The sequence below is a fragment of the Pinus tabuliformis genome, chromosome X, assembly GCF_031772625.1.
Source record: "Pinus tabuliformis cultivar Carrire ecotype Pingquan chromosome X, CPIR1, whole genome shotgun sequence".
NCBI lineage: Eukaryota > Viridiplantae > Streptophyta > Pinopsida > Pinales > Pinaceae > Pinus > Pinus tabuliformis.
In genome coordinates, this window is record NC_142308.1 from 1,696,641,300 (window position 1) to 1,696,713,388 (window position 72,089).

General features: G+C 38.1%; 3 non-coding genes across 3 annotated transcripts; all 3 read right to left on the minus strand.

The window, feature by feature from the left end:
• Positions 1 to 2,754: 2,754 nt before the first annotated feature.
• Positions 2,755 to 2,826, minus strand: TRNAP-AGG (transfer RNA proline (anticodon AGG)). The gene has a single exon. It is a non-coding gene; the product is annotated as a tRNA-Pro (tRNA).
• Positions 2,827 to 25,640: 22,814 nt separating this feature from the next.
• TRNAP-AGG (transfer RNA proline (anticodon AGG)) lies at positions 25,641 to 25,712 on the minus strand. Its single transcript has one exon. It is a non-coding gene; the product is annotated as a tRNA-Pro (tRNA).
• Positions 25,713 to 26,193: 481 nt separating this feature from the next.
• On the minus strand, positions 26,194 to 26,277 carry TRNAL-CAA (transfer RNA leucine (anticodon CAA)). Its single transcript has one exon. It is a non-coding gene; the product is annotated as a tRNA-Leu (tRNA).
• Positions 26,278 to 72,089: the final 45,812 nt, after the last annotated feature.

Sequence of the window (72,089 nt, forward strand, 5' to 3'; positions counted from 1 at the left end):
CCCCACTATCCACCATAGTGAGTACATCAGCACCTCCAAACTTCATCTGAACATACTCCAATCTGTTCCTGTCAGGATCTCTCCTAGAGACCACCTCCGTAGTAGCAGAAGCACCAAGTATCTGCATCATCCCTACAGAAGCACCTTCATTCTTTCCATCGGATTCAACCTCTTTCTTCAAGGCCTTGAGATGCCTTACTTCAAGAGCTAGGCAATCCCACTTTTTCTGATTCAATTCATGTCTTATCTCTAGCTCCTTGAATTCTGCTTCAAGTAAGACCACCTCCTTTGCAAGTTGAGAGGCTTCTTCCTCACTCTGGTTAGAAACCCCTTCTTTAGCCAAGGCACGAAGAGCAATCCTTGTTTCAAACAATCTTTTGCTACAATCTGCAAATCCTTGTTTTACTTCCCTTGACTCTTCAAGTAGACTCCCTTCGAGTTCTTCAAAGGTAGCATAACCCAATTTCTGCAAGATAGACATTTTCACCAAGTCACCTGCAATTAGAACCAACCCTTGTTCCACTTCGTGTGAAACGGTTTCCCTCACCTGCAGTACCTTGTCAAATTTCCAAGTGTACCCACACTTGCTTCACCAGCTTCAAACCGAGCTTCTTCAACCCTGAATCGAGCTCTGATACCACCTGTCACGCCCCCAAGCCTACGGTAGTCTTTCAACCGTGCCGGCGAGGTGCGGCACCACCGAACACTTTCTTTTTAACAATACTCGTGCACATGGACTACGCCTAATTCACTTGTCCTTACTTAGTTTGTGTTTCGCAACCAAGTAAAATGCATTTATCCTTTATACTTAATGAAGCCCATACTCATTCATTATCCAAATGCAATTAACCAAGAACATCAACAATTGCACACAAGTATAAAGGGAGGGGCAACTCCCGAACAGTCTGCCCAACAATAATATATTATAACAGTTCTTCAATAATACATCATCAAGTATACTTGGCAAAACTCCAAGTCTATACTTAGAATAATTTACAACCAAGGCATAGACAGCCTTTACAATACATGTGCCAACCTCATACGGTAGGAGGGTGCTCACCCGAGACACCAAGAACTCCTCCTTTAAGTTCTGCACACAATCACCTCAAAACCGCACTCTGTCAACCTACGACCAGCTCCCGGTAAATCTGCGCACTTCCTTCTTGAGCGAATGAGTTATGCGCACTTAATTGCGCCCTTTTACCCCTGCTCCAAGCGTAGAAGAGATATGCGAAGTGCTTGAGCGATGATGCTCCAAATGAGCTTTAGGCTCACTTACTTATACACATTCTGCGTGAGTTTTGGGAGGGGTGTCCAGCCTTAAGGCCGACCCCATAAACCTTCGCTCAACGCCCATATGTGTGCCCTTCACAAGTCGGCCCAACTCCATAAGGCATCGCATATAAAAGAGAGTCGAACACTTAGTTTATTTTAAGTGTCACTTGCTATCGTCGCATTTTATCGTCGCACAAGTTCGGAGGTTCGTCGCACTTCGTCGCCCAAGGAGCGCCCGCCCGTCGCACGTCCGCCCGCTCGTCGCACCCGTGTGCGCCCGCCGTGCCGCGCGCCCGCCGCTCGCCTGCCCGAGTTGCGAAGGCCTTACAGAGTTGGTCTCAGAGGGAAAAGCCTTACGCTGTAATTATATTGTTTCGCTTACGACGTAATTATACTTGCTATAAATTGATGTCTATGGTCTCAGAGGGAAACACCTTACGGCGTAATTATACTTGCTATAAATTGATGTCTAGCATTTATCTATATAGTTACAATAATTAATACTATATATCCAAAAAATAAATTACATTTCATTTTATATTCCCTATAACATTTGTTTATATAACAATTCTAACAATTCTTTTAGTTAATAAAGATATATAACAACCAATCTCAACCCTCAATTTAGGATTATCACTATAAAAATATTCAATCGCATTCCTACTCCACACATGTCGATCCTTGAAAATTGGAGAACTAGATCCACGACATTGTTGAGTTTGCTTCCGCATCTGTTATAGATTTCTTCAAATAGAAATACTCTAAAAAATGTCACTGACAAAATCCGGAAATTCCTTTGAAGCAAGGGGATGTTAATATCGTGTACTCGTATCTGTGCTGAGATGGATAATGGTATTATTTTACAATGTTATGGGCAAAGTTTACCGCAATTACTGGACCATGAACAACAACAATTTAAGTCTGATCCTTGTCCAACATTGGGACATTTTGATAGGACTATGAACAACAACATTTTAAGTGTAATATGTGTCACAGATGAGGGCATTTTGCCAAGCATTGGCAGCTTCACACACCTCATCCTGGGTCAAATCACCCTCAGCTTGCCAGTACAATGTCTAAGGGAAACCTAGAACAATGCAATGAGGAATGTTATCAATAAAGGCCAGTGATGAATTAAATAAATGACACAGTTTCACAGTGAAAAAATAAAAAAGGACCCCAGATTTAAGCCCGGTCGATTTCAAACCCTACCAGTCTCCCCCAGTCCACCAATGCAACAATCCCTAAAGCAGTGACAGACAACAGAGGAAGAATGTCATATGTCGTTGTTGGACGCCGGATATAAAGATGTTCAAACCATCGGAGTCGAACAGAATGTAAACAATCGATCATTCATGTCGAGCCAAAGACATTCACAGAAGAGAACGAAGAATTAAAGGGTTAGTCTTCAAAGCTAGAGTCCAAAAAAAATAAAAAAATATCGCCACAGAACAAATGCTATAACAAAGAGCGCAGAAGGGGGCATTCCGAGAATTAAACTCGGGACCTCTCGCACCCTAAGCGAGAATCATACCACTAGACCAAATGCCCTGAGATACATACTGACCTTCTGGTAACCCTCCACTGCAAGTGGAATATAGAACATGAAATTCCTTTTCGGGGATTCCTTTTCAAAACGTGACTTTCAGTGTTATAAATTGAATTGAACCCACGCCCTCTTTCTGTGAAAGGTTCTTGGAACTTTTCAAATGTTCGAGTCAGAAGTCCTCTTCTGTGAGGATTCTTGGAACTTCTAAAAATATTACATATCACTGTCAGAAGTGGGATTTAAACTCACGCTCAAAACTTTCAGTGTGAGAAACCGGATTGAAGCCCACACCATCTATCTGTGAAAGGTTCTCGGAACTCTTCAAGATGTTAAAATATTCAAAAGTGGGAATTGAACTCGCAACCGGGAATTGAACTCGCAACCTCTGGCACACACCGTTAGTGAGAATGGGAATTGAACACACAACCTCTGTCACGCCGTTAATGAAAATCATGACGGTTAATAAAAATCATACCATTAAACAAAATTCTGTGTCTAAATTCTTTTGGAATGTTAAAATATTCACCATCAGAAATGGGAATTGAACTCGGGACCTCTTGCACCACCGTAAGTGAGAATCATGCCACTAGACAAGATGCCCTACGTTGGAGACTGGAGTTCTGGTAACCCTCCACTGGAAGCGGACTTTAAAACGGGAATTTCCTTTTCAAAACGTGACTTTCGGTGTCATAAGTTGAATTTGAAGCCACACCCTCTTTCTGGAAGGTTCTTGGAGCTTTTCAAATGTTAAAGGCAAACGTCCTCTCCTGTGAGGGTTCTTGGAACTTATAAAAACGTTATAAACATTCACTTTCAAAAGTGGGATTTAAACCCACGCTCAAAACTTTCAGTCTGAGAAGTCGGATTGAAGCCTACATCATCTATCTGTAAAAGGTTTGGAACTTCTCAAAAGGGATTTAAACTCACGCACTCCATCGAGGATAAGAATTTGAGCCTGACGCCTTAGACCACACGACCATCCTAACAGATGCACAATTAGAAATGCCGCCTGAGACCACTCGGCCATCCTGACATCTGGCGCCTTAGAGTTTAATTACTTATATTTAATTACCTATCTGAAAGGTTTTAATATTTTTAATTTTTATTTTGTAATTGTTTTGTATGCGTTATAGTTACTTGAATTTTGAATATACAAGAAATGCATGCTAATTATTACACAGGGCTAAGTTGCTTTATAACCTATATTTTTTTTTATTTGTGTTGATTTTTTTATTGTTTATAATTTATGATATTTGTAAAAGTGTAGTGTAATTTATAAATGAAATAGGTTTTGTTTTTTTGTTTTTGTTTTTTTGTTTTTTTAATGATGGGAGTAGTTTTCTATCTAAGAATTACTTTACCATATTTCGAATTAAGTGCTTCTAAGGTCGTTCTTACAAGGGTTTTTTTTGGCGTGGTTTTGGAAGTATCATTAATGGCCTGCGTAGCCATAGAATTGTATTGGTTGAGATCTATTAACTTTGTTATTATATGGTAAACATACTATGATATTGGGATCACCTAATAATGGAAACTACAACCTTAGTCACCATCTCTATATCTTGTTTACTTGTAAGCTTTATTGGTTATGCTTTAATTAAAATCTGGCAAAGATTTATAACCAGTATAGATCCATCTTAAATATGGATCTAACATGAACTTAGAGAGATCAAACATAGTTTTTTTTTATGATATTTGTTTGGTTAATTTTAATTAAAATTTGGCAAAGATTTATAACTAGCATAGATCCATCTTAAGTATCGATCTAACATGAGCCTAAAGAGATCAAATTTCTTCATGTGCAAATTTTTTTAGAGTGCAAAATATAATGTGTTATTTTTCATTGTGTAAATTGTATTTTTGAATGCTAAATAGAGTATATGTAGAACCAAATAAAAATTTTAACAATAAAAACTTAATTCTTTTTTTCTATATATAGATATATATGAAGTTGATATCAACATAAATTAGTTAACATAGATCTTCAAATAGTTTATTTAAATCTCTTGTTGAAATATTTTTGAAAAATATAAGATTTAAACATCTGATTCACACATTTTTTTTACTTCTAATTACTTTAGAGCATATTCATTTTTTTTAATTATAGCCTGTATTATTTTTCTATTTAGAACATAATTTTTAATTTTATTTTAAAGGAGCACGGACTGATGGACAAACTTACACATCCCCTCATACTCGGTTGTAGAATGAGTCTCTCGGCTCAAAAACTTCGTGTCATCTACCTCAAATTTCAAGATGCCTTAGGGTGACGAACAAGCAAAGGACCAAGCCTCAACCTAGGGTTTTTGGGTTTTCAGTACAAGTTTTGTAATGAGCTATCCATGTTGCATAATGGTGTTAATGGCTCTAAAGATTTGATATCAATTATTGCTTGCAAAATAAATTAGGGTGGTAGTATCAAAATTCTAGTCATTTTTAGTAGTTTATCATCACTACTCCTTCAATCCATAGAGACAATGGAGGGGAATTTCAAGCACCCAAAGCAAGGAATTGGAGGCACTGTTGTTGTCCTAGGCTGCTTTATGTAATACAATACACTCCCTTAAAAGAATAGTAGTTAGGTTGGTTGTTCATCTCTTTCTTTTGTGTGAGTGGAGAGGCAATGGCCAAATACTTCACTATGTGTGGCATCAGGAACTCTAGTGTTGATAGAAATGAAACAAGAGCCATGATTGCCATCTTCAGTAGGAGTTATTGCTTAAGCAAGCCATGACGAAGATTACCTAAACAAGCATACCTCTAAAAGATACATGATTGCCATCTTCAGTAGGAGTTATTGTTTAAGCAAGCCATGACGAAGATTACCTGAATATGCATGCCTCTAAAAGATACATGATTGTCATCTTCAGTAGGAGTTATTGCTTAAGAAAGCCATGATGAAGATTCATTCAAGGATTGAATTCAGTTATGATTGGGTCATTTTAAGATATTTTTCTTAATAATGCAACATGAATGATCATGAAAATAATGAAAAGAAAGGGGGAGCCAAAAAATGTAAATGTACATGGTGAAAATTTTAGGGGTTGTTGTAGGAGCTATAATAAGACCCACTTGCACACACTGTCTATTATTTTTCCTACATATATGTTATCAACATAACACCCATCACACACTCCATACCATACTTCTCCTATCACTACCAAACTCCCTAACACTCCATACCATACTTCTCCTATCACTACCAAACTCCCTGAGGCAATTTTTTTTGCGCTCACCCCTCATCATTTTTTCAATAACCCTTATTCGCCTATTATCCTACTTTCAAACTTTACTAGACACCTGTCTCAACATCTTCCACTCCTATTTACCTTATCATTCCTACTATCCACTTTCACTTCACATATTATCTTAACATGACTACATCAACCATTTGAAAATTGGTCAAAGTTAGTAGCTATATTATCTTAACATGACTACATCAACCATTTGAAAATTGGTCAAATTTAGTAGCTCAACTAGTACATTTAGCATCCAAACAACATGTAGAGAAATGAGAAATCAGCCAACATTGGTTTTCGATGGTAGCAACGGTGATATATTCATGTGATATATTCTATTTTCATTACCTCTAGTTACAAATGTGATGAAAATAAAATCAATATCAGCCAAGGAAATTTCAAAATGTCACCTCATTATTGGAGAATGACACCTCTGGTTGGGGGAGAGAGGTTCTTATGATTCACGCATTGTCATATTTGGTAAGATTTTGCCAAATCTAGCAAAAGCATCCTCTAGATACATAGTGTCAACCAATTCTTTTGAACTAGAAATCTATTATATTTAATTAATCAATTTAAGTTTGTAAACTTGTAAATTATAATGCAGAATATATGCAAGACTTAGTTTCTAGTTTGTTTATTGAAAATTACTTTGTAAACTGACTATGGTTGGAAACAAAAATCTAACTATGAAAAATAACTTACACTAGAAAAAATCAACATATTCCTGATTCTAAACAGGTTAGGATATTCCGACACATAGGAAATAGTTAAGTATAACTTGGTCTAGTATAGAGTTAGGTAAAGTGTGTTTCTTTACTATGTAAATTTTGTAACTTACAATCCGACGGTCACGATATGTAGTGATCCAACGGTTCATTCTCTCCTCGGTATTATCGACACTTGATCCGTGGCTTAACACCCGATTGGTCCATTATCTCTATCTAAAGAGCATGGAGGGTCATTTGTAGGTTAACCGTTCATGAGAGAAGCTTATGTAAATTTTCATTATTTTATTAATAAATTGCCTGAAGTGGCCGCGTTGGCTCAGGCCGTGGACTGTTTCCCTCTTTGAGGGTTTTAACCACGTCAAAAGTACTGGTGTATTGATGTGCGATCTGTTTGTGAGCGGTGTCCTTTGGTGTTTTGTCTGAGGAACTTACCCTATAAATTCCTACATGGTATCAGAGTTATTTGAGGGCCGCGTCCGTTGGTGATCCAAATCTGAAGCCCGTAGAACTGCATCCAACTATCGTTTCCTAGATCTACTGTTTCTGACTGCTTTCGGGCCGAGAGGACTGCTTTGTTGTGTTGGGAGCATCTGTTCCAGTGAGGAACCCCTTTCGTTTCACGCGAAAAGGTTTCTGGTAGCCCTAGCTGCGTCATTTTTAAGATTTGGAGGTATACAGTGTTTATTTGCAATTTACAGTTATTTTCTCTCTGTTTATTTCGGTTTCGGTTTATTTAGCCTTTTTTATTACTAGATCTATACCTTTCATTTCTGCTTATGCTCTTTGCCCCACGACTCTATTCGATCTAGGCAAATCAAAAACAAAAAGGAAGGATTTTTCTCATGTGTATGCTCTTTTCCGCTGCGCCTTAGTGTGATCTCGGAAAATCAGAAACATTGAGGAAAATATTTAGTTTCCGGCTAAAGCTAAGTTCGAGCTATAAGGTTCGTTTTTTTTGTATGTCCGTGTTGGGTTTTGTGTTTTTTTGTTTTGTAGGGAAAAAGAGATTTCTCAAAGCAAGCACGCAACCCAAAGCTTCAACCTCTCTCTCTCTCTCTCTCTCAAACTTTTTGTATAGCTCACTTGGTCCAAAGCTAATTTATGAGAGTAGAGGTCTTGAGTTCAAGTCTCATTTTTGTGGAGGCGGATTTTTCATTTCCGCACATTCCCGCACTTCGTCGGCGACTTTATCAAATTTTCTTCAAAAAGCCATAACTTCTTCATCCAGAAGCCGTTTTCAGAACCGTTTTTTTTTAAACAGCCTAATTTTTCGAGATCTTTCCATTGGAACACTTAGTTTCAGCATCTATAGCTTCAGTTTCTGTTAAAATGGAAATTCCATGCCAAGTTATTCTTGACAGCACCAACTATTTCCAATGGTGGTCCTAAATTGTGGATTTACTTAGAAGTAAAGGTCTCTACAGAATAGCCACAGGCCAAGAAACCAAACCAAAAGATGAAGATAAGGCATCTAAATGGGAAAATAGGCAAGATCAAGCACGTGGATTGATAGGGATGTTTATTTCTCTAGATCTTAGATTCCATATTGCAGAACTTGATACTCCTGATGAAGCACTGAAACAGATTACTAAAGTCTTTGGAATTAAAAATGAACTTAAAGCCCATCAACTTGAAAATAAGTTGCTTACATTGGACCCCAATAATTTTTCTTGCATTGAAGATACTTTGTCCAAGTTCAAGACCCTTAGACTTCTCTTGGAAAGTGTTAAGGTTAAGAAAGAAGATGGTAACCTTATCTATTCCATTCTTACTAAGTTGGGACCAGCCTACTCTGTGTTTGTTTCCACCTTCCATTCTACAAGAGAAGCCTTCATTTCTCAAGGACAAGACTACAAGTCCCCTTCCTTTGATTCTTTTTGTGATTCTTTAATAAGAGAACAAGAAAAACTCTTACACCTTGGTCTTCTTAATCTTGGAAACTCTTCTAAGAAAGCGTTAGCCGCCCAGCAGCAACCAAATCCAAAGAATCCTAAGAAGTTGTATCCTAAAAAGAATGGTCCTAAACCAAACAAGGTTCCTAAGCAATTTCAGCCGTAAAATGAAAAATCATTTCAACAAAATGATAAGACAAATAAAAACAAAGGGAAGAAGACTGATAGACATTGCAACTTTTGTAATCGAGATGGCCACTTAGAATCCAAATGCTTTAAGAATATGGAAGCCTTGGAAGCAGCAATGAAGAAGCATAACATCCATTTGGAGCACTCTTCAACTTCAACTTCATCTTCAAGAATGGCACTTTCTACATGTGGTTGTCAAGCATCTCGGTATGGCTATGCACTAAATGTATCTTCTTCTTCTCATTCTCATGAGTGGCTCATTGATTCTGGAGCTTCTTATCACATGGCCAAAAACAAAGCCATGTTTTCTTCTTTAAATGATTGTAACACCAAAAATATATATGTTGGTGATGATAGATCTCTTAGTGTTGTAGGGACTGGAACTGTTCATATAGACAATGGTCAGTTTAATGATGTATTATGTGTTCCACCCTTATCCTGCAACCTTCTATCTCTATATCAGATAACTCATTCAGGTGAAGGTAAAATCGTTGAATTTTCACCTCACGATGTTGTAATTAAGGACCTAAGAGGTCCTAGACAGATTTTAGCTATTGGCATTGCTGATTATTCTACAAGGTTGTATAAGTTTCACAACTTTGGGTCATCAAATCTTCTATTAGTATTTGTTGCTCATAATGATGAAGTGAGCAAACTTTGGCATGAGCGATTTGGTCACTTAAACTATCGCTCTCTTCAGAATCTATGTAAAGAAAATACGGTGACAGGTTTTCCAATGGTATCTTGCGGAGATAGTGTTTGTTCTGGATGTGTACTCGGAAAACATCATTGGGACAGTTTTGAAAAATGTGCCTCTTGGCACGCCTCAACCCCTTTACAGCTTGTGCATAGTGATTTATGTGGTCCACTTCCAGTTGTTTCCTTCTCTGGCTACAAGTATTTCTTAACTTTCATTGATGATTTCTCCATACGCACTTGGGTATACTTCTTAAAACTCAAGAGTGAAGTATTTAACATGTTCTTGGCCTTTAAGGCCTTTGTTGAAAAACAATCTAGACATCAAATTCTTAAGCTAAGATCTGATAATGGCGGAGAATATGTTAAAAACAACTTCATCAACTTTTGCACTAAGCATGGAATTCAAATGCAACATACTATTCCATATACTCCACAACAAAATGGTGTAGCTAAAAGGAAGAATCGCACCTTAAAGGAAATGGTTAATTTATGCTTCAATCTAAAGGACTTAGTCTTAATTATTGGGCGGAAGCAATTAACTGTGCAAATTAATAATAAATCGCACTCCTACTAAGGTTTTAAAGAATATCACTCTAGAAGAAGCATGGAGCTCAATTAAACTAGATGTAAGTCACTTTCGTGTTTTTGGAAGTGAAGCATGGGCCCATATTCCAGATGAGAAACATAAAGCTTTAGAACCTAAGAGTGAAAAATGTATTTTTGTTGGATATTCTGAAGATGTCAAAGGATATAGACTTATTCCACTTAAGTCCAAAAATGTTATCATTAGAAGAGATGTAAAGTTTTCTGAAAATATATCGGCCTACGAGCCTAGTTCGGTGGATGTGCCACCTCTCCCTATCTCTTCTACTTTTGAAAATATTTCTTCTTCAGATGATGAAAGCGAGGATGAAAATCCTCCCCCACCTTCTCAGGATCCTCCTTCAACTCCTCAACTTCCAAAATGGGTCCGTGCTACTCGGGATGCAACAGGTGATCTTGACGGTGATCCTACAGATCAGCGACGTACACGTTCTCAGTTTGATAGAGCCTCTTCTTTACTGGCTCAAGCTTTAGTGAATTATGATCCTGACACATTTGCATAAGCTTCAGGCCATCCAGATTGGGAAGCAACTATGAATGAAGAATATCATTCATTATTGGCAAATGATACATGGGATCTTGTTCCTCTACTAAAGGGACGAAAACTTGTTAGATGCAAATGGGTCTACAGAACCAAGTATGGACCAGATGGGAAAGTTGATAAACATAAAGCTCGTCTTGTTGCTAAGGGTTTTTCACAAGTTGAAGGCATTGACTATACTGAAACCTTCTCCCCTGTTGCCAAAATGAACTCTATCCGCCTTGTTCTTTCCCTTGTTGCCTCTTTCAAATGGGAAGTCCATCAGATGGATGTTAAATCCGCCTTCTTGCATGGGGACTTGCATGAAGAAATCTATATGGAACAACCTATTGGCTTTATACAAACAGACTCCAGCCTTGTATGTCGGCTTAAGAAATCCCTTTATGTTCTCAAGGAAGCTCCTCGAGCTTGGTATGCCAAAATGGATAACTTTCTTTTAGAAAATGGCTTTTCTAGGTGTCATTCTGACAATACTGTCTACACCAAGAAAGTGGGCAAGTCTCTTATCATTCTTGTTCTTTATGTTGATAATCTTATCCTGACTGGTAGTGATCCCAACCTTATAAACCATGTGAAGACTAGCCTTAAAGGGAAGTTTGAAATGACAGACTTAGGACACTTACATTATTTTCTTGGTCTTCAAGTCTTGCAATCCAAGGAAGGTATTTCCCTTTCCCAGTCCAAGTATGCCTGTGATATTCTACGCCATTTTCACATGGAAGACCGTAAGCCAGCCCGTTCTCCCTTTCAGTCTGGAGTCAAACTTTTAGTCACTTGTACTTCTCCTGAAGTTGATGCTACCTTATACTGTCAACTTGTAGGAAAACTTTTGTATCTAACCCATACTCGTCCTGACCTTTCCTTTGTTGTTGGCCTTGTTGCTCGGTTTATGCAAAACCCATGTGAAAGTCATTGGAAAGCAGCTAAAAGAATACTTCGTTATGTTCGAGGTACAGTTCAGTTTGGGATTCATTACAGTGTCGAAGCATCTCCTCTATTGGTTGGTTTCACTGATTGTGATTGGGCTGGTGACCCTGATGATCGGAAGTCTACTGTCGGTTATGTGTTCACTCTTGGTTCAGGACCTATTACATGGGCTTGCAAGAAACAAGGTGCCATTTCTCTTTCTTCAGCAGAGGCAGAGTATCATGGTGCCGTAGAAGCTAGTAAGGAAGCCTTGTGGCTTCGTCAGATCCTGTCAGAGTTTGGCTTTCAGCAGCAGCATCCGACTACACTTTGGTGTGATAATCAAAGTGCCATTCAACTATGCAAAGGTCCAGTCCAACATCAACACAACAAACACATTGAACTGCACATGCACTTCATCGGAAAGCTCATCCACGACCATGTTCTTGAAGTGCAATATTGTTCAACAGATGATCAAGTTGCAGACATCTTTACACAAGCTCTCACAGAGGCGAAGTTCACTAAACTTCGATTTATGGTTGGAGTTCAGGAAGTTGTCACTAAGGGGGGATAGGCTCTAGTGCCTCCTTCCTTCTCCTATTGTGTCATATTTGTAAATCCTTCAATCCTATCCCAAGTTGTTCTTAAGGGGGGATGTTAGGATATTCCGACACATAGGAAATAGTTAAGTATAACTTGGTCTAGTATAGAGTTAGGTAAAGTGTGTTTCTTTACTATGTACATTTTGTAACTTACAATCCGACGGTCACGATATGTAGTGATCTGACGGTTCATTCTCTCCTCGGTATTATCGACACTTGATCCGTGGCTTAACACCCGATTGGTCCATGATCTCTACTTAAAGAGCATGGAGGATCATTTGTAGGTTAACCGTTCATGAGAGAAGCTTATGTAAATTTTCATTCTTTTATTAACAAATTGCCTGAAGTGGCCGCGTTGGCTCAGGCCGTGGACTGTTTCCCTCTTTGAGGGTTTTAACCACGTCAAAAGTACTGGTGTATTGATCTGCGATATGTTTGTGAGCGGTGTCCTTTGGTGTTCTGTCTGAGGAACTTACCCTGTAAATTCATACATGGTATCAGAGTTATTTGAGGGCCGCGTCCGTTGGTGATCCAAATCTGAAGCCGGTAGAACTGCATCCAACTACCGTTTCCTAGATCTACTGTTTCTGACAGCTTTCGGGCCGAGAGGACTACTCTATTGTGTTGGGAGCATCTGTTCCAGTGATGAACCCCTTTCGTTTCACGCGAAAAGGTTTCTGGTAGCCCTAGCTGCGTCATTTTTAAGATCTGGAGGTATACAGTGTTTATTTGCAGTTTACAGTTATTTTCTCTCTGTTTATTTCGGTTTCAGTTTATTTAGCCTTTTTTATTACTAGATATATACCTTTCATTTCTGCGTATGCTCTTTGCCCCGCGACTCTATTCGATCTGGGCAAATCAGAAACAGAAAGGAAGGATTTTTCTCATGTGTATGCTCTTTTCCTCTGCGCCTTAGTATGATCTCGGAAAATCAGAAACATTGAGGAAAATATTTAGTTTCCGGTTAAAGCTAACTTCGAGCCGTAAGGTTCGTTTTTTTTGTATGTCCGTGTTGGGTTTTGTGTTTTTTTGTTTTGTAGGGAAATAGAGCTTTCTCAAAGCAAGCACGCAACCCAAAGCTTCAACCTCTCTCTCTCTCTCTCTCTCTCTCTCTCTCAAAATTTTTGTATATCTCACTTGGTCCAAAGCTAATTTATGAGAGTAGAGGTCTTGAGTTCAAGTCTCCTTTTTGTGGGGGCGGATTTTTCATTTCCGCACATTCCCGCACTTCGTCGGCGACTTCATCAAATTTTCTTCAAAAAGCCATAACTTCTTCATCCGGAAGCCGTTTTCAGAACCGTTTTTTTGAAACAGCCTAATTTTTCAAGATCTTTCCATTGGAACACTTAGTTTCAGCATCTATAGCTTCAGTTTCTGTTAAAATGGAAAGTCCATGCGAGTTATTCTTGACAGCACCAACTACTTCCAATGGTGGTCCTACATTGTGGATTTACTTAGAAGTAAAGGTCTCTACAGAATAGCCACAGGTCAAGAAACCAAACCGAAAGATGAAGATAATGCAGCTAAATGGGAAAATAGGCAAGATCAAGCACGTGGATCGATAGGGATGTCTATTTCTCCAGATCTTAGATTCCATATTACAGAACTTGATACTCTTGATGAAGCAATGAAACAGATTACTAAAGTCTTTGGAATTAAAAATGAACTTAGAGCCCATCAACTTGAAAATGAGTTGCTTACATTGGACCCCAATAATTTTTCTTGCATTGAAGATACTTTTTCCAAGTTCGAGACCCTTAGAATTCTCTCGGAAGGTGTTAAGGTTAAGAAAGAAGATAGTAACCTTATCTATTCCATTCTTACTAAGTTGGGACCAGCCTACTCTGTGTTTGTTTCCACCTTCCATTCTACAAGAGAAGCCTTCATTTCTCAAGGACAAGACTACAAGTCCCCTTCCTTTGATTCTTTTTGTGATTCTTTAATAAGAGAACAAGAAAAACTCTTACACCTTGGTCTTCTTAATCTTGGAAACTCTTCTAAGAAAGCGTTAGCCGCCTAGCAGCAACCAAATCCAAAGAATCCTAAGAAGTTGTATCCTAAAAAGAATGGTCCTAAACCAAACAAGGGTCCTAAGCAATTTCAGCCTCAAAATGAAAAATCATTTCAACAAAATGATAAGACAAATAAAAACAAAGGGAATCAGACTGATAAATATTGCAACTTTTGTAATCGAGATGGCCACTTAGAATCCAAATGCTTTAAGAAGATGGAAGCCTTGGAAGCAGCAATGAAGAAGCATAACATCCATTTGGAGCAATCTTCAACTTCACCTTCATCTTCAGGAATGGCACTTTCTGCATGTGGTTGTCAAGCATCCCGGTCTGGCTATGCACTAAATGTATCTTCTTCTTCTCATTCTCATGAGTGGCTCATTGATTCTGGAGCTTTTTATCACATGGCCAAAAACAAAGCCATATTTTCTTCTTTAAATGATTATAACAGGGTAAGTTCCTAAGACAGAACACCAAAGGACACCGCTCACAAACAGATCGCAGATCAATACACCAGTACTTTTGACGTGGTTAAAACCCTCAAAGAGGGAAACAGTCCACGGCCTGAGCCAACGCGGCCACTTCAGGCAATTTATTAATAAAAGAATGAAAATTTACATAAGCTTCTCTCATGAACGGTTAACCTACAAATGACCCTCCATGCTCTTTAAATAGAGATCATGGACCAATCGGGTGTTAAGCCACGGATCAAGTGTCGATAATACCGAGGAGAGAATGAACCGTCGATCACTACATATCGTGACCGTCGGATTGTAAGTTACAAAATGTACATAGTAAAGAAACACACTTTACCTAACTCTATACTAGACCAAGTTATACTTAACTATTTCCTATGTGTCGGAATATCCTAACATCCCCCCTTAAGAACAACTTGGGATAAGATTGAAGGATTTACAAATATGACACAATAGGAGAAGGAAGGAGGCACTAGAGCCTATATTTTAAACCGAATCAGTTTTAAACAGTCACTATATAAAGGGTTTGCCAAAAACAATCATAAAATAATTAAAATTATAAAAACAATCACAAAATAATTAAAATTATAATTCAGAAATTTTATAGTTAAAAATAATAATAATAAATTCTTTAATTAGTTAGATGGTTCATATGAATAGCCTCCATTTTATTGTCACACCACACCAAACCATAAATAACAAAAATTAAAGAATAAAACCAAAATACATTCAATAAATTGTAACAACTAAAGGGAAACTAATGTAAAAAGGAGCAATGCTTCCCTTACAAGGAGGCCTCCTGGCTCAGTTATACATTGGTAAAGCAATTGTATAAACTGAGACGGACAAAGAACTCTTAAAATATAAAATTGCTCATGAAATAAACTTGGACGGGCCAATTAATTCAATAGCAACAGAGCTTATATTAAAAAGTAATGTTTGTCCAAGATCATAGTGTCTTTTTAGGTTCACATGATTTCCATTTATATATATTTTATAAGGACATGATTTTCATTTATATATATTTTATAAGGAAAATAACACACGTGTATTCAATTTTGGATCTAAACAATTTGCCTTGTCAGAATTTTTTTTTCTAATTATTAAAAGAAAATTTTGGATTTAAACAAAGAAAGAAAGGGAAAAATTATTTTAACGTCTACAAGGCTAAAGATAGCTTATGGGACAGATTGTTTCTTCGACAAACCCCTCGCTAAATAGATTATCCCAAGAGCTAGCTACCAGACTTTCTCTGTTGTTTTTGAAAGTCTCACATTCTAAAATGAAATGTTTTTCTGTTTCCACTTTTCCGGAAGAACAAAAAATGCATACTCTTTCCTCCCACACTTCCTTTGACCTTTTTCAGCGCCTTGTTTCACAACGGAGTTTATGAGAATTAGTCCTAGTCCTTAATAAGCAATAAGAATTTTGGCTCTCCAAGAGATATTGACCTCTATGTATACTTTTGGTTGATGACTATGAGTAGAATTAAACAATACATTCATTCACCACGGGCCATTACTTCAAGAGAATCAATCAGATATTGGCCATTATTTGAAGCGTTTCAATTAGACATAAAAATCCAGAAACAATAAGCATATATATACCTCTTCAACATATAACCTGCAATATGCAGGGTGGTAAATCACAATAAAATTCATCCATATCATAGAGAAATTCATGCATCTTGTGCTGGATGAAGATTCTGCCACTTGTACACGTGTTAACTGCAAGTTTTACTCGTCTCCTATGTTGATCTGGAAGGTCTTTGGTGGAACTGATAGGTGAATAGAAGCTACAATTGTGCTCCTCAGTTGAAGCTACAATTATGCTTCAAAAAAATTGTTTAGTGGCTACAGAATTGTAATTGAGTTGTTTTTTTTCAAAGAAAAAAACCTTCATGGATTATATTAAGAGAATATAAAGATCTGAATTACATAACATTGATGGGGGACAAAAGAGGTGCCCAGAAACAGATAGAAAAAAAAAGGGCAGATTCTCCGGGAACTCCAAAACTAGAACCCAAAAAAACAACCTTCACATCATATCAGATCCTTTCCGATTGTTTCAGACCATTCAGCCATGGAAGAAGAAAGAAAACACTGTGAGATAACATGATTATTCACATTTCAGTAGCGAGCTCGCAAGCCTTGCCCTGGAAAAGAGTCACATTCGATTGATACTGAAGTCCTGGATCAGACTTTTTTGACTGATTATCGGCCTATTGCAAAGAGTCATGACATGCCATAATGCACTGCAAAATTGAGTTCAGAGGCCCCTTTGATTCTTGAAATATATGAGCATTTCTCCATTTCCACAAGAACCAGCAGGCAATGATAAACAATGATCGCCATGATAAACTCTGCTCGCTCCACCACTTAAAACCATCTTGTACAGAAGAAAAGATACGGTAAGGAAAACCAAAAGACAAAGATAGATCGTACCAGATACGGAGAGATGAAGCACATTGGAAGAACATATGTAAATTTGTCTCCTCTGCATTATGGCACATGGCACATCTACTCGGACCATGCCAACTTTTCTTTTGAAGGACCTCCCAGGTTAGATTCCTGTTTCTGAAGACCAGCCAAGAGAATAAAATCATTTTAAGAGGGCATCCAGCTTTCCAGAAGCGAGGAGGGAAGAGCAGACCGGAACTACTGGGATGGGCAGAAAGCATTAATGCATAGATATCCTTTACACGAAAAGGCTGAGTTGCTTTCGGAAGAGACCAAACCAGAACATCCTTGGAACCAGAACGGTGAATCCCCAAGCTATTAAGCTTCTATTTTACAGAGATCCATAGAGGACGCAGCGAAAGAGGCATGTGCAGGTCCTCCCCATCCTTCCATACAGGATTAGAGTGAGACCACGATTTGATCAATTTGTCCCACGTGAAGCATCCCTTTGAATGAAAGAAACAAACCAACGGGGGAGAGAAGGAGATGTCCTGACCGTTTAAAACAGAATCGAAACCTATGAGCATGCTAGATCCCGAGAATAAGTTCCATCTTAAATTTCCCAAGAAAAAAGGCTGAATTTTCCTGAGACTTAGCCAAATTGACGAGCCCTTCCTTATGCCAATGGATCTCCTTCTGTACCAGTACTCTAAGCTCTTGCCTTTTAAGTATTTCATTTTAATAACCTTGCTCCACGGACCATCTCCAAAAATACCTTTGTGAAAAGACTTGCAAAGGAGAGCTTTCCCGAAAGGGCGCATGTCTAAAAGACCCCAACCCCCTGCCTTCTTCGGCTTTGATATAGAAGCCAACTTGACTAAATGAAACTTTCTCGGTATTGCTTGTCCTCCCCAGAGGAAATTGGCAGCCAAGCAGTTCATTCTGTTGATGATACTTGCAGGAAGGAAAAAGATGTGTGCCCAGTAAACTGCCAATTGTGATAGAACTGCCTGCACTAAAATGAACCTGCCAGCTAAAGAAAGAAATCTTGACTCCCAACCTGAAATTTTTTTATAGAATCGGTCCAGTAACCATTGCCAGTCCCTTTTGGAATTGCCTTTTGCCTTTAAGTTGAAACCCAAATATTTGACCCCTTCCTTGATCGAAACCGAGGCAATGCCTATCAACTCAGAGATCCATTGGATTGTTTCCATGTTTGTATCATTGTGATACAAAGTAGACTTGATCTTGTTAATAACCAAACCAGTTGCTTTCTGAAACTTTGCAAGGATTTCATTCAGGCAATACCAGGAAGCCCTGCAGAGCATAGCAAAAATGAGGATATCGTCAACAAAGAGATTGTGTGAGAGGAAAACGTCCTTGCAAATCTTGATCGGTCGGCATCTCCTTTCTGCTACTGCTTTGTTGATCTGTAGGCTGAGAGAGTTCATCACCAGTATAAAAAGCAGAGGGGAGAGGGGACAACCCTGACGAAGTCCTCTCTCCGCTAAGAAGAAAGATGAAGGAATTCCATTAATAATAACTGAATATCTGACATTCTCAACACATGACATTACCCAGTTGATTCCTTGAGATTTCAGCCCAATTTTTGCCAACAAAATTCTTAAGAAACCCCAGTCAACACAATCGTATGCTTTTTTCAAATCAATCTTAAGGATAGCCGCGTCCATATTGTTTGACAACATTGAGAACAAACTTTCCTGGGTCATGGCAACAACATCCAAAATGTTCCGGTCTTTTAAAAAAGCATGCTGGTCCCTTGATATGAAAGAGTTTAGAATGGGCTTCATCCTTTCAGCTATGATTTTAGATATGATTTTGAACAATATATTACATAGTGAAATAGGCCTGTAATCATGGAATGAGTCTGATCGTTCCTTTTTAGGAATAAGAGCAATCAGTGTGGAAGAAATGGCACTGTGAATACTACCTGCCATTCGGGAAGCCTCCACCATCCCCAGCAGATCCGCTTTGAAAAGATCATAGAAGTGAGAGAAGAATTCGATTGGCCATCCGTCCGGCCCGGGGCTTTTATCCTTTTTGAATGCTTTGATAACTCTTAGAAGTTCCTCTTCTGAAATCGGCTTAAAGAAGCTTTCATTTGCTGCCTCATCGAACATTTCCGGCACCAATTCAACTGCCCAGAGGACATCATGAATGTTAACCTCCTGCCTTCTATATTGATTCTGAAAGAATCTTGTTGCTTCTGTGGAGATTTCTTGCTGAGAATAGAGGAAATCTCCTTTACCATCTTCGATCCTCCAAATAGAGTTTTTCCCTCTTCTGGCATTTGCATAATTATGAAAAAACTTCGTATTCTGGTCCCCCTCTTTGAGCCAAATGGCTCTGCTCTTTAGTCTCCAAGAAGCCTCCTCCTTTAGCAAAAGGAATTGTTTCTTTTTCTCCAAATTTCTTATAAGGCCTTTTAGTTCTAGAGACAAGCTATTCGGATCTGCTGAATTTATTAGGAGGTCCAGTTCCTTTTGGATGTCATTCAGTTCCTGTTTATCCTTCCTTTTCTTTCGAATTTTCCAATCCTTTACCACAGTTCTCAGACTTTGAATCTTTTCCCGAAATGTCATGAAGGGGGCCATTTCAGATTCCAGAAGTTCCTTCCATTTGTTTGATATAAATTCATTAAAGGACTGATCTTCTAAATGAATCCTGTTGAATTTAAATGAGTAACCGAGCCTGAAATCCTTACCACGCCATTCGAGGAAAATAGGTCTATGGTCAGAAGTGAAATCATTCCCAATAGACGAAACCGGCATTCCCAATTTTCCAATGATGCTTGCATGAATGATGAATCGATCAATTCTCTTGGCAATATAAGCCTGTCCCGTCCTACTGTTATCCCAAGTAGGCTTCATTTTATTGGGCATGATATCCACCAGGTTCCTGATCAAAAATTCCTTTCGGAGCCTATCAGCCAGAGGATCTATTTTCCTGCATTTACCCCAGCACTCATCAGAACTTAAAGTCACATTTAAATCGCCCGCTATCATCAACGAATCAATCTCAAGAATTTCCGATGCAAACAGCCTTTCCCAGAAGGAAAGTCTATTTCTATAAGGAGCGTAAACATTTAGAATGTTGAAAACTAAAGCATGGCCCCTGATAGATGCCGAGATTAGTATTCCCGCACAACATTTAAAGGCTTTAGCCTTTATCCAAGCGGGATCCCACAGAACTGCTAGACCGCTCGACTGGCCATTTGCGTCAGTAGCAACCATAAACCACGTCGGAAACATTCTTCTAAAAAAAGCTATAGATGCCTTGCTTGGGTGCATGGTTTCCTGAATAAAGATAATTTTAGGATGGGCCGAGTAAAAGATTTCTTTGAGCGCCATAAATTTAGGGGATGCGCCCAAACCCCTAATATTCATTGAGGCAATGAAAGTCATTTGGAGGACTCTCCAGCCATACATGCTCTAAGAGGTTGAAACTCTGACGAGTCCAAAATTGGAACTTCCACAAGGGATAAATTTCTCACTCCATGCTCAGAAGCTATCGATCTTCCTCTAAAGTGGCGACTGCCACCTTTCTGTTTCTTCCTGACCGTGATATTCTTGGCTGAATTAGGGCTAATGGATGGATAGGACGGGAATGAAGGTTTATGAATGGTCAATGGCTCAAGTTCTGAAGAATTTCTATAAAGTAAAAGGTCTATATCACTGTCGAAATTATTGACCGGGGACTCAGTAGGTGAGTTGAAGGGGGTAGGCGTAAGAAGAGGGTCCTTTCCTTTCGGATTAAAAGAAGGAGGTTTTACAGGAGTCGGAGATGAAGAGGAAATCTGAATGGGATGAGAGCCGACCACAAAATCCCCTTGGTTCATAGTAGGAGGAGAGGGGACAGGTTTTTCCTCAAAAGGCTCAGGAATAGGAGTGCATCCAAAAGCAGACGAGGTGAAAGCATCAGGACGGTCGTGAGAATTTTGGAGGGAGCAGAGAGGATCAGGATCCGGGTTAATCTTCAAAGGACTCTCGAGCAGACTTACATATTCAGAGGACCGATCTGTATCAGACTTCCTGTCCTGTTTGAATAGAAATTTCTTGTTCCTGCGATTGAAACGGAGGCTGCAGTTTTTAATGAGGTGTCCGGTTTTGTGACACAAGGAACACCTAAATGGTATGCCCCAGAAATCTAGCCTTTGATTAATTTTGAAGCTGTCCCAGGCTATCTCGATATGATCCGGATAACCTCCTTTATAAGGCTTCTCTATTAGAATCCACACAATTCTTTTATCCTTCTCTCCTCTACACCAGGGATCAACATAGATGAACTTACCAATGGAGTTCCCAATCTCTGTGAGAGTTTCGATCGACCACATCTCCAGAGGAAAATTTGGGAGTTTCACCCAAATCAGGCTATTCGACGGAGTATTCTTTAATGGATCGAAACCCATGTACCAACGAAAGAGGGACAAGAAGCTTCTTCCGAAGACCCATGGTTTGTTAAGAATAGTCTCTAAATCTGATGCTTTAAGGAAATGAAAGGAGTACCATTCCTTCATCAAGCGAGAAATAACAGGAGTATATCCAATCAGGGGGGACCATCTGTCTGTCAGCCATTTCCTCATATCCTCCTCACCCATCTCCGGGAATTGCCATTTCCCAATCAGAGCCAGTTTTTGCAGACTGTCTATGCGTTCCGTTAAGATAGCGCTATCCACGGAGATTGCCTTTGGGGGAGGTACCGTTTTGACCGGGTTCCTAGATTTGTTGAAATTCTCCGCTTGGTCATGTGACCATCCTTTCTTGGAATGGTCCTTACCCTTTTGCGAAAAATCTGGAACATGCTTCACAGGGGCAGGGTTATTCTTTTCATGGCATGCGGGATTAATTATCATGTTTTCCACCGTGGCTTGCCAACCTGTACATTTTCTTGACTTCAATTGAGCTTCTTCAATCTCGATAGTGGCTTGGATGAGGGCTTGTGTGGAAGATGAGTCAGACCCATCCGCCATTTTGATAAGGAGAAGAACTCAATTAAAGCCAGAAGACACCAGGGAATAACAAAAAGCTATAACCGTACAGGAGTAATCCTGTCCGTAGATCCCTTCTGAAACAAAAAACCCAGATGGAATAAACGCTGGAGAGAAAAATTTAGAAAAACCAGTACAAAAAGGATCTGGTCCGTAGATCCTATCAAGGGCAAAGGACGATACCAAATAAGGATAATAAAGAAGCATCGGCAAGAGGGACCTTGGAGTCCGAGATTGGAATTCTCCAGAAAGAGGGGATAAAGGCGATCAGATCCAGAATTCTCATTCACCTGTAAGTGATGAAAATTTTGTACTCTTTAGTACAGGAGGATCAGAGGATTAGGTAAGAGCTTTTAAAACTCCCGGAAGATTTTTGAAATTCTCCTTTGCCGGAAAAAACATGATCCCGGAAATTATCTGGTTTTCCGAGATAATTCTTTCAGGAACCAGGAGGGCGAGATTTCAGACTAGGGAGGAAAAAACTACACAGTAGGATGGTTCTGACAGTCAATGCAGCAGCAGTAAAGCTGAAAAATGCACCACCATCTACCAATTCTAACCCGAAAATCTGAACATGGACTATATATGACTATGGATTCCTTTATCTTGATTAATAAGGATTTCAGCATTTTAAAGGCAATTACAGACCGGAAAACCGATAGAGCTTAGCGCTTTTAATCCAAAATGATAAACTATACTATGTTCTTTCAGAGAAAAGATTTGAGATCAACAATTGTATGATAAACCTCATAATCCAAAATAGTCTACCATGAAACAATCAGAAACAGCTGGAAATATGTTACTGACCTTTTGGAAAGCATCGCCGAGAGCAACGGGAGAGCGCGTCGATGAAACAGAAGAGACAAAACCAAAAACATACACCAGACATCAACCTGATAGAGGCCAAAAACCAGGAGAGCACCCAGGCCCCCCGACCAGGAGGCCGGAAGAAAGCCTATCTCAGAGTGCGGGGAGCTGCTTTAAAGGAAAAAAACTGAAAGCTTCGGAGTTGTGAATACCATCCAGATGGCAGCCTGCATGCTAGAGGGATGATATTACTGCCACACCCATCATTCATGCAGAAAGAGAGGAGCGTGGCAATGAACTAAAGACGATAGCCATGCAGAAAGGTGGCAAGACCTCTGGTTGGCTGAAGGAAACGACGCGGATAACCCAGCTGCAAGGTGGTTGGCTGGGTGGCGGTCTGCTCATTGGCGCAAAGCTCTCCCATGCTCTACTCATTAAAATAATAACTAATTAAATTAAATCAGATTGCATAAAGAAGAATGGAATTGAACATCAAAATGGACAATCTACCTCTGCTATCCTTCAATACACAGGATTTTGTAGTTGAGAATGATAAAGAGATAAAATGGGATATAAATTGGTTCATGATATAGGCTTTGAATGAAGTGTAAGAAGAGTGAAAAAAAGAGTATGTTTTAAAAAATTTAAAATTGCTTACCAGTTTCCTTTGAAAAAAGAGTGTTTTAAAAAAATCAAAATTGCTTACCAATTTCCTCTTAAGCTCCTTCTGAAGCATCTAATAACATTTCCAAACCTAAAAATGCAGTTTCTAAATCTGACTGCTCTGCTCTGTTTCTAGAATATTTTTTCTTCCGTATCCTCCATGTCTAGATTATCTTCTTGAATTATGGGTTCATCAAATTCTGTGGTTGTTTTCTTAGTGTCATAATATGATAGTTTACTTCTTGAATTATGGGTTCATCAAATTCTGTGGTTGTTTTCTTAGTGTCATAATATGATAGTTTACTTCTGATTATTGGTTAAGATGGATTTAGGTTAATATTGTTGTGATTTATCTGTGTTAAGTATTCAGACTGCCATTATTCTACAATCATTCTACAATCGAAGGGGCAAAGTTTCCTGCAATCACTGGACTGTGAACAACAATGTATAATATTTGTCAAGCATTGGACAGTGAACAACAATGTATAATATTTGTCAAGCATTGGACTGTGAACAACAATGTATAATATTTGTCCAGCATTAGGACATTTTGACAGGACTGTCAACAACAAAATTTTAAGTGTAATATTTTTCACTGTGAAAGGAATATATCAAAAGCTGATAAGGCAGCACTTTCTCGTCCCCCGATTTTTCCTCTCACTTTCTAGAAAGATGGATGTCCTCTAAAGATGATCCTGTTCTTTTGGCTCACTTTCCACAATCGAAACCTGACCTGGGAGAACTTATTGAAAAGAGGATGGATTGGTCCTAACATATGTTCTTTATGCAGGGAAGACGAGGAATCAAACCTTCATATTTTTCTCAAATGCAAACATTCATTTCTCATTTGGCAGGAATTAGAAAGAGCTTATGGTTTTAAACTTGATATGCATGTTTCGATTCAGGAATGGTTCATTGATTGCATCAAGAAATAGATCCTATGGCGTAGAATATGCATCATAACCATATGGTTTATCTGGAAATGGCGTAACTCCTGTATCTTTAACCAATCGAATTCTTCTCCAGCTAAAGCTTTTGATTTAATCTCTGCTTATTTAGATTCGCTCCCACAGAAGAAAGAAAAGATCTTAAACATATCCCCAGCCAGGTCTTCTATTGCTCATCTTCATCAGCCGTCAGCGTTTTTCGACGGGGCAGCTCAAAAGGGCCAATGTGGATGTGGATTCCACATAAAGATATCTGCAAATTCTCATTTCTCTTCTTTCTGGCACGGCGGACAGGGTTCCAATAATCTGGCTGAAGCCATAGCCCTCTCAGGTCTTTTAAAATTTTGTATTTTCCTAGACATTCAGCAGGTGGCTATCTTTGGCGATTCCAAGCTATGGGTTGATTCAGTAAACAGGAAAAACTCCATTTTGGCACAACATCTGACTGGATGGAGAGATAGGATTCACTTCTACTGGACCCGCCTGGTGAATTGCTCTATTCAGCACATCAATAGGGACGAAAACTCTACAGCAGACGCTCTTTCAAAAAAGGGTCTTTCTTCCTCTTCTGAATTTTGGCACCTCGAGATAGCATCTGATGATTCCTCTTATCAGATCAATGATTTTGCCTTACCAGACTTTTAAATGCTTCATCTTGTTTAGACAGTCTCAATTATTCAGAGTTTTTGAGTTCAGATAATATCAGATTTGATATCATAGACATTATGTAATATCTCTTAGATCATAGGTTTTTATTTGCTCATGTCTTTTTGGAATCACAGCTCTGATCTGTATCTTCTCGGAAGAAAGATGTATCTTCAGTTCTTTATATTTCTCATATAATACATATAGTTTTTTTTTCTCTGAAAAAAGTGCATTTTGTTAAGCATTGGCATTGCGTTGGCAGCTTGACCCACCTTATCCTGCGCCAAATCACCCTAAGCTTGCCAGTACAATGTCTCAATGAAATCTAGAACAATGCAATGAAGAAGATCTTATCAATAAAGGCCAGGCCGGTGATGAATAAAAATAAAACACAGTTTGCAGGTCTCACGAATGGAAAAACCAAAATGATGCAGATACAAATGTGATACGAACAAGAGGGGCATTCCGAGAATTGAACTCGGGACCTCTCGCACCCTAAGCGAGAATCATACCACTAGACCAAATGCCCTGAGATGGAAATCATTATTCCAGTAATCCTCCACTGCAAATACGCTTTAAAACATGAAATTCCATACCACTAGACCATATGCACTGACATTCTGGAAAACCTCCACTGCACATTAAAACATGAAATTCCTTTTCAAAACGTGACTTTCAGTGGATATAAGTTAAATTTGAACCCACACCCTCTTTCTGTGAGGGTTCTTGGAACTTTTGAAAATGTTAAACATTCACTGTCAGAAGTCCTCTGCAAGGGTTCTTGGAACTTCTGAAAATGTTATGCATTCACTGTTAGAAGTCCTCTGCGAAGGTTCTTGGAACTTCTGACAATGTTAAGCATTCACTTTTAGAAGTCCTCTTCTTTGAGGGTTCTTGGAACTGATAAAAATTCAGTGTCGTAAGTGGAATTTAAACCCACGCTCAAAACTATCACCACACCATCTCTCTGTGAAAAGTTATTGGAATTAAAGAGGCTATAAAACATCATATGTCAGAAGTGGGATTTGAACCCACGCCCTCTTTCGAAGACCAGAACTTGAGTCTGGCGCCTTAGACCACTCGGCCATCCTGACACATACTTAGAATGATACATTTTCGTTTACTCGTTATTGCCAAAATCAGCAATTGCATCCGGCGCCTTAGATCGGCCATCCTTACAGTTGTATATTCATTTTATCCCGACCGATTCCTCTTCGTTTGAACTTTCAATATCAAAAGTTGAATTTGAATCCGCGCCCTATTTCTCTGAAAGGTTCTTGCCACTAAACAAAATATGAAAAATTCAGTGTCAGAAATGGGATTTGAAACTACGCTCTTATAAAGGAGGATCGTTTGATCCTGACCAAATTCTTCCAGAACCTTAATCTGGCGCCTTAGACCAACTCGACCATCTCAACCTTTCTAGTTTTTGAAGTGAAATTTCACCCTTACGCAGGTTAAAATATGTGATCGCCGCGTTACAAGTTTTACAGTATTACAGTGTCGATGGCCGCGATTTTATACAATTAGTAAAAGCATTCCCAGCTCGTGGCCCTTGAACCGAACTGAACTGAATAAATAAATTAGTGTGTGATTTTTTTCGAAATTTTTCTGGTGGATTTTTTTGGTCTAATTTCTCTAAAATCTGGCGGGAATTGATTGAGATGACAAGTTTGATAGATAAGCCCTGCATAATAGAAGTGCCCTAGGGATTTTTCAAGGAGTTGATTCTATATACACAGTGAAAAAACTAGTGTAAATAACACAAATCAAGATTTCACCACAATTTTCCCCCAGATTCTAAAATTCCAAAAAGTCGTAGTAAAAACAACTCCAATAAATTAGTATATTTGAGAAAGAATTTTTAGGCGGAAATCACATCAGGGTGCTTATGTCGACGCATTTCGAACCAACTAGTGTGATTCATCGTCAGGACAAGTTCATACTTGAAATGAATCATAGAAGCCTAAATTCAATAAATTAGTATATTGTTCACACATTAATGCAATTGATTAATAATAACAGTTGGATGACAATTTTTCCAAAATCTTGAGAGTCTAGTTTTAATTGGCCCAACCCTAGCACTGAATTTCAAGTCTTGTTTGGTACCCACCATCTTTGCTCACATTCATCTAAGTTCCTACTATCATTAAATTTAGGCCTTATTCATATTTTAGCTAGCTTTCTAGCTAATTAAAACCATTTTGGGAAGTAGCTTAGTTGTGCAAGTCAAGTGGAAATTATGCAAATTAATATATGAAGTGGAAAAATTAATTGCCTACTAAAGGACAAGGACTTGCATAAATTTGGGTGGGTAGTAACGACTAATGAGTCTGCACATTTACATTTTTACTCTTACTTATAAAAGTGTTAAAGAACAAATAGTTCATATCCATTTTTTATGCAATACTTGCTTAAATCATTTTTACTCTTACTTATAAAAGTGTTAAAGAACAAATAGTTCATATCCATTTTTATGCTAATACTTGCTTAAATTATGGTGAGCATGGTGAATATGTTATTTTGGTAAGTATAATCTATTTTCAAGAAATTTAATTTTGGGTGATCTTCCCATTAACAATGAAAATATATTAAAAAATATGGCATAAATATTGCAACTGCATCAAAAAAATATGGTAATATAATATGAGACAGTTATCCACATGGCATTATATTGTGCATGTTGAGAAATCAAGGTGCTTGTAGATTATGATGATTTCTCAAAACTTGATAATTACTTGTGAATGTTTATTGGCTTTTTATTTCTTTTATTATATTCTCTTCATCAAGCAATTACCAAAATATACAAAACATGAAGATCAAAAGAGACAAAGAATACAAAGATGTAGGCTCCAAGCCAAACAAAAACCCTCTTTCTTATAAAATCAGATCAAAGTGAGATATCTAAGATTCAATACCAAGACCAAGACTGACACAAAGACCCCGACTCAACCCTCCTTCAAGCCTTCTTCCAACAAGTCAACGTCAACAAAGTCAACATGGTCAAACCTCTGCAATTATAGTCAAAATACATAAAATTTGGACCTGCAGTAGATGGTCGAAATTCATCCTTGTAACAACCTTAGAAACCATAGAAAATCTCGTATGTTGAAGTAAAAAGTAGGACATAAAACTCAAATTCCTCTCTCTTTTGACTTCACTCTCTCTCCTTTGGCTTTCGTGTATTTTTTTTCTTTTTTCTTGCATAGAAATCAATGTGATGGATTGGTGAGTGAATGAGGTCAAACTTGTCTTATCTATACATGTCCAAAAGAGTCAAATTGTTTCCCTTAGGGCCGACTTAGTCTTGTGGGTGATATTTTGACTCCTTGGACTCAAATAAAAAATAATTTTCCTTTTCTTACAAAAAGTCCAAATGGGACTTTGACTCAATTACATTTCTTTGACTCATAATTAATTTTCTTTTTGACATGTTTTGTCTAGAAAAATAATAATAATAAGTATAATAAATACATCAATAGGACATTTGAATTACATTATGAAGACTGTCACTAGTTACACTTCCAACAGTGCAAAGGCTACAATAAGGCCTTCAAGTTATGGTCCAACCAAATGTTTGAAAAAATAATATTTTCAATAATATTGAAAAAAAAATATTTGTTTTTCAAAGTTAAACATTATAATTTGCATTGGTCAATGCTAAACTAATAGTGGTCAACGATAAAATCAATTGCTAGAGTCATGCTTTGGCAAGGACTAATAAGTGAGTAGCATATTCTCATTTTTAATAAAGGAGCAAAATATTGTAGTTAGAGTTGTCTGTTTTTCTCTCTTTTAAGATGATTTCTCAATTAATTAAAAAAAAATAGTTTAATTACCTATATGATAGGCTTTTAATATATATTTTTTCAAATTTTGTAATTGTTTTTTATATGCTATAGTTATTTGAATTTGTTTTTTGTTAGGTAATGTCAACCTTCAGATTCTTGGATCTTAGTGTTATATTGGCAGTGGAGTCCTATCAAAATGGGTGGGACAACATTCTATAATTAAATGCTTGAGCCCTCCAAGTGGCGTCCATGCGCCATTACTGCTCTCTAGGTGATAGTCATGAGATTTATTTATGTTCATCTGACACATTTATTCAACATCCACTCAGTGATCTCCCTCACTTTCGTTCTGATGCATTAGTTAATGATTATGTCGATCCTTATGTCCCTGCTCATATACTAGTCTTATGGTCCTCCATTGCATCACTTCATGTTGCGATCAGCTACTGATAGGCACAGTTATTTTCTCGATCTCCCCAACACTACCATTAAAGATCATTGCATAGACCTCTTTAATCCTTAGTCCACCACCATGATTAGTGAGAGAGGAAGAGTTAGACAAGGAGGAAAAGGTCATGGGCATCCTCCCTGAATTCACTAGACTAATGACCACATTGAGCTTTTCGACCCTAACATCCTTATTCAAATTTGCAATAGAGTTGCTTCCTTGGAGGTTGAGGAAAGAAGAACATTGGGAGATGGACACTGTGTTGTCTGGAACTTTTCAGCGCACCATCTGTGGACTCTAGATCTAGCTAGAGAAGTAGCGAAAAGAAGAATGACAGAAATTTTCAATCGCTTTACAATCTCTCCAAAAGCATTGGAATAGATTTCTCACTAGCTTCTTTATCCTTTACATCATCTAGCTCCTTGGAAAGTTTTGAGGCTTGAATTTCCACCCACTGACCTCACTCCCCTCCTCTCTCGGTAGGTGAAATGAAAGATTGAGGTCCCGTTGTCCATGGCTAACTAAGCTAGAGTGATGCAGGAGCATGAGGCTTGAAGACCAAAGACTTCGAATTTTATTCCAAAAATGCAAAAAAAGTTTACAAGCAAAGGAGTAGGATCCTTTAGCTATCACTTTACAAAGCTTTCTAGATAGGGTTTGAGCTAGAATTCAGGGATTTGAATTATCTTGTAATTAATTCAAGTATTTAGGCTTAGTTGAGATTCTTGAGGAGAATATCATGCAGATTAGATATTATATAGGATTAAGCAGATTCGATCCATTGATTTAGCATTTGATTGTTGTATGTACAACTATTTATGTAAGTTTTGAATTAGTAGAATGGGATTTTGGTTGAGGAGGATTGGAATGTAAAATTTGGAATCTCTCTGTATCTCCGTGAATACTGTGCATGAATGGTCGAATCCCGGAGGTTTTAATTTCCTTCGAAATATTTCTGAGTTTTGTTGATTTCCAGTTTGAGCCCTTTAGAATTAGATTTGGTATAATCTTGTGTTTTCACATCTAAATCTTCACTCACTGTGCATTTAAATAACTTGAATGTATTTTGAAATCACAGAGTTAGTTAGCGATATCCTGAATCTGACATATGAGAAATAAACTTGGCGGAAGTGCTAAGTCTGGCGGAACGAGGAAACCTGACAAATTCACGAGAAACCCAGAAGAAGATCATAATCGTCCAATCAGACAGATCCAACAGATCTAATGGTCATCGCGTGCCAACAAGCGCAGACGTTAATTCCAAAATTGGACGCGGTAATCTATAAAACTGAGTTAATAATTCAGTTAATTGTGACCGTCTGCTTGAAGGGGTCAAATCTGACAGTGATCGCGTCAGAAATATGCACGTGATTTAGTTTAAATTTCGGATGCGGTAAGGTTATGAACTGGGGTTTTAATTCCTTTTGGTTCTGTGGAAAATTTGAAGTTTTTCCATATACCAGGTAAATTAAATAAGTCTGCTATTTTAGCAGAAGAGCTAAATTTGGAGGTCGATGACTAATACTCCAAAGGAAAACCAAGAAGAAGTTCCACCTGAACTTGAAGGAATAATTTCTCGTTTTAAACGATTATCCTTAACACCTGCAAGCAGCCCACCATTAGTGGTATCAGAGTAGCATATTGACAATGAGCAGGATCTCAAAGATCAGAAAAATAAATCCAACATGGCTTTCAGAGTTGGACGAAAATGTGGTGGTGGTCAAAGAAGAGGAAGACCAATTGCAAATGACATTGAAGTGTTGGAAGCTATGCAACAGATATAAGCTAGATTAGAAGTAGTGGAAATGGGAAATCAAAGAGATGCAGGTGCTGGAGATGTCAGTGAGCCTGAAGTTGAAGCTGCAGAAGAAGAGGAACCTGTAGAAGTTACTCCTGAAATGATATTCTTTAAATTAGTGTTGGGATCCACGTCTAAACCCAAACTTGAGGTTTCAGTTTATATAGGAGGTTTAAACCTTGAGGAGTTGATAGACTAGATTAATGACATGGATAAATTCATTGATTATGAAGAAATGGCAGAAGGAAAGAGAGTGAAATTTGTTGTCACAAAATTGAAAGGACATGCAGCACTTTGGTGGGATGGAGTGAAGGCAGAAAGAAGGAGACTTGGTAAGCAGCCAATTAAAAATTGGAACAGGATGGTGGCAAAGTTGAGAGGTAAGTTTTTGCTAAGTGATTATCAACAGTCATTATTTAGACAGATGTAGAATCTTAGACAGAGGTCTCTGACAGTGAAAGAATACACAGAGGAATTTTACAAAGTGAGCATAAGAGCTAGACAAATTCAAGATACAACCGAGAAGGTTGCAAAATATATAAATGGTCTCAGAATGGAGATCCAAGATGAGATAAGTGTGTTGTCTCCTAAAACAGTAGAAGAGGCTTATCAGATGGTATTGAAGGTTGAAGAAAAACTCATGAGGAAGCGATCTGCCAGAAGTACAGGTACTTTCGAGGAAGAGGAAGTCAAGGTGGTAGAGGAAGATTTATAGCACCTAGAGATGGAGCTAGCAGCAACTCGAACCAGCATACACCCGCAGAAGGTGATGCAAGTGGCAGAAGGAGTTTTTCTAGAGGAAGAGGAGGCAGAGGTAGAGGAAGAGAAATTAGATGTTACAAATGTAACAAGCTGGGACACAGAGCTTATGAGTGCCCAGAAAATGCAAGGAAAAATAAGAGAAATGTAATTTTTGCTCAGACTGAAGAGGAAGCAAAAAAGGTGCCAAAAGAAGAAAATGTACCAGAGAAAGGAGAATCTTTGGTAGTTAACAAAGTTTTGTTAAATCTAGCAAAGGAAGTTTTTGAACCAGCGCAGAGAAAGACTTTGTTCAGGATTGTATGCAAGGTTTAAGGAAAATGCTGTCAAATGGTAATTGATAGTGGCAGCACCGATAATTTGGTCTCTACAGAAGTGGTGGAAAAGTTGAAATTAAAGACAAAGAAACATTCAACACCTTACAAGGTGTCATGGCTTCAAAAAGGACATCAGTTGTTAGTGAATGAACAGTGTGAAGTGGAGTTGTAGTTGGGCAGCTACAAAGATAAAATTATTTGTGATGTGATGCCTATGGATGTGTGCCACATATTGCTGGGAAGACCTTGGCAGTATGACAGAGGAACTATGCATGATGGGAAAAAGACACATACAAATTTGGTAAAGACGGTGTTAATCATACATTGCTACCTATAGAAGAAGAGGATGCATCAAGAAAATCTGATCCAAAGACTCTATTGCTGAGTGGAAAAGAATACTTGCAGTAGATTGAAGAGAATGAGGTAAATTTTGCATTGATTTGCAAACCCAAGGTAATAACTACTTCCACTAAAATTTTTGATTTGCCAATTGAAATTCAAGAGATGCTGGAAAATTATTGTGATATCATTGTAGATGATTTGGCTAATGAGTTACCACCCATTAGAAAAATCAGTCATCATATAGATTTGATTCCAGGGGCAAATCTGCCAAATAAAGCAGCTTATAGGATGACTCCCACAGAAAATGAAGAAATCAGAAAACAGGTTCAGGAATTGTTAGATAAAGGACTGATTAGAGAGAGTTTGAGTCCTTGTGCAATGCCAACAGTGTTGAGTCCAAAGAAAGATGGAGGCTGGAGAATGTGCACTGATTCAAGAGCAATAAACAAAATAACAATCAGGTATAGATTTCTTTTACCTAGAACTAAATATTTGATGGATTGTTTAAGTGGAGCAAGATATTTTACAAAGCTGGATTTAAAAAGTGGGTATCATCAAATAAGGATTAGAGAAGGAGATGAATGGAAAAATGCTTTTAAAACAAATGAAGGACTGTATGAATGGATGGTAATGCCTTTTGGGTTATCAAATGCTCCTAGTACATTTATGAGGCTTATGAATGAAGTGATGAAATAATTTATTGGTAAATTTGTAATAGTATATCTGGATGATATATTAGTTTACAACAGATCTAAAGAGGAGCATATGAGAGATATGAATTATGTCTTACAGAAGCTGCAACAAGAAAAGTTACGACGAAATTTAAAGAAATGTTCATTCATGAAGGAAGAGTTGGTATATTTGGGCTTTGTTGTTTCTGTTGATGGATTAAAGATGGATCCAAAGAAGATAAAGACAATCATAGAGTGGTCTTCACCGAAAAGTGTTTTTGAGGTAAGAAGTTTTCACGGTCTTGCTAGTTTTTATAGAAAATTCATAAGGAATTTTAGTAAGATCAATGCTTCTATTATTGACACTATAAAGAAGGATAAACAACCATTTAAATGGACTGTTGACGCAGAAAGAACTTCTAGCTGTTAAAAATAAAGATCACTGAAAAGCCTATTTTAATTTTTCCTGATTTTAATAAACCTTTTCAAGTGAAATGTGATGCTAGTGGAGAAACTATTGGCGTTGTTTTTAGTCAGGAGGATAAACCCTTAGCTTATTTCAGTGAAAAACAGAATGAATCGAAGAAGAAATATTCTTTTTATGATAAGGAATTTTATGCAGTTGTGCGATCATTGAAAAAGTGGAGACATTACTTGATGTCCAAAAGAGTTTATACTTTATTCAGACAATCATGCATTGCAGTACATTATGCAACAACCAAAGCTTAGTCAGAAACATGCAAAATGGGTAGAATATCTTCAAATTTTTAATTTTGTATTGAAGCATATAAATGGCCAATCAAACAAGGTAGCAAATGCCTTAAGTAGAAAAAGCATTTAAATTCAAGAAAGTCAAATTCAAGTGTTGGGTTTTGATTTTCTTAAAGAATTATATGAGAAAGATTTAGATTTTAAAGAGGCATTTGAAGCTTATAAAAATCTTGTTTTGTTAGACAAAAGTAAGTGGCTTGATTTTTTCTTGCAAGAAGGATTGTTGTTTAAAAGAAATCAATTGTGCATACCAAAATTCTCTATGAGAGAAAATTTAATCAAGGAGAAACATAGTGGTGAAATTTGAAGACATTTTGGTGCAGACAAGACTTATGAGCAGTTGAATAGGTTTTATTTCTGGTCGAAGATGAGACCTGAAGTGGAAAAGTATGTGAAAATTTGTAAAATTTGTTAGTATGCAAAGGGAAGGAGCCAAAACACAGGTTTGTATGTTCCATTACCTATTCCAGATAGACCTTGGGATATGGTAATATGGACTTTGTTTTGGGTTTACCAAAAGCTCAAAAAGGAAATGATTCAATTTATATTGTGCTTGACAAATTTTCTAAAATAACACATTTTATTCCATGTTATAAAACCAGTGATGTTACTCACGTTGCTAATATGTTTTTTAAGGAGATTGTAAGGTTGCACGGGTTACCTAAGAGCATTGTTTCAGACAGAGACACCAGATTTTTTGGTCATTTCTTGAGGACCTTGTGGAAGAAACTTGGTACTAAACTGAGTTTTAGTTCAACTTATCATCCTCAGACTGAAGTTGTAAACATAAGCTTGGGTAATCTTCTGAGGAGTCTTGTAGGTGAACATCCAAAATAGTGGGATCAAATTTTGGCATAGGCTGAATATGCTTATAATGATTCTCCTAACATGAGTACAGGGCAAAGTCCATTCCATATAGTTTATGGAATGAACCCAAGAGGAGTGTCTACATTAAGAGACTTGGGAAAAGCTGAAATGAGAAGTGCTAAAGGAGAAGATTTTGCTTCAGTGATTCAAGCAATACATGAACAGGTAAAACAACAGTTACAAGATAACAACATAAAGTACAAGAGTAGAGCAGATTTGAAGAAGAGGGAAGTTAATTTTGAGGTTGGATATTTGGTTTTGGCACACCTAAGGAAGGAAAGATTTCCAAAAAGGGAGTATAGCAAGTTAAAATTTAAGAAAATTGGACCGTGCAGAGTCTTGAGGAAATTTTTTGCAAATGCATATGAAATTGAATTACCCCCTGACATTGAAATATATCCAATTTTAAATGTTGCTAATTTGTACAGGTATGAAAATAGAAATGCAGATGATACAACAGAAAATAAAGAAGAACAAGAGGTTGATTGAGTAAAACAATTACCTACAGCAAAGGTATTGCAGCCAGAAAAATATTTTAGATAAGAGATTGTTTAAAAAGACAAGAGGACAGGAATATTTTCAGTATTTGATCAAGTGGAAGGATCAACCAATTGTTGAAGTTACCTGGATGACAGATGCCATGCTACAGAAGTTGGGCAGTTCTGTAGAAGAGCTCATGGACAAGAGCCCATGAAGAAATTTTTCCTCAGGAGTCTGATGCAGGAGCATGAGGCTTGAACACAAAAGACTTCGAATTTTATTCCAAAAATACAAAAAAAGTTTACAAGCAAAGGAGTGGGATCCTTTAGTTGTCACTTTACAAAGCTTTCTCGATAGGATTTGAGCTAGAATTCATGGATTTGAATTATATTGTAATTAATTCAAGTATTTAGGCTTAGTTGAGATTCTTGAGGAGAATATCATGAAAATTAGATATTATTTAGGATTAAGTAGATTCGATCCATTGGTTTAGCATCTGATTGTTGTATGTATAGGTATTTATGTAAGTTTTGAATTAGTAGAATGGGATTTTGGCTGAGGAGGATTGGAATGTAAAATTTGGAATCTCTCTGTATCTCCGTGAATACTGTGCATGAATGGTTGAATCCTGGAGGTTTTAATTTCCTTCGAAATATTTCTGAGTTTTGTTGATTTCCAGTTTTAACCCTTTAGAATTAGATTTTGTATAATCTTGTGTTGTCGCATTTAAATCTTCACTCAATATGAATTGAAATAACTTGGATGTATTTCGAAATCACAGAGTTAGTTAGCAATATCCTGAATCTGACAGATGAGAAATAAACTTGGCAGAAGTGCTAAGTCTGGCGAAATGAGGAAACTTGAAAAATTCCCGAGAAACCTAGAAGAAGATCAGAATCGTTCGATCAGACACATCCAACAGATCTAATGGTCATCGCGTGCCAACAAGTGCAGATGTTAATTCCAAAATTGGTCGTGATAATTTATAAAACTGAGTTAATAGCTCAGTTAATCGTGACTTTCTACTTGAAGGGGTCAGATCTGATGGTGATCGCGTCAGAAAGATGCACGTGATTTAGTTTAAATTTCAGACGTGATAAGGTTATGAATTGGGGTTTTAATTCCTTTTGGTTTCATGGAAAATTTTAAGTTTTTCCATATACCAGGCATATTAAATAAGTCTACTATTTTAGCAGAAGAGCTAAATTTGGAGGTTGATGACTGATACTCCAAAGGAAAATCCAGAAGAAGTTCCACCCGAACTTGAAGGAATAGTTTCTCGTTTTGAACGATTATCCTTAACATCAGCAACCAACCCACCATAGAAGCTTGAAGAAAAGGTGGATAGCTCGAAGTAACCTCCCACCAACGCTATCTAGAATGAAGTTGCATGATCCAAATGGAAAAAGGCATCCACCCATGGTATTCATCCACCCATGGAATTTACCCACAGTATTTTAAGTGGCATCCACCCATGGTATTCATCCACCTATGGTATTTATCCACCCATGGAATTTACCCATGACATTGTAAGTGGCTTCCACCTATGGTATCCATTCACCCTGTTAGGGTCCTATAATAATAGGATTCATAATTTTGAAATGGCTATGGTTAGTCTTGTAATATTGTACATTTGCTTTCTGCAAAATGTTTTCCATATTAAAAATTAAAAAATGTAAGGAGGGTATGTCCTAAAAGAATAATCAAAGAACAAAAAGAAAGAAAAAGATAAAAAAAAGTGAAAAATATGAACCCCAAAAAGAAATAAAAAGGTCATGAAAGTGTGCAAATTCAAATGCCACTACTTTTTACTTTACTTTGTAAAATAAGGTTGTGTGCAGCTTGTTAGAAATGCCACAATACATGATGGTCAAATAGCTTAATCTTAACTCATTCATGCTTTAAATTTTATGTTGATAGATAGAGAAAAAGCATCTAGCCAAACTGTTTAACCTTGGCAGATCAGTAGTTAGGTAGAGAATAAAAATGAGCTCATCAGTTTAATCTGAGCCATTGGAAGTTATAAGGTTAGAATTAGATAGTTTGCTTGTCAAAAGAAAAGGAAATAAAGGGTCAGCAAGCTCAAATGCACCCAATAAAATGAAGAAAAAAATGTTAGGATAAATAAAGGGTAGGTAGAAGAAAGGTTGCAAATGCACAAGGTTGTTGAGTCAAAAGCACATTTATCATGCTTAATCTTATGTTTCATGTGCAGGAGGATTTATGAGAAAGAAAAGATATTCACAAGCTTGTTTACTAATTTTCCGTCATTTCACTATACCCCACATGTGTATTTGTTAATTTCCCCATTGTCCCTTCATCACTTATAAATCCCTTTTTTCCCCTCATTTTGACCCTTACACCTTGGTTTCACACATTTCCCTAGTCATTACCTTTCAAAAATCATCCCCTCTACCCAAAAGCCCTTTTCCCTAGTGTGAAACCCATTCCCCATTGCAAATATTACCTTCCCCCCTATTAATTTCCCTATTTCCCTTCAAAACCCACAAAAACCCCTTTGTCCTAAGTTTTTATGCCCCCGCTTTATCTAATTAACCCCCCCGCCCCCGCTTTACCTAATTAACCCCCCCCGCCCCCGCCCCCATTTCATATTTCTTTGACAAACCTCTTTTAACCCACCAACCCTTGGTGCGGTTAAAAAACCCCGCCACATAACCCATGGTCCCACTTTATTGACCCGTTGCTTATGTTAAAAAACCCGACTTTATTGGTTAATTAATTACATTTCTGTGTAATTAAACCCCAGGCCCCGCAAATCCCTTTCCTGATTCCCTCCATGCAACTTAACTGTGCGATAGCCATCTGATCTCCTACCCCCAGATCCGATGGTGCGCATCCATATCGCGTGGGTTCATCGACTAATCAATAACAACCCGAGAGCACGTGAGATTCACGGTTTTTCCTAGGCACTGTTCTGCTACGTGGCGGCACTAGGTGAGATCGCGTGCTTGCAAAAAATACTGCTTACCCTCCAAAAGTGGTGTGATGGCCCAGAAAACCACCTCCCCGCCTAGACCAAAAAATGCCCACTGTTCATTTATATTTTCCATGCCAAAATGTGACTGTTACCCTTTAAAAGGCCGAAAAAGCCCCAAATTTCTCTTTTCTTGCGTTTTTCACTGTAAATTGCTGCTAACCTATTTGCGACACCCTGATCCTGAAACAACCAAATTGACCATCATCTATCGCCTGAAGAAGCTCCGGACACCTAATTGAAGCAACCAGTTGACAGTTGAATCCACCGTACCCTGAATTCACCATTGAACCAAGTCTGCACGTCAAACCATCAATTTCCAGGTATTCTTGGAAACACTAGAACAACCCCTGAATTCGAAAACGTACAGTTTACATTGAGAGGGTAATTAATTGGATTAATTAAAACAAACTTCCCTAAATTGGAAATAAACCTGCTATACACCCCAAACCCTGTTTATAGACTGAAATTACCCTCTCACTATACCAGAACTTCTAAACCCTGCTTCTAAAACCACTACAAGTTGAATTCATATCTCTACACCCAATTATGGCTTCCCAAACCACTTTGGACATGAGACCTCTGCAAACCCCTCACCTAGACATCGACCACCTTGCATTAGTAGACAAAGATTTTCAAATAAAGGATACTGCTTCCCCTGCTTACCTACTAAAGCTCCACTACTAGAGTTAGGACAAATTCTTGAACCAGAACGATGATATTCACCTTTGCGAGTCTAATTTGCCTAAATATTTGTTTCCAGAAGTACACCCGTTCCCAGACTTCATCCCTTTCTGTCATGCTTGCTACATTCCTAGCCAAAGAGCTATTGTCACCCCTAACCAACAAGTGTTATTTACCATCACTGCAGAATCCATTAACCAAATGTTACAGGTCCAACCAAGCCCTAATGAGACCCCACTGTCTATTGGAGACTTGCTGGACCTCTATGTCAAGTTAAACCTACGCAAAATAGCCCAAATCTCTCAAACTTTCATCATAAATGAATGTCATACTCCCACAGATAGTCCCCCTTATGCTGCCACTATTTTTTCTAAGAGAGGCAAACATATTATTACCATGGTCTCTTGCATCTTAGGATACACCACAGATGATCATGTGGATGAGGTTGTCCTGGCTTTCCTCTCCATCTTTAGCCCAGGCAAGCCTCCTACTGTTATTTACAACTATGCTCAGTTCATTGCAGACAGGATGCATGAATAGTTCACCAGATTATCTACTAAAAGAGTCTTCAAGTACTCTTCTGTATTATTTCATATGTTCTTGTATTATCAATCAGATAAATTCCCTGTCAGCATCCAAAAGTTGGATACCAAGGGAAATCAAAGATCAATTATTTATTGGACACCCTTGATCCAAAAGTACTCCACTACATTCACTTATAAGGACTTCATTGATTCATTTGTCCATCCAATCATGAATATGCTAACCAGTAGCCCTCAGCCTAGAATCAGCCAAGAGATCAAAAGGGTGTTACAGTTGGCCAAGAATAGTAAGGTGGGAGACTGGTATCTGTACCAGAACCACACAGAAATAAGAATTTATGGATGCCAACTTGCCCCTTACAAACTGCCCAAATACCTCCCAATGAGGATATTTGCACTAGAATACTTTAGGCAGATTATCAATTCTAATGAAGTCAACTTCCTAGTAGCTAGGAAGAAAACCCAATTCAAAATGAAAAATCAATTGGGCCCCTTCATTTGTAATACCAGAGAAGCTGGACTAGAGGCTGATAAGATTTTGCAACAAATGAAGTTCAAAAACAGTTTTATATGGCAGTATGACCCTCATGGAGTCATAAATAAACTGAGGATCAAGGTCAAATTGGGACCTTTCATCCATCATCCCAAACCAGACATTGAGAGGTTTTCCAACCAATCAGAATGGTTGGAAAACACTCTAATTGACATGGATAATACTGTAGTGGATGTAGAAAATACATTGATTAATGTAGAGAGACATATTGATGAAATTTCCTTCCTGCAGGTTCCAGAACTAGGAGAACCAATGAATATTCCTATTTTACAGACTCCAGAAAATGAGGAGAGAAACCCAAAGAGAAACATGGAAGAAGGTTCCAGTTTAGCTATGGAAACCATAGATGAGTAGTTCGAGATCAGTTACAGGAAGAGGCCCAAGATTAATCTTGTAACTGAACAGGAAGACACCATTGAATCAGTGGAAATCACTGACACTGATACAATGGTGGAAAGAAGAAAAGGCACAACGGATTCTGGAGAAACACAACAACCTTCACATCTAACACTCAACTGATTGAGAGACAGCTCAGTGTTGAGGTTTCTTCTTTCACCAGGCCAGCAGATAAAGAAAAGGATATCAAGGACAGGTATAAGGAAATCAAATTGATAAATGAGAAGTTGAAGGCTGAAACCTATGCCCAATACTTCAAACACAAACTAGCAAATCAAAGCAGGTTTATGTCAGCTTTTGACATTAAAACAGGAAAAATGCAGGTGTTCTTCATGCAACCAATTGTCCAGCAGCCAAACATTAGCTAACTACAGAAAAACATATTTTGAGGTGTTGGTTAGGGATGTTAATCCCATTGACCAGACTAAATTCCACAACTAAATAGGAGAGATGATCTACTCCACCTTGACAGCAAAGGCCATGTCTACACATAAGCCGCAGAGTTCATTAGATAGCATTACAACTCAATACAAATTGGAAAAGGCCTCCTCACAGGCCAAGGGCAATAGGATCAAGTCATTGGAGGACTTGATAATTGAGCTGGGACATGATCGCAATGACATCAAGGCTGTTGAGAAATTGATCAAGAAGGAGAGTGAGGACATTGCAGCTCTCAAAAAACTACTGACACTTCCTCATTTAGAGCACCCACAAACAAAAGAGGTTCTGGAGAGCCAAACACATCAAGATGAGAAGATGGACCTGGTTCTACAATTGAATGATCAACTAAAGGAAATGGGAAAGGAGTTAGATAGCTTGATACAGTTAAAACAAGCTAGTCTGGAGATTGCCCCTGCCACTGTTATCCCAACAGTTACTACTGCAATACCATCCACCTTGGTAGCATCATTAGCTCCTACAACTCCAATGGCTATAGCCCTCCCAGCTTCCACAACGTCTACATCAGCAATAGGGTCAACAACAACAACGCAGCCAAGTGATGAGGGTAGTAAATTGGTCAAGGAAATGGAAGACATATCCATTCATACCACAGAAATGAACAAGCTCAAGGAAAAGGTAACCAGTCTAGAGACTGACTATAAGCTTGCACAGATTATGCACAAAGAAGAAGTGCAGAAATCAACCAGGATGAATGAAAGAATAAAAAGCTTGGAGAAGGAATTGACTTTGAAGGAACCACTTGGCCAAGCCAAGGAACAATTGTGGGCCAATATCATTGACTCTGTCAATGATATTTGGCCATCCATCCAAGTAATTTTTGAGCAAATTGACTTAGTGAAGGAGGCTACAGAAGCCATACAAAGAGTGAAAACAAAACTGGGAGACATGCCAGAGGAAGCCACTAGGATCATTCACTTCCTTAACTCCAAAAATAAGTATGAATTGCAGGAATTGGAGATACCTGATAGGACAGGTACAATACTGGAAGTAAAAAGGGTCCTCACCAAGAGAAATTTAATGCTAAACCTGGAAGATAACTGCCAAACCATGCAACTGGCTATAGACAATTTCATGGTTAAATTTGAAGTTTTGAGGCAAAAGGGTCTGCCAAATCCATTAGTAATAAATGATAAATTAATGCTGTAGGAGGACTACAACAGAAGAATTAGAGAAGTGGCCAGAGATCAGGTAAATACTTCATCTATGAAGGGGATGCCTATTGGCAAGGTCCTATACTAGACTTTTGAGAACTTGTTTTACCTCCAGCATGAGGTAAAACACCTTTTTGTGAATAAGCCCACTTTTTCCAAGTACACGGAGGTAGATGAAATTTATAGGAAAATGACAAATATCCAATTACCAAATGCAAAAACATGGGAGAAATTGAATGACTTACTGTAGGAATACATAGACAAATGTAAAAATGTACAGTAAGGGTGAAAACACACAGTAAAAGAATAATGACCGGCCAGCTAGATGAATGAGTATCAGGTAAAAGTGTATCAGTTGAAAGGTCAGAGTGAAAATAACATCCAACGTGAAGACCAACAACAAGGAAGAGAATAAAAGGCAAAATATTAGAGCATAAAGACAACACAACCTAATAAACAGGGACAACATACCTCAGTTGAACATTTGTCTCTATCTTCTTGCATGAAGGTTTTCTTTCTCCTAGATTAATTCTCAAGACAATTAGGGATATTTTGTAACTTATTTTTGTATAAATACTTCATAATTCAAAGTATTGAGTGTGGACTGCTATACACTTGTAGTGTTGTATTGATCATAAACCTGAGGGTTATTGTACCAATTTTTCAAGTCAACAGAATGGACTAAGTAATAAAGAGATTGCATTACAGGATTCATGTGTTTAGCTATTACAGTGAAGTACTTTCTTTGTCAAACTTGTTATTTTCTTATGTTTTTCGTAAATTTAAATGTTATCTAAAGTTCAACGAATTAACTGGAAATTTATCTCAGAATTTGTTTTAAGTACACTCTGTTTTGAACAGTTGATCATTTGTATATTTTCTTCTGATATCCAGATCTGAGAATCCTTAATTTTTCTCCCATCTCAGTTTACCTCTTTCACTTTCTTCAAAATTCAGTCTAAGGAACCCTTAATTTCTCTTTGGATCCGATTGAAACCAACTTCACCATCCAGCCTTAAGATCTGAAGTAACTCGGCTACCTTGCCCTGTAAACACTATTTTTAGAACTTGATCCAGTTCTGTTTGCTTGACATTTGACCCCATAGCCCAATGGTAAAAGACATCCCTCTATCCATCTAAGTAAGAGATCCCACCACCAAATCCAAATCAAAACCCAAGTACAATCATAACTAGCCTAAAATAAATTAACTAACAAAGTTAAAACATAAAGAGAGAGCCCTCTTTAAGCATTAGGAAGGCTAGATCCTAATCTCCAAAGTAGGTTTGTGGTTACCTCTAGTCCTTTCTTTCTAATCAACTCTAGAGAAATATTGGAGTGATAACATATTGGTGACCATACTAGGGACTTCGATCCTCAGTGTAGTAAAACTTTAAGGAAATATTAATTCTCATCTTGTGCCCCTTAACTTCGTTTTAGAGTTGATGTTAAAAAGTTTCAAAAAACAATTAAAAAATTAAAATTCTGGGCAAATCCAGATCCAAACCCTGCTACAATAGTTGATGACCCTAACATAATTTTAAGAAAACAAAAAAAGGTAGAAACTCAAGCAAGTAGTAGTAAGATAGTTAAAGCAAATTCACTCCCCAAGGAATTATCAACTTTAGAGGATATCCATTTGATTTGTCATTTGACCTCTCATTATTTAGAACCAAATCACAAAATGCAATTCATGAAACTGTGTTAGACCCTAATTTTATTCAATTTATTGAGTCAAAAAAGGTGCCTATACATCCATATTTAGATAAACTTGTGTTGGATACTTTTGACAAGCTATAAGCTTTAACCTCTACATTGATAAGCCATATAGATGATGCCTACCTTCAACAATCAGTTGAATTAGCTGCCCTCACTGCTGATGCCTCTGAAATTTCTGCACAATCTTCAAATACTATAAATACACCTTCATTTACTACCACCTCACCTATAATATCCGCCACAGTTCATTCCCCTAAACCAGTTGTTCATCATATTCCTATCCAACCAAACACCTCAACCTCATCTAGTTCATCTCCATCCATTTCAATCCTTCCTCAAGCACCAACACTTTTCCCCCTAGTCAAACCAAAATCTCAGCCATGGCAGGCAGATATGCACCTTTGGTTTTACCAGCTTAGCTCCATGCCATGCCCCAATATTATCAAAGCAAAATCTTTTTGTTTGATGCTACTGGTCAGTATACCGACCAACAACATGTGAACAAAATGACTGACTATTTTGAGTTGCATGAGATTGATGAGTCTGATGTCCAAATGAGGTTGTTTGCCCAGACATTGACAGGAGATGTAAAGAAATGGTTCAAAGGTTTACCAACTAATCATATTGCAGACTTAGCTGCTTTTCATAGATTGTTTATTGATAGATGGGAGAAAAATAAAAACTCTCTGCAAATACTATCTGAATATGATAACATTAGAAGAGATCCTAATGAGTCAGTTCAGGATTATTGTACTAGGTTCAATAGCATCTACAATGCAATCCTTGCTAATATTAAGCCTCCACCAGACCTAGCATTGATCAAATTCCTTGATGGTTTTGACACTGATATGTCATAGCAGTTAAGAGAAAGAAACCTTGAAACATAGGAACAAGTGCAAAGTAATGTTGTTAGTGTAGAAGGCAATCTATTAGCTAAGAAAGCTAGGATGAGAAATGAGAAAAGAGTTGTCATTAAAGAGGAAACTTCAACTTCTGATGGTAAAATAGATAGTTTAGCAAATAGTGTGGAAAGAATAATGGATAGATTAGAAAAAATGGAAAGAAAAAATTAGTGGAAGAATCAACAGCCTATCCAATAAGAAACCCCAACTTCAAGAAGAATCCTAATACTGGAAAGAATGTTATACCATATCAGCAAATTAGACCACCCTTTTAGGAAAACTATGTTGAGGGTTCACAAAACCATGAGGTAGAGGATGGCACCCAGATAAAATTATTAGGGATTAAAAATGAAGCTGTTTTTTTTCTTACTCAAGAAAAGCATAAATTGTACATACTGCAACAATTGCAATTAGAATATGGAGAGTCCTTCGACTTTAAACAAGGCTATGAATCTGCCATATATGAGGTTCACAAATAGTATAGCCTAAGAAGTAAAAAGAATAATGAAATTCCCACTAAGAGATCAGTCCAAACCCAAACTAAAAAGATAACAGAAGCTCATGTCACTAAAGTTCTACAAATTCTCCCTAGGGGAACTCAGGAGACTTCCAGCCCAAAAATTGTAGATATAACTTCATCTGAAACTCAAACTAAAATTGTTACTCAAATTATTCCAAATAAGAGAATTCAAAACAAAACTATTGTACACAGGCTGAAGTGCCAAGTACTGAAAAAGAAGATAAAAACACATAGACCACATTTGCTAAGGAAGATTTCATTCAGTCAAACAAAAATCAATTGCCATTCAACATTTAGACTGAGATAGCAAAATTGAAAATATCAGTCCACTTGACCAAGCTAGTGAAAAATGAATCCTATAGATCACAGATCACTAAAACATTAAATATAGGTGAAGGAGAGGATGATGTGAATTTGAATGATGATCAACATGAGTTATTGTTTGGCCTTGAAGTAAAAGGTAGACATCAACAAGGGGGAATTCCTCCTTTCTACATTAGCTTGAATATTCATGTTAAAATATTACATAATGCTATGCTAGACTCGGGGGCATCCCATAACTTAATGCCAAAAGCAATCATGGAGAGACTAAACTTAGATATCACCAGACCATACAAGGACCTCTTTTCCTTTGACTCTAGCTAAGTTAAATGCCTCAGCCTGATCAAGGATTTTTGTGTAACTCTAGTCTAGTGCCCAACAAAGAGTATTGTCATGGACATAGTAGTTGCTAACATCCCACCTAAGTATGGAATGTTTTTATCTCTCTCATGGGGAGCAAAATTGCAGGGATATTTACAGTTAGATATGTCATATGCCACCATCTTTGTTTTTGGTCAACAAAGGAAACTTTATAGAGAGACCTTGATAAAATACATGGTGAGTAGTGTAGAAAAACCACAGAATTTATGTATATACTCCATGAATTTTGATATGGACTCTTTTATCTTGTACAATTCATAACACGACAAAAATGAAATCGCAGTTGTAGAAGAAGAGTACACAGCTCCTGATAGTGAAAACATTTTTCATGAGTCTCTATGGCATTTGGATTTTGATGGATCTGTGAATAGACTAGGAGCAGGTGCAGGAGTGTGGATTCACAACATGGAAAATAATAATTCTAAAGGTCATGCATTTAGATTAAACTTTAAATGCACAAACAACATGGTAGAATATGAAGCTCTAATCTTAGGACTACAAATGGTTAGAAAACTTGAAGCCAAGAGAGTTTCTATTATGGGAGACTTAGAATTGATTATCAAACAAATCAAAGGTGAATACTCTGTAAATAATCCCAAACTTGGCCAATATAGAGAGACTATCCTAGATTTTGTTAAAGACCTTTTGGAAACTGATTTTGCTGCCATTCCTATGAAACAGAATATGCAAGCCCATAGTTTGGCCACTTTTGCTAGTACCTGCAGATTGCCTTGTCAGCCCAACCACCAATATAGTGTAGAAGTGAGACATAGGCCTGTTATACCTGATAATTTGAAATATTGGCAGATTTTCTCACAAGATTCTCAAATTTATGATTTCATGAATGCTGAAGGTGAGTTTCAAAATTGTAATATAGATACAGATTGTACAGCAGACAATGACATAGATAGTGGGATAGATGTAAATATTTTAGATATAGGTAAACCCACTAATTTCACTAAAGTAGAAATAGATAACTTAGGAAATGTAGAAATAGAAGAAATAATGAATGATGATCCTGAAATTCTAAACCTTAAAAATAATTTTTTGCCTAAGGGATTAGTCCCATTAGAATATTTGTTTGATTCAAATGATGTAGCGAGGAAACCAAAAATGGAGCCTTTAAGAGCAGATAGAGAAGAATGTAATATAGGAAGTTAAGAAAGACGTAAGTTCATTAAAATATCAAAAGCCTTACCTCTAAATGAAAAGGTTAAATATATAAGTCTGTTCAAAGAATTTCAAGATGTCTTTGCCTAGAGTTATGAAGACCTAAATTCTTATGACACCAACATAATTCAACACAAGATACCCATCAAAGAAGATCATAAACCCTTTAAACAAAAGCTTGGGAGAATTAATCCAGTTCTTAAACAAAATCATAGCTCTCATTAGATATTCAAATTGGGTCTCAAACTTAGTCACTACAAGGAAGAAAACATGAGAAATTAGACTCTGTGTTGATTTCAGAAACTTGAACAAAGTCTCATTAAAAGACAACTATCCTCTTTGTTAGAAATGGTCTGGTCATCCCTCCGTCAGAGATCAAAACTCTTTTTGCATTTCATGTTTAGGTGTCCCATCTCGCTCGATCAGTTGCATTCCGTTAGGAGCATGCCATAAATCTGTCGGAAGGGCTTTTTTCATTCATCCCCCTCATGCTTTAGACTGCTGGCTCAGGTCTGTTCATCAAAATCAAATCTTAAAAGTCATTTGCAGTCCTGTTTCAGTTTCTAGGTCATTACAACCATTTTAGTCATTAGGTCTAGGGTTAGTCAAGTTGTGTCTTCACAAGGTCTAATAAAGCCAGCAAGCCAGAGGGAGGTTCTTGATAAGTTGTTATTTCAAAAGATTTTTATCGTCATATGGATGGATTATGACTTTTCTTCAAAACTCTGTTTTGAAGACAAGTCGACATTTTGTTATTTGTAATAATTTTCAAAAAAATTCAGTTCTTGAATTCTTCAAGTGCAACCCTGGTCTCCTTTGCCAAATTCCATGATAACTATCCCTGCAAAAAATTGCCAAGAAATTCATTATTCAACCAAAAATAAAGGAGGAAACAAAAAGTCAGAGTTCTATTAATTGTGAAAAAGTGTCAATTGCAAAACATTACAAAAATGGTTTTTGGAGAACCAAAAATCAAATTGATGTCTTTATAAAGGTTTTTCCATGAAGATGAATGTCATTCTGCATGCCAAGGTCGAGGAAAAGCATTTCAATGTGACGTGAGTGAGCAAGTGTGTGTTTTGAGGTGAAAGAGCTTGTAGCTAGTTGGCGCGGCGCACATAACAGGGGGTGCGGCGCACTAGGAGTTTTCGCCCAGTGTTATTTTGAACGGGCGCGGTGCACTGGGTTTTTGGCGCGGTGCACACAGTTCAAAGCCCGAAATTGTTTCAAACTTCCCCAAATTTCTCATTGCTTGCGTGGATTTGCCAGAATTTGAATACAACACCAAAAAGAGCAGTCCAAGTACAGTTTATATACAGCAGTAGTTTTGTCTTCAAGGTATTTTTTACAACAGTCATGGCATATGAGCATTCATTTGACTATGAGGTGGAAACCCAAAGTGACTCTCCCTTGGAAGAACAGGCACCCCGGAGGCCTCATAAAAGTGGCAGACATGTTAGGGAAGAACCGATCACCCTTACAGAATTGCAGGCCTACCCTCTTGCTATGCAGTGTTTTCAGCATCAGTCATGCTATGAGTTTTGTCAAAAGGTGGCTAGTGTCCAATTTCATCATGAGTTGGCTCGTGTTGCACTTGCACGGAGATCAAGCTATCTTTGCTGGTGTCACCTTCACACTTACACCAGAATCTGTCTCATTAGCAACCGGTATACCGAATACTAGTGAACCATGGCACAAGAAACAGAAGATTGACCGGCAGCATTATGAGCCATAATCAAAACCAGTTTATTGAGGCAGCTCAAGGGAGTGTTCCCGTTCCGATATCTGAAAGATGAATATGCTCCACTAATGAGATTGATCATGAAATATTTCAACTGTGAGGAACGGTTCTCTCGTCTTTATGCTTATCACATCAGGTTGCTCATGCATTTCACCAGGGTACGAATGATGAACATTCTGTATTTCATTTGCCAGAACATAGAGAGGATGACCACCTTTATACAACATAAAACCCCTCAGCAGCAACTTAACATTGTCTATCATTTTTCTCTTATTAAGATTTTGGTGGTTCATCAGCTTGGATTGCAGGGCATCACTTGGGATGATTTCATCTCTCGTGACTTCTTCAGAGCTTCACGGGGAGTATCAAAGGTTAAACATGCAGGTGAACCTTCTCATCAATATGAGTGCCATGAGACTGCTAGTGTGCCGGTATTCATCACATATTAGAGAGGCACCAGACATTTGTTTGCAGCGGCAAAGCGAGTGTTATCTCCACCTGGGGTGGAAGGGGCCTCGCTTCCTCCATCAGCATCACAGGTACAGGACAAAGGCAAGAGGCCAATGCAGGATGAGGGGCCATCAGGTGAACGAGAGACCGACTTCATTCTCCTTCATGATGATGATACAGATACGGGTCCACAAAGCGCCAAACTTAGAGAGATCATCCAGGAGCAGCAATCAGAGATCGAAGCCTTATCCTTGACTTGGAGAGGGCCAAGTGGACCATGAAATACTTGGAACAGAGGAACAAACAGCTTGAGGATCAGCAAGCGATCATGGAGCTACAAAACATTCATGAGCATCGCCACGCTGCACAAAGGAGAAGAGTTGAACTCACGTCATTGGAGCAAGGGATTAATGAGGATCGGGAGGCCAATCTCGAGAGAGTTAACATGCACCTAGAGAGGTTGTTGGACAAGGCCGACAAAGACCATGCACTGCTGAGACACATGGCTTTCCACTACATGGCACGAAACAAGGTGTACAAGACCCGAATCAGGAATTTGAAGGCGAAATTGAGGAAGGCCATAAGGAAGCAAAAGAGGCAAAGGGAGCTTGATCATATTCAGATATTAGATGAAGCCTCTTTAGCCTAGCATAACACTTGATAAGGGAGCTCCAGCCCAAATTTCAAGAATTTTGGGGCATTTTTGGCATTTTTGTAAATTTTTGTGCAAAAAACAGGGTTTTTCTCCCTGTGCGTCGCGCCACGTGGCGCGCGCTTACAATAGGAGGCCCCAAATGCAAAAAAGTTTATAGTTTTGGATTTTCCATGAAAAATCATGACTGTTGGTGCATGGCCAAGAAGTTTGGGCAAGTTTTGAGTCCTCAGTAGGTCAAAAACACCCTAAAAATGACCTCTCTGCCCCTAATTTCACACACAGGAAGCAGTATTGGGAGATTGAGGTTTTGGAGGGAAAAATGGGCATCAAATTCAGAAATTCCACTTGGGTTGGAAAGTAGATAGGCAGGGCTTTCCAACAAGCACACTTAGGCTCAATTTGGACTTTAGAAAGTGCCTCAAAATCAGCATCAAAGTGGCGCAATGCATACCGAATTTGGCGCGGCGCACAAAGGTTTTTTGACCAATTTTTCACCTTCCAGCTCAGAAATTCGGCCAATTTGACTAGTTTTGCTTTGTGATGTTATTTTTGACCTATCTTGATGTAATTGAATGAACATGATGTAATTTTGACACTTAGTTACTTGTTCTAGAGGATTCATTCACCAAAGAGTGAAAATTTAATGAATGAATCAGTTTCCTACCTTATAGAGGCAAGTTGTTTTGATTGCCTAGATTTTAGTGCTTTGTTTAGAATTGGTTGAAATAGCTCCTATAATGATGAGCTCGACCCCTAGAGGCAAGGGAATGGGTTGGGCTAGTCTATATCATGTATTTTCTAAGTCATTTTCAGGGCGGGACTCTTGGGAAAAGCTTGGCACTCTATTATACATTCTATCTCTGCATTTTTGGCTAAGGAAAGACCAGGGTTTTGCAGCACTGTTTTGGGTCCATGTGGATTTATGTTTTGATGGTGTGCTTCTCTAAGTAATTGTAAGTTCATTAGTGTTACGTGTATCATTTTCCTCTCTTCTCTTCTGAATTGGAACAAATGAGTGATTAAGGTGGAATTCATAACTGTTATGCTCTGCCTACAGGAAAGGTATTATATGATAATCTGGAAATTCTGTTTTTTCTAGGGCATGAGGTAAAGCACCTATTCGCCAACAAGCCAAATTTTTCCAAGTACACCGAAGTTGATGAGGTATACAGAAAGATGATAAGGATGAAATTACCTGAAGGTGAATGGTGGATGAAATTGACAGATTTACTATAAAGTTACTACAGTAAATCTATATGGCAGCCAGGTAAAACAGATAAAACAGAGTCAAAGTGTAACAGGTAAAGAGTATCAGTAGATTGAAGACATAAAGTAATTCTAGCACATAAGTATCAAGCAACTGAAAGAGCCAAATCCAAATTACAACAGCCAGCACAGTCACAATAAAAGGGACAGTAAGAAGACAGTTCTCCATCTGTCTCTATCTTCGTGCTTGAAGATATTTTTGGTTTCCTAGAATAATTCTCATATTACTATGAGATATTTTGTAACATTTTTTGTATAAATACTTCACAATTTGAAGTAATTATGGTGGATTAAAATAAATTTTTGTAGACATTTTATATCAAGCTAAGGAGCTATTGTATTCAAGACTGGACTGGTTTTGTTGGGTCATGAAATAAAGCTAAAGACATTTCACTGGATTCTTGTGCACAGTTGGAACCAAATAAGTATTATCTCTTCATGTTTAAATACTGTTTTCTCATCACGTTATAAATATTCACATGTTTTCTCTATGAAATCTGAATAGTAAACAAGGAATGATATCTCAAAATTAGCTTTAATGCTCTCTGTTTTAACTGTTTACTTTCTCATTGTTTCCTACTAAACTATCTTGGTCTGGGAATTCTTAATTGCTCCCTTACTTCCGTAGTTCCCCCCCTCAGGTCCATAGTAAAGGATTCTTAGTTTCTCTTTGCTACTGATCTCCTTTGGTTCTTCATCTTGATCCCGGTTTAAGGATTCTTCATTGCCCTTTACCCTGGTTAGGACTATCTCATCCATTTGAACCTGCAGATTTGCTTTTTGCTGTGCTAGCCGGCCTTGTGAATTCTTCCTTTAGTAATTGATCAGATCCAGTTAAGCCACTCTTTGATTGAGTCCATAGCCCAATGGCCTAAATACTTGTTCTGCCCATCTGTTCCCTTAAATCCACCACCCAATCAAATCCAAAACATCATGAGCACTAAGAACTAGCCTGAAATCCTACCCAAAACAAAGTTAAATTATAAAGAGAGAGCCCTCTCTGGACTTAGGTTGGCTAGAGCCTAAGCCTAAAAGATTGGTTTGTGGTTACCTTGGATTATTCCTTCTTTTTATAACTTCTAGGGAAGACTTCTTAGTGATAACACGTCCCTGAGTGTGTTTTGGTCTGTCAAAAGCCTTCATCTTGTTTTCTTTTGGTTTTGAGTGCCTTTGATAAGAATTTGTTTAGAATTGTCTTTGTTCTTATCATTATAAAATTGATTGCTTGATCATTGGGTTGCTTGGAGGAATTGGTGTTCCGATCATCATTTTGAATAGATTCTTTTTTCAGTGATTAGGAAAATATCTTAGTTTTCATCTGAAAAATAAGTGGAATTGAAAAGAAAAGTCTTATGCATCATGCATTGCATATAGGGCTTTTATTTTGATTGGAATAATGAAGTTGAGGAGATTGATTGTTGCATCACTTGTTTGTTGTATTGTTGGTTGATTTCTTCTTCCCCTACTTAGTTAGGTCTTTCATTATTAAAAGGAAAATGAAAAGAGTTCTTTTTGTCATATTAGTTGCATCATAGGTGTGTTCAAGTGACATTAGGTTTTGAGCCTTGAAATTGAAACATAATTCAAGATGAACTCTAAAATTCATCTCAATTACATAAGTAGCATTTGAAACTTAACGACACACATATAGGTCTAGGCTAGAGACGTGTTTCAGCATCTTTAAACATAGGAGTTGTCATTTTTTGCCAGCATTGCATTCCGAGGGTGATATCTTGTTCCACATATGTAATTGTATCATATCGTTCTTCACGTACCTTCGGGTATATCGAATGGCGCTCCACGTATGAAAATTATATGGGAATGCTCTCATTGTACGATTACACATTAGACAACACTACTACGGATTGTGGTTCCACGCACCTACGGGTATATTTTGGAACTCCCCACCAGGTTTTTATCCATCCATAGGTAGTCGAGTCGGCCGCCTTGTACATTATGATACACCGAACACAACATTTCAGGAGATCACCTGCCTGTACATAAATCCTTGGTTCTCCAAGGTGATATATTGCAGTTCATAGTTGCTTGGTAAACTGTTTTGCCTAACTACCCCTTTTTATTTATTTTTGTTGTTAATTTCTAAAATATATTAATTGACCATGAAACAACATCCTTACCATGGAACAACTCCTTAATAGATCTTAGGTTGAGACTAATGGAAACAATTACTGAGTCAACCAATCAAGGAAGCCCCTCTAACAAGAATCCTTGTCCTTTTACTCCTTTTGGAAATATTGGTGCTCCCTTTATGGCAACATTGTCCCTTCCTAGATTTACCATTGGTTTTCCAATTTTGTTGTTTTTTACCACTATGGTTCTGAATGTCCAAACTGCTCCTCAACCAAGTTCTCCTCCACCTGAACAATATCAACCTTAAGTTGATCCTAAAGTTAACCCTTTTCCTTCTTCGCCTATTGTTTCTTCATGCCTTTCTTCCTCCTCACCTGGTGAAAGTCTTGATTCTAGTAACCGGGAAGCTAAGAAGAAGAATAAGCAAAGTAAGCAAGGGGCAACCATTGCTACCCATGCAACTAGTATGGACAAATATTTCAATCATCCCCGCAAAGTTAAATTCTCTTGCAAGTTATGTAAGGGTGATCACCTTCTTAGATATTGTCCTAGTATTCCCAAGATATTAGAAGTTACGTCAACAAGCTCACATTAGCCTTTGTCATCAACCTCTGGAGATCATGTTGGTGACAAACCTTCAACTAATGATAGTAAGGTCCACGGTAAAAAGAGTAAAGCCAAGTTCCCTTGTAGGTTATGTGAAACGAATCATCCTATTCACCTTTGGCCTTATATGGATGAAGCCTCAAAGGTGTTGGAAAACCTTACAGCTTCTCAACCATGATTTTCGGCTGGTTATCAGAAGCTTTCTCCCAATCCTCCACTAGTTGATGAAGTGATTGATCATAATCCATCTCTAGTCAATCCAACTCTCTCTGAACGCGAATGCCATGAGTTTGTTCCCAACCAACCATTAGTTGAGAAAATGGTTGACTTAATTCCACCTTCATTTGATCGTACCTTTCCCGTAGAGAGTGAACTTAATACCACTCAGGTTCTTCTTGTTCCTTCAAGTTCCAATGAGTTGGGGGGAATTCCTCTCGTTCCAATGGCACAAAAGGACAATCCTCTCCTTCCAATGCTACGGGGGAGCAATCTTCCTGTTCCCACAACATAGGGGGAAATTCTCCTATTCCCACATATAGGGGAGCAGTTCTCTGATTCCCACAGCACAAAGGAGCATTTCACACGTTCCCACAACACATGAGAGCAATTCTCTCACTCCCATAGCACAAGGGGGCAGTTCTCTCATTCTTATGACAACCCCTCCAAGTAGTATGGTCACTTTATTTGATTAACGTTGATTGGCAGGATACCATCTTCCTCCTTATGTTCCCTTTTAGATAATAGTACATGATTATAATATGCCCATACCTGGCACAGTCATAGATAAAGGTGAGTCTGTTAGTATTTTGTCCTTAGCCTCTTGGCAAGCTTTAGGTTCTCTACAACTTGTGCCCATTACCCAGAATCTGTTGGCTTTTAACAGAGGAACTAGTCAACCATTAGGGATCCTTCCTCAGTTTATTATTACTTTGGGAGGAAAGATTGTTTATAAATATGTGTTGGTAGTCCAAGGCCTCTTGGATTTTAATTTAATCCTTGGGTGTGACTATGTTTACAACATGGGAGCTCTTGTCTCTTCACTCTTTCATGTGATCTATTTCCCACATGAAGGAAGAATCGTGACCATTGACAAACTTTAGTCCTAATTTAACTCCCTATCATCCAAATTCCCTAAATGGTCCTTATATTCAAGTGGTATCTTCCCTGCCACATATTAATTATGTGGTAACCTATTCCATACCTGCGTCTATTGATGATCTAGTACGTAATGTAGTGCATCATTTACTAGAGACATTAGAGTCTAATCTTTCCATTGGATCCTTTGATACCTTCTAGAGTGTTGTTCTCCCATATGATGAGAACCTCTCTGAAGCCATGTCCTTCTGCAGGTCATGATCAAGGCACCAAAGCAGAGTTCCTTTTCTTGTGTCAATCTCGATAAAAAATGAAACAAATCCCCTTCCAATTTGAGTCTTTTGTTAGATCTCGTAAATTCCCAGTCGAGTCTTTCACTTGATTTCGTAAATGAACCTTCATTCCATCCATATGTTAGTAACCAATAGTCTACTTAGGTGAATGAAATGAAGCTTGGGGGACATGTGCCTAGAATTGAGTCATTTTGTTGGGGGCATGCAAACTTATTTCAAGCATAATTTTTCTTTGTTTCAAGGTTGTGAAAAATGAGACCATCTTCAAGTATTCTTGAGCATTGTTTCCACATGTTTCAAGCTTGTGTAAAAATGAAAACATTTTCATGCTACCTCTCATGATTTCCATTTTTATCAGCTTGTTTCTGCTAGATGAAGCTTGGTTTTCTCATTCCAACGTCACCATCTACTTGGTTGATCATATGCTTTCACTTAGTTTTTTACCCTTGCCTAGGGAACTATTGCGATGAGTGGTATTATTAGCCATCCTCTTCACCTTTACGTGTTTTGAGAAATTCCATCATGACCGGAACAAGTTGCTACCCTTCATACCACTCGTTTCTCCAGGAGGAGTCCTCTTTCAGCTCTTTTCAAACTCCTTAAACGTGAAAGGATTGTCGAGCACTTGCCTTTTTAAACTTATTAAAATAAATGAAAATACGTCTACTCAGTATAAGTTTAACCCTTTTCTATACTGAGATAGACTATTTACAAAAAAGGAATACCATAGTCGAGCATGTCTAAGAGGTTCTCCTGAGTATTGTTTTCTACCTTTTCGGACTCAAGAGACTATCTATGAAAAGGAACCTTTGCAGTTTTCTTTTTTCAACACTTTTTCAAACTCTCTAAATGTGAAGTTAGACCTTCGCTGAACTCGTAAAAACATCAAACAACAATGGACTCGTCAATCATGATGGGACCTAACCACTCCTTCTCAGGGCTCGTTAAAGATACTCAGAGGGATTCATCTAAAGGATGAAATTACAAATCAAGCGTATGTTATCCTCCTCAACATTGTTAAAAAATAAAGAAGTATTGACCATAAATGGTTGGGGAAATTGGGAAAATAGGGTACTCCACCTATTGATGGTAGTGAGTCGCTCTTGAACAATACACTCTTCCACTTCATTTATGTGGTTGTTGGGGTGGGAAATATGCTTGTCTTTTGGTTCATCACACGATTTCAAAGCCTTCGTTTTTGGTTTTGGGTCAATGTTTCCAACTCCATTTAGTATTGCCAATGTGTTCAAAAGAAGTCATTCAGTTGATATTTGCCACGATACTCTTAAGCCTTCGTTCCATGTCTGTCATTCAAGAACCAGTTCCACGTCAACATCATTCTGTTTCAAATCATGATAGTTGTTTCGTGTCATTGATGGGGTATACATCAAGGCCCTCCTGCGGACTCTTCCTTCAGTACCTTAGGACTTGTATACATCAATGGCAAGTTTCCTCACTCTCGGCGACAAGTTTTCATCAATGGACCTCAACCGAAATATTTTGTGTGGTGTTCGACTTCAAATCATTCATTCACACCATGCAGACTATATTGTTGTACCTTGAGATCCATTAACATCATCGGTATTTTCTCTCGCATCTGTTAATGACTTACATCATTGTTCGACAATCAGATGGTGTCTGCCATGTTCAACTCTAACTCCTTTATTCACATGGTGAGACTCATACATTGGGTGATAAAGTGAATGAGATAGAAGACCCGGATCTAGTTCCATTCACCTAGGATGCACTTTTAGGATTAATGCAAAATTACAAAGCATGATGGCTATGATCATACAAATAATCATCAAAGCATGGATCCACACTTCATCATTAGTGGACACAACGTATTGATCATTGGTGGGCTCCAATATTGTAGCAATAATGCTACAACTCCTGGAGCTTCCTATCTCTAATTTTATCAACCCGGTAGTTCGTAACAAACTTGGAAGCGACGGTGTTGTATGCACAAGTACTAGCTCTTGTCGCAGTTGTCACTTGGTCAGCTGGCACAAGTCCGCTAGGGCTCAAGCCAACTTCTATATGTTCTCAGAAGAAGCTTTCTAAATGATGGACGAAGGCTATCTCAAAGGAAATTAACCTACTTCGCAATAATGAACTGAAAGCCAACAAAACATGGAAACCCTAGTAAACCCTAATCTGACTAGTCTAATCTCTATGATGCAATGGTGGGAGTGCAAACTTCTAGAAATGATGCCATTACTTCTAGTGATATGAGATGCATGAATTTAAACTACTTCTACTGAAAAGAACATTGTTTTTATATTTTTGCTTAAGTGGTTGGAGTTATTATGACTTTGTTTCTTATTAGGTTTTGACTGTGCAGGGGCAGTTCGAAGGGAAGGAAGGCTTGGAAAAGGTCAGGAGGGCTAGGAGAGGTTCCAGGGGATTCCTAACATCATGCCATAGAAGTCCACAACGTTCAAGTGCTTGGCAACCGAGTTTGCAGGCTTCTACAGGATGTCTGCAGGGGATCCTACAGGAAGCTCGGGATTTCTACAGGAAGTCTGCTAACTTCTACAGGATGTGCTATAGTTGGAGTTTCGGGTGATGGAGGAGTCGAGGAGCTGTATGGGTGAATAGGTAGGATGAAAAGGGAGCTTGTGATGGCTCAGGGACAGAGAGATGGGATGGAGAGAGAGTGCATGCAGTTGGTTGGTGGGTAGAAGGGTGGAGGCAATGAAAAGTCAAAAAGATGGAGCTACGTGAACAGTAGAAGGGTTGGAAAGCAAACGAGCTGAACAGAGGTTGGGTAGGTGGCTTTAGGCGCAGTTGAGAAGAAGAAGAAGATAACAGAGTGATACTACGCAGCGTAAAGGAAACAAATCTGCACAAAACCGAGAATTCATCAACCTATCTTAACTGTGTTATTAAACCAACGAACAACAATGTAAACTTCAGAGAGAAATCGTGCATGGTGTTGGAACGAAGAAGTAGTGCTCGAGATCAGAACGCATGGATAGATCTACAATTGAAATGATTGTGTTGCAGCTTGCATGAACGTATAAGACTGCGTTTTTTTGGTGGTTGGTACGGTCTACACTCCCAATCTCTAAACAGAGATGGCAGTGAGTGCACTGTCAACCTTTTCTTGGAGCTCTAATGAATGCTAATCCTCCTACTCTAATCTAAGCTACTGAAAGCACTTTAACCATAAACTAATCCTACTCAATCACATTAAAGAAATTAAATCAGCAGACTGTGTTTTTCAAATGCATGTCAAAGCAAAGAAATGAAGTGCTGAAAGGAAAGACAAATAGCAATACAAGGAAAAGGAGGTCTATTGCTCTCAGGTTGGGCCCTAACCTGAGAGCTATAGCTCCCTTAAGAACTCAGAATTGAATCCAAAGCTGCCTGCCTTTATTAAAAGATCATAATCATGAGTCTAACATCATGCCAAAACTGGCTTACAAAAAGCAAAAACCGAGCTGTAGCTCGTGCTTAGAAATTGCAACAGTAGTTCAAAAGTTCAAAAAGCTCCTATCAAAGGCTACGGCCTCAATATTTATACATGGTGAGGACCACGCTGGCTTCCTCAATTAGTGGAGCTTGGCTGCCCAACTAAAAGTAAAACTGTTGTTCCTGTAGAATCCGTTGGCTGCCTTTTAGCTCGGTGGGGATAGCTGTTGGAGCTCGGAGTTAGGGTGGAGATCACGAGGGAAGTCATTCAAGACTGTGGACAACCTCCCTATAAACCTGCAATGCCACCTTTGTTGTCTCCTTGTCTCCATTTGCGTGGTCTTTGCTCCATTTAATGTCAAAAAACCTGAAATCATCATGTATTAGTCACATAGGAATAATGCCTGCCCTTCTTCCTACAAATAACACGAATATACTAAGAAATGATGCATAAGTGATAAAAGATGAAGGTTTGAGCAAGGTAAGTAGGCCAAATGAGCCCAAATTGGTACCAAAAATTGGGGCTCATCAATCATTGTACATGTAATGTTAGATTATGTGTTGAGTATGGGTATAGCTCCCTCGGTAAAGATATCATGATGAAAATGTGTTGTAACATATGATGATCCGACTAGTTGTTCTTGATCTGAACTTGTCATAAGGTAAATCACTTCAGCCATCAGATACCGTTTCTGACTTTGCACTTGAGGGGGCAATATGTTATAGGCCATTTTGTTGCATAGTCAATAGGCCTGCAAACCGGATCTATCAACATCCATGAACATGTTGTCATCATCCCCACACAAAACCCTAAGCACGACTCTTCCAAATCAACGAATTTATGGGTATGAATGCTTCATTTCTATGCTTTTAAGGCTCAGTGCACCCTATCCTTTTAGGGACCTGCGTTCAGTAGCAGGTTGCCTAGTTCTGCACTAGCATTGATCAACAACAGTTTGCCAATTCTGCACCAGCGTTGATCAGCAACAGGTTGTCCCTTGTTGGGGGTGCGCTAATTCTATAAATTCAGGAAAAAAAATCCTCGAAGATTTCTCTTACAAAAGCTTCCAAGAGTTGTTACAACCATTTACCTTAGATAAGAACTTTGAATCCAATTTGATCCTACCTTGGATATTTCACCTCTTATCCCTTGAGTTCATCCTCCCATCAAGAGTGGATCTCAAGCCTAGATTGGTAAATGGATAAGAATTCCTAAACTACCACACTCTCCTATAAATCTACAACCATCTACAACATCATGGTTGGCTTTTGGAGACTAATCATACCCTCATGTTACTGCTTTGGACTTAAGAGAGTTATCATTTCCATGCATTAGGGTAACCTTGAGGTGTGCTTTGCAACAAGGAAGGACAAATCAACTTGGGGAGATCTCTACAAGATCAACTTCTATTTTTGGTTGTAAACTCTCTCCCTTTCATATTAATACAAAGAGTATATTGTTTTCCTATATGTGTTATGTTATGTCTACATTAATATATTTCAATTCTATGTTGATCCATTAAACATAGTGATTGTATAATGCTACATAGATGTCGTAGATCTTTGGCTTCTGTGGATTGTTTGTGCAGGTCCTAATTATAGCGATCAGAGCTACGATTGGAGCTTACAAGCTGAGAGGAGAGAAGAGCTTGCAAATTTCCATTCTCCAATTTCTATAAGGGGAACTTTATATTCTTTGCTTTCTTTTCTTCTAGACCTGGCCACTAGGTCTAAGGAAGATACTTCTATTCGCTGTCGTAAATTTCGTATAACAATAACCCTTTGGGCATAGCCTTGTCGAAAAAGGAGAGACAACCAAGGCACCCGAGAATGAAACTAGAGAGTAAAAGGGAAGGTAATCTAGGAGAAAGAACCATGAACCTCAGAAGAGAGTCCAAATGCTAGTGTTGTGTATTTGCAAGCTCCTCGGACAAAGAGGATGTGAGGTGTGTTGATCCAAATTGGATCCCAGAACACTCTCTAAGTTTTCATGAACTCTGTAAAATTCATGCCAAAGTTTCAAAGACTTATAAAGATCAAGCTTATCCTCGTAACAGTTGCAATTTGTGATCAACGCGGAGCAACGAGGACCCTCGATCAAGCACGTAGACCGTCGGCCCATGGTAACACACGCTATCACAAATTGGCAAAACCAGAGGCCAGTTCGAGAAACAGGAGGCAATTTCTAATATGCGATTAACGACATATCGCAAGGAAAACCCCTCAAAGAAGGAAAGGATCGCAAACACCCGGACTCGAAAAATCATAAAATGTAACAGATATCGCTCTGATTCCATCAGAAGCGGGGTCCCACTAAAACCGGCAGTTTATCGGAGGGGCTTCGAGCAATAAGCGGTTTCGGCAGAGTTCAGCCTGATGCCACACAACGATCGCCACACGTCTCAACGAGGAGAGAGAAAACCACTCACATCAGACGGGTAAACGTCATGCGACTTAGCCGCCCAATATGAACAATGACCGTAGGATCTGGGGCCCCCAGATCAACGCAGAGATGCATTCCGATGGATGACTGGACCTAACGAGGTAAATAGATATAATTGTATAGGATTTGAAGTCCGATATGGATGATGCATTGGCAGAATGTCGTGTTTCGCGGGCATTATTGGAGTGACGGAATAAACAACCATATCCAAGAGAACTGACACTCAGTTCGTTATGAAACAAGTGGCCACCTCCTTGTAAAGTATTATACAATGACTGATGATGCAGGAGAGGGGAATTCGAATGGACAGAGACAGGGGAACCAGAAAGCGAAGAAGAAAAAACAAATAGTCAGAAAGTAGACTAGCTTTAAGCCACAAATTGACAGAGAAAGAAGCAAGTACTAAAGCAAAAAATCGAGTTAAGAAAACTAAGAGCAGAGAATAGAGAGAAGAAGTCAAGCTGACCTGCAGAAGCAAAGGCCGAGACAGAGACAGAGAGAGTTAGAGAGTCTGTGTACTCTAGCAAGGGCTTGAGAGGTTCAAGCGAACTCCTCTGTATATGCTTTTCATGTATTGAATCTCAGTTTGGACTCATACCATTGTGACCAGTAGAGATCGAGATTCAGTAAGGAGAGTTTGCGTACTCCAGAGACTTGGGGGATCCAAGCATAGTCTTGCTGAATTGTATCTGTTTAGTGAGACTCAAATTGAGCTCACTATTGGAAAAACTCTACTGTGAAAACTTAATAGAGAGGACACCACTGAAGGCTAGACCAGGAGACGTAGACCAGGAGTATTGGGTGAACTCCTTATTAAACTTGTTGTGTTTATGTGTTTGCCTGTTGTGTTTTCTTTAACTGCTTCAGTGTCTGTGTATTTCGCAATCTTATTGATCTGTTGCATAAAATAACATAGACACAACCATGCACATGAGTCTGTAATACCTTATTAAATGTCTTAGGTCAATTTCGGATCAAGTGGTATCAGAGCTCTAGGTTGCTAAGGTTAGACAAGTTTGTGTTGAATTTTGTTGTTGAATGCTAACTAAGACAAAGCTAAAATTAGGAGAATGAGAATTGGTTGAAGCTAACCCAGCAATTGGAAGAGTCTACCCTAAGAGGAAAATGGCAAAAGAAAGTCCCTTGGAATCAAACTCCCAGTTCGTGGATAGTTTCATGACCATGAGAGCCATGGTAGAAGAAATGTATAGAGAATTTAAGAAAGGTAGAGATGAAGATTCATCAAACTCCAAACAAGATAAAGGAGCAGAACGATCTCTCCTCCATGACCATTCTAAAGGCAAAGGGTAAGAAGAAAAGCTTCCCACACCTCCTAATAGCCCTGAAAATAAAAAGAAAACATATTTGATTAAATTAGATGTTAAATTTGATTTGTTGATATATGATGGAGAGTTGAATGCAGAGAAGCTGGATAATTGGATTAGACAGATTAATGTATATTGCAGGGTGCAGAGCATTGATTCAGACAAAAATAAGATTCAGCTAGCCAGTCTATGCCTTGGAGGCACTGCCTTGGTATGGTGGGAAGGTAGGACACAAGCTGACATGAAGAAGCATGATAAAATTCTTTCTGTTTGGAGTGAATTTGTTTCTGCAATTAAGAAGAAATTCTATCCAGTAGCTTATATGCAGCAAGCCATGATGAGTTGGCAAACTCTTTGCCAATTAAAAGGGAAAAGTGTACAAGGCTACACTCAAGAATTTAGAAAAAGAGCTTTGATTCTAGGAATTTCTTTAGACTCACCTGAAACTCTGCTGAAGTATATAGGTGGTCTACACAACTATTTAAAGCACACCATTTTCATGTTCAATCCCACTAGCATAGATGAGGTAACTGTTCATGCTACACATCTAGAAGCTAGAGGCAAGAATGTGAACCCAGAAGTTGGGGGATCATCAAAACCCACTGCAAGCAAGAATAAGGAAAAGAGAAAGTAGAAATGGAAAGAGAGGAAGACAAATGTTGTACAAAAGAACAAGCCTTCGTGCACTCACTGCAAGAAGGATGGGCATGATGATGAACACTGCTGGATTTTGCATCCGGAGCTGAGACCCAAGAAGTTCGATGGCAAAAATAAGAAGACTGCTGCAGCTATTCAGAAAAATTTGGGGTCAGACTCGGGAGACGAAACAACAATCGCAGCCACAGGTATAAAAGGTAAAAACTCTAAAGCATCTACTAGTAATTCTGCACAATCTACTGATAATGAAGAAAATGAGAGGAAAAGACATGAGCTTTTTCAAATTTGAGTTTTTTCCAAGCATCAAAAGATTGATACTTTGTTTGATAGTGACTCACAAGTAAATTTAATTTCTGAAGCAATTGTAAAGAAGCCGGGATTACTAACCACACCTCACAAGAAGCCATATCCATTAGGTTGGTTATGTGACAAAGAAAAGCTACAAGTGACTAGACAATGTAAACTTAGGTTTTCTTTTAGGTCAGCATTTGTAGATGAGGTTGAGTTAGATATAGTCCCTTTGGATATATGTGGAATTGTTTTAGGAAGTCCTTACTTGTATGATAGGAAAGCCATTTTCTATAGAGCTGAAAACAAGTATCAACTCATTAAATATGGAATCAAATATATTGTAAGAGCTCATAAACTCAAGAATAATTATACTCTCATAAACTCAGGGCAGATGAAAAGAATTGTAAATTCATGCAAACAATTTTTACTAATGGTTGTAAAGGAAAAGAAACCTAATAAAACCAATATATTTGAGGGTTGTAATGCTAAACAACAAGTTGATTTAGAAAAAGTTGTTTCAGAATATGATATACTATTTCAAGAACCTAAAAGTCTGCCACTCCAAAAGGAAATAGTACATGATATTAAGTTGCAGCAAGATGCTCCATTGCCTAACATCGAAATGTATAGGTTGTCCACTTTAGAGAATGCAAAAATCAAGAAGCAGGTACAGGAGCTGCTTGAGAAAGGGTTCATAAGACCTAGCATATCACCATGTGGGTCTCCAATTGTCTTGGTGAGAAAGAAAGATGGCTCGTGGAGAATGTGCATTGATTACCGAGCACTAAATAAGATAACGATAAAAAAATTGTTATCCCCTTCCTCGCATAGATGATCTACTAGATCAGTTGAAAGAAGCTGTTTACTTTTCCAAGTTGGACTTGCATAGTGGCTACCATTAGGTCAGAGTTGCAGAACAAGATGCATGGAAGACTGCTTTCAAAGCAAAGCAGGGATTGTATGAGTGGTTAGTTATGCCTTTTGGCTTAACTAATGCTCCTGCTACTTTCATGAGAGTAATGAATGATGCAATCAGGCCTTTTATTGATGATTTTGTCATTGTATATTTAGATGACATTCTTATATTTAGTAAAACATGGGAAAAACATTTGAAGCATGTCAAGCAAACTCTAGATGTTTTGAAAAGAGAAAATCTCTATGTTAAGCTCTCAAAATGTGAATTTAGCAAAACATATTTGAATTATTTGGGTCATATTGTAGGGGGTGGTGAATTGAAGATAGATCCCTCTAAGGTTACAGTCATTGTAAACTGGCCTAAACCCAAATCTGCTACAGAAGTTAAAAGCTTCCTAGGAGTAGCACAGTATTGGAGAAAGTTTATTGCTAACTTTTCCTTAATTGCAGCTCCCTTACATGCTTTAACAGGATTGAACAAGGTGTTTTAGTGGGGAGGCAAATAGCAGAAAGCCTTCGACATCTTAAAAGAAAAGATTAGTACAACACTAGTACTAGCACTACCCGATCTTCAAAAACCATTTGAGATTGAAACAAATGCCAGTGACTATACCATGGGAGTAGTGTTGATGCAGCACAGTAAACCCATATGTTATCATTCTGAGACATTTAATTCTGCAGTAGTTAATTATCCCACATATGATGAGGAATTGTATGCATTAGTACAGAGTCTGAAAAAGTGGAAGCATTATTTAATGGGCAAAGAGACAGTTATACATATTGATCATCACCCACTTCATTATTTACACTCACAAACTAAGTTGCAGTAATCAAGACACTATAGGTGGATGGGTTTTCTACAACAATTTCATCTTGTCATCAAATATAAAAAGGGCATACACAATAAAGTTGCAGATATGTTGTCCAGACCAACCATAAATGCATCTACTATACTTAAGCATAATTCAGTATTGCATGAAAGCTACATTAAACATTATACTCAAGATATAGATTTTAAAGATGTATATGCAACTTTAAGTCAAGGCAAACAAGTAGAAGAATTGGATTATCATGTTAGGGACCAACTCTTGTATCATTTTGGAAAGTTATGCATTCCTCAAACTGAAAGAGTAAAGATAATTCGAAAAACACACACTCCTCTAATATCCGGTCACTTTGGTGTAAGTAAAACAATTGCACAGCTACAAAGATTTTGTTATTGGCCAAAAATGAATGAGACAGTTTCTAGATATGTAAGAGGTGTACTATGTGTGCTAAAAACAAGCCCAACAATAGAAAACTAGGCTTGTACACTCCACTACCAGTTCCTTCTCATCCTTGGGAAAGTGTTTCCATGGACTTTGTTGGGGGACTGCCTAAATCTAGAAAAGGTCATGACTATTTATATGTTATTGTGGATAGGTTCAGCAAAATGTGTATTTTAATACCTTGTAACAAACAGATTACAACTGAACAAACAACAAAGTTGTTCTTTCAACATGTATGGGTTCATTTTGGATTACCCACTTCCATTGTATCTGATTGAGATTCCCGATTTGTTGGGAAGTTTTGGTCAAGTCTGTGGGAATTGATGGACACCAGATTAAAGAAGAGCACAACCTTTCATCCACAAACAGATGGCCAAACAGAAGTGGTCAACATGACAGTGATCCAGTTGCTTAGAGGCTATTGCAGCAAGCACCCCAAGCTTTGGGATGAACATCTGTGTTATGTGCAACATGCTTACAACCGTGCTAAACATTCCTCTACACAGAGATCTCCTTTTAAGACCTGTTTTGGTTTCACACCAAGGTATCCCTTGGATTTTGTCTTTGGTAAAGACATAACGGTTGATGGACATAGTGATGTGGACAAGGCAACCAAGTTCACCAAACAAATCCAAGAGATTCACTAGGCAATACAGGAACAACTGAAAAAGAGCCAAGCCAAGTACAAGCCAAGGCATGATAAGCATCGGATTGAGCATAGTTTCCAAGTTGGTGATCAATTCTTGCTATATATCAGCAAAGACAGAACGCAAGGTGAAGGCAAGAAGCTGAAGCCAATAAGGTATGGACCTTTCAAGATACTGGAGAAAATTGGTGAGAATTTTTTTGCCTTGATTTGCCAGCTTACATGCATATCTATTCGGTAGTTAATGCAGAAAGCTTGAGACTATTTGAACCTTCATTAATTGAAGATCCCAAAGAGCAAAGTCAATTTCCTTCTATTGATGATCTGTTGCCTGAATATCTCAATGAATTGCAGGAAGATACAGTTCTGGACAGGAAGGTGAGAACCACGCGCAGAGGGGATGTTGAGTACCTCAAGATTGGACTCAAAGGTTCAAAACCAAGCAGTGCAAAATGGATAGAAATTGGGCAAGCGAGGAATTTGTACCCTCACATGATTGATGCTTAGAAACCAACTTTTGGTGGTCCAAAAGCTTTTTCAATGGGAAGGACATGATCTAAATTGGATCTTAGAACACTCTCTAAGTTTTCATGAACTCTGTAAAATTCATGCCAAAGTTTCAAAGTCTTATAAAGATCAAGCTTATCAGAGATATCATCATAACAGTTGCAATTTGTGATTAGCGCGGAGCAACGAGGACCCTCGGTCAAGCGCGTAGATCGTCAGCCCATGGTAACGCGCGCTATCACAAATTGGCAAAACTAGAGGCCAATTCAAGAAACGGGGGCAGTTTCTGATATGCGATTAGCGAAAGGAAAGGGCTACAAACAACCAGACCTGAAAAATCATAAAATGTAACGGATATCGCTCTGATTCCGTCAGAAGCGGGGTCCCACAAAAATTGACAGAATATCGGAGGGGCTTCGAGTGGTAAGCGGTTTCGGGCGAGTTTCGCCTGATGCCACACAACGATCGCAACGCGTCCCGGCGGGGAGAGAGAAATCGTCACATTGGACGGGTAAACGTCATGCGACTTAGCCACTTGATATGAACGATGACCATAGGATCTGGGGCCCCCAGATCAACAGCGGAGATGTGTTCTGATGGATGACCAGACCTGATGAGGTAAACAGACAGAATTGTATAGGATCTGAAGTCCGATATGGACAATGCGTTGGTAGAAGGTCGTGTTTCACAGGCATTCTTGGAGTAACAGAATAAACGGCCATGTCCAAGAGAACTGGCACTTAGTTTGTTATGAAACAGGTGGCCACCTCCCTGTAAAGTGTTATACAATGATTGATTACGCAGGACTGGGGAATTCGAATGGAGAGAGGCAGGGGAACTAGAAAGCCGGGAAGCAAAAACGAACAGTCACAAAGAAGACTAGCTTTAAAGCCACAAACTGACAGAGAAAGAAGCAAGCAGTAAAGTAGAAAGCGAGTTAAGAAAACTAAGAGCAGAGAACAGAGAGAAGAAGTCGAGCTGACTTGCAGAAGCAAAGGCAACATCGAGATAAAGACAAAGAGATTTATAGAGTCTTTGTACTCCAGCAAGGGCTTGAGAGGTTCAAGCGAACTCCTCTGTATATGTCTGTCATGTATTGAGTCTCAGTTTGGACGCATACCATTGTGACCAGTAGAGGTCGAGATTCAGTAAGGAGAGTCTGTGTACTCCAGAGACTTGGGGGATCTAAGTACAGTCTTGCTGAATTGTATTGTTGAGTGAGACTCAAATTGAGCTCACTGTTGGAAAAACTCTGCGTTGAAAACATAATAGGGAGGCCACCACTAAAGACTGGACCAGGAGACGTAGCCCTGGAGTATTGGGTGAACTCCTTATTAAACTTGTTGTGTTTATGTGTTTACATGTTGTGCTTTCTTTAACTGCTTCAGTGTCTGTGTATTTCACAATCTTATCGATCCGTTGCATAAAATAACATAGACACATCCATGCACATGAGTCTGTAATACCTTATTAAATGTCTTAGATCAATTTCAGATCATGTTTTGAACTGTATAAGTGTTTCCGTCTGCACTGAAGTGTCCTTGATGGAAGAGTTGGCCCAAAGTAGATATATCATTAGTGTGCATGGGAAAAAATTGTTAGAGATAGCTTGCGAGCTCTGGAGTGCCACTAATGTGTAAGCAGGTCATGGATTTCTCTTGTTGACGAGCCATACTATCTTAATCTTGAACCACACCGACAAGTATTGGTACTCCCAGAAGTGACTAGAATCTGAGTTACCAAGGTTGAGTTGAGTGAGAAGAGAATTCCATAGCCTCGTGAAGAGCCAAAACATAATGAGAGCATGAATGTCAGTCCCCATACTAAATGCAGAGACAATCCTCAGAGGAGGAACTCCATTAATGCGCCTACGGGACATGATCAATGGTTCAAGTGAGGATAGCTATGTAATGGTGGATCGAACAATCAATTGTACATCATTGACAAAGAGTTAAAATGTGCCAGATTTCCTTCATGCAGTGATGACCCTTGACAACTCACATGCCTATGCAAACTCATAGGAGGCGTGTTGCCATGTCTCCTCCAAATACGTCTTGGTAGGATGATAACAACCTGTCCCCGCTTCTTTGCGTGATAGACACCCCATCCATTGCTGATTATATATATATATAGAGAGAGAGAGAGAGAGGGAGGGAGAGAATTTTATTTTATAGCTAGTGTTTATATTTTACATTTCTATATGTAAAAATATTCTTATTTATAATTATATGATTATTAATTAAATTTAAATATGAAATTTCAAAATATTACGCTTAGGAACCTGAATCATCATTATTTAAATTTTTTGTAACGTGATATGCATATAATGGAATGAATTTTTTTGGAAAATTATAAACAAAATTACAATATAACAAATTCAAGATTATAAATATTTTTGAGCTAAGACTTGTGTGATCCATAATATTATTAACATCATCTTTCGGAAAAAATCACATAAGATAAATTCTTATCGACGTGTTTCGAACCAGTCAGTGTGGTTCATCTTCAAGATAAGATGAGGATTATCCTGAAGATGAACCACATTGGCTGGTTCGAAACACATCGATACGAATTTATCTTATGTGAATTTTTCCGAAAGATGATGTTAATTATAAATATTTTCACTGTAGTTTAGGTGTCACAAGTCAATTTATTGGCGGTTTTTGGGCTCTAAGTTTTACAACTCATGGTTTTGTCAATGGTATTTTTATGTAATATAACCTATTTAAAGGCGGGATCTCTCTCTGTGCTTGATAAATTTGGAGTTAGATGGATTTAAGATGATTTTTATTTTTACTTTGTACTTTTTATTACTTTTTACTTATGTGTTTTTTTAATGATTCATTACTTTTTTTCATCTAACACGTCAAAACAACATTTTTCCCTTACTATGATGTAAAGTGCCTCTAGGAACAAAAATGTTGCTCTCATTTTGAATGATTATTATCACCATAAGTGTTTTTATTGATGTAAAGATTATGATATATTAAAACTTTTACACTGTTTTAAATAAATTCTTATGATATGTAAATGAAAAAAAATCTCTTAAATTAAAGGAACTTTTTTTTGTATACTTAAAAGATAAAAATTTATAAATTCTTAAGAGATGTGGAGTGTTACACAATTTTAGTGATAACATTCTATATAGATGCATACATCGATCTTTCTTTAAACATAGGAGTTGTTATAATCTCAACAAGGACTTATCTCAACTAGAAACAAGCGCTACATAGTAGCTACTCCTACTGCTCAATTTAAACATAGCTAAATTACAGTGAAAACACTGAATTCAAATTAGTGTTAAAAATTGAATTAAAATATTCAATTTATTTTAATATAATTATTCCCCGGATGCGGGTGATTAAATGTTCGAAGGACATTCAGGCGGCGTTTCATGTGCGCATCTGTCAGCTCGCATACGCCACGAGTAAGTTCACTTGGGAAGGGGAATGGGCCTGCATAACCACATTAATGCGGCCATTATGGTGTTCATCTGCCGTCACTATTGTCGCGTCTTGCTGCTCCTTAAACGCTCATCGCATTCCAGCTCCAATGCATTCTGCCGTCGAGGTTTCACCTGCAGTTCTGGGCGTTTCTCTGCATCCCGTTGCAGGGGTTCACAGCACTGTTAGTGTGTAGAGATTGTATGGTTATTGGGAGGTTCTGAAATTACCCAGTGCACAGCAAGCCAACATGTGGCGCGAAAGAGTCAGGCTACTGAGCAGAAGGGGGGGCTCTGGTGGTCGAGCTGTCTCGCAGCGCTCCTCTGACACTCTGGAACCTGAACGGCGAAGTCCTCTGTCAACGAGGAGTGGCAGAGGAAGGGGTCGCAGTAGATCAGGAGAGGTGGTAAGTGAGCTTGCCGCTCACCAGACAGCGCGGTATCGCTTCCCTTGCTCGTTCGACAATGCCATTTTTATTATTTCTATCTCTATTGAAAAGCTTGAAGACAACAGCAATTTGGGAGCGGCCCAAGCTGTTGAACCTGTGGAGCAGAGAAGTGCAAACCCGGAGGAGCGCCTGCGCTCAGTCTCGGAGGATGATTCGTCGCCAATTCTGGCAAACCCTGCTGGCCCAGGTGTGTCCGTGCGTGGCGATCCCATCGGCTCGGTTGCTCCTCATTCGGACTCGGAGGACCTTCTTCGGTACAGGTGTCTGGTTGTTGAGGAGCCCTATACCACAGATGATGACTAGCCTAGCTTATTATGGTTTTGTTGCTATGTTTTGGCTCTAGTTCTTGCAAGTTAATGTGTCGTTTCTACATATATCAGTTGTTTCTGTCTGTCTCTTGGCAGGGTCTGTCCATGTTTCTGTCAGTCTCAGGGTGCTGTCTGTCAAAATGTACTGGTCTGGTCACTATGGAAAACTGTAATGTGTCGGAGAACTGCACTGATCTTATGTGTTTTTGTAAAATGCCATCGTCAGGCTGAACTCTCAAGGCCACTGCCTCGCTATAACTTTTTATATCCATAATAGAATTAGTCTTATTGAGAACAAAAAAAAAATTATTAGTGTATAAAAACATTAATATGACAAGAATGAGTACATCACATTAATAAAAGGTAATGATTGCAAAATCACAATTTACGATGTATTTTGCAATAAGATATTCAAGTGCTAAGCCAATAATAACATAAATAAATACTATTTTTTATTATTATAGATATATATATATATATATATATATATATATATATATATATATATATATAGTTAAACTTTATTAAGTCAAAACATATAAAATTATTTAACCTAAGTAATTGAAACTAGTTGAGATCAGCACACTTACCTGATGCGTAATCCTATTGGGCGGCAGGATAATAATAATAATATAAACGTGAAAAAAACCAAACTTCTTATCAAAATTAAAAATACTTAAAGATGTGGAAAAATATTGTAAATACATATGATAAGTATAAAGAAGTGGAAAAATAATGCTCAAATATACTGAGAGTAATTAAAAATATATATATCATAATCACGTACTATTAGAATAGTATGATGTTAGCCTCTCTCATAAAACAATAATAAATCCAAAAATAAATAAATTAATTAAATATTCCAAGTTAGGAATTTGTTCCTAACTCTTGGGTTGTTCCTCTAAGATAGGAGTTAGTTTAGGTAACTCCTATATTGGTGTGTGTTTGGTGAGAAATTATCTCAACCAAAGGAGAAATTATCTCAACCAAAAGTGTCTAAGAT